Here is a 72,089-nt window from a genome sequence, read left to right as displayed (position 1 = left end):
ATTCTTGGGTGTTTTTAGCGGTGTGTTTTGGGTCATTGTCCTGTTGCAAGACCCATGACTCTGCGACTGAGACCAAGCTTTCTGACACTGGCTAGTACATTTCTCTCTAGAATTCCTTGATAGTCTTGAGATTTCATTGTACTCCTGCACAGATTCAAGACACCCTGTGCCAGGCGCAGCAAAGCAGCCCCAGAACATAACAGAGCCTCCTCCATGTTTCACAGTAGGGACAGTGTTCTTTTCGTGATATGCTTCATTTTTTTAGGTCTGTGAACATACAGCTGATGTGCCTTGGCAAAACTTTTTTGTCTCATCTGTCCACAGGACATTCTCCCAGAAGCTTTGTGGCTTGTCAACATGTAGTTTGGCATATTCCAGTCTTGCTTTTTATGATTCGTTTTCAACAATGGTGTCCTCCTTGGTCGTCTCCCATGTAGTCCACTTTGGCTCAAACAACGACGGATGGTGCGATCTGACACTGATGTTCCTTGAGCATGAAGTTCACCTTGAATCTCTTTAGAAGTCTTTCTAGGCTCTTTTGTTACCATCGGATTATCCGTCTCTTAGATTTGTCATCAATTTTCCTCCTGCGTGCCACGTCCAGGAGGTTGGCTACAGTCCCATGGATCTTAAACTTCTGAATAATATGTGCAACTGTAGTCACAGGAACATCTAGTTGCTTGGAGATGGTCTTATAGCCTTTACCTTTAACATGCTTGTCTATAATTTTCTTTCTGATCTCTTGAGACAACTCTTTCCTTTGCTTCCTCTGGTCCATGTCGAGTGTGGTAGTACACCATATCACCAAACAACACAGTGATTACCTGGAGCCATATATATAGGCCCAATGGCTGATTACAAGGTTGTAGACACCTGTGATGCTAATTAGTGCACACACCTTGAATTAACATGTCCCTTTGGTCACATTATTTTCAGTGTTTTCTAGGGTACCATCATTTTTGTCCATGCCTGTTTCGTGAGTTTATTTTTTTAAATAAATTCTGTTGAAGCATGGTTGAAAAACAATGTCTGACTTTCATTGGTTAACATTTATAGAATTTTTATTTATTATTACTTTTGTCAGATAACAGTTATTTCTGTGACCATTGTGACTTTTTCTTTCATTGACCAAAGGGTACCAACAATTTTGTCCACGTCTGTATTGAGGACAACTGATGTTAACAACAAATCTTTATTATTATTATTATTAATATTATTATTACCATTACAGTGGTCATTGTTAGCATTGTTGAGGTTCTTATGCTGATTTTTAATGAAAATGAAAAAATAAGCTTTGTTTTTGCTTCGTTTTTTCTTAGCAAAATGCTGTTTAAAATCTTATGATTGTTATTTGACTATAATTGATAGGATACATCCAATGCAGAAATTCAGGTCACATGATGTTAAAACACAACCAACACCAGGTCGCCGGCTTGACTACCTACAATAATTCACCTTCAGCAGTCAAACAAAAGTCAAGGGTCAAGATACCAACTAAAGCAAACATTGACCATCATAATGGTAAAAAAATCTCTTTCATTGATTGTACTAAAAATTATTACTGTTATTCTTAAAGTTTACTAAAAACTGGGCCAATTTAGTCCACTTTTAGTTTTACTTAGGTATACCTAATAAAATAAACTTGAAGTATATCACTTTTTGGTAAGGGTTATTAAACAAACAAGAACAAGCACCATGCCTGCAGGATTTGCGTAAAGTACCTTAATCATATGAATATAAAAGAACCCCAGGGCCGTGACGTCCAACATTACCTCCACTACAGATAAGACCATTCCAGACGGTCAAAGGCTCTCAGGACAGCAGTAGGTTGAGTCAAAGAGGATGTATCATGTATAATACTGAGTAATCGTATAACATTATCTGATATTCTGAGCTCGGTCATAAAAGGCTGATGCCTCCATGCGAGTGATTTAGCATAAATTTTCAAGTCAGCGTTCATAGCACTATAATCATAAGCAGAAGCAAAAAAACTGCAATATTCATACCTCTGGAGAAGGACCCTCTGTGGACAGCAGCGAATATCGAAAAGTAGAGGGCCTAGAATGTTCCAAAAGGTTGTGTAAAGTCTGAGGGAATTCCCTACAATCCATTTGCCACTATACATATACACAGCTGTTTCTGTATGATCATAAGAAAAATATGAGTAACTAATCATAGAGAGTCCTCCTCGGGTAATTTGGAAATCGGGTAAATCGGGTTAAAGGCTCTTCTTTAAAACAAATTGTTTGTTTTTAGTTTATTTAATACTTCAGCATTTAGCTGCACAGAAGTAGTAACACATTACTTAGTAAACAGTTATTTTATATAAAAAAAAAATGCACACTTTGTTCTTTAAGAACATACATTAATAACATTTTTGAGGGTGAATATTTTTTTTCAGAATTCACTGAAAAAACACACCATACACAACATATAAAAACATAAGAAACTTGAAAAACAGGAATAAAAAAAAATATTTATGGTGATGCAGGTTGCTTGCTTTGACTAATATTCTTTTAACCTCCAATAAAAGCAGAGGAAATGTTGACGGCTCTGGTGCTGCAAACTTAATCTGATTTTGTTAAAGCAAAGGTTTCATTGTCATTGAATTTAAGACTCACAGCATTGAGTCCCAAGCTGAAGGTTCTGTCCTGCTTCTCTCACCCCTCTGTTTTCTTCTCATCCTACTGCCATGCACGCTAAAAACCCTTGATATTGTGTCTAACAAACTATGTCTTTGTTTCATATACAGTTTTATTTTTATCTAAGGAATTTAAGAAGAAACAACTGAAACACTGTTGTTACTAACATGGTATGTAGATGACATTTACTCTTAAGATTTGATTTATCAGATGGTTCGTTTATCAGATGTTTATACAATGCAAATGTTTTCCACATGGAGCATTCTTTAAAAGACATCTTGGCGAGATATGTGTTCTATCTACAGATTTACTGTAGAGAAGCTACGTTCATTGTTCCACTTCCAAGTAAAAGAGTAAACTTTTGACATTATTTAAACAAAACTTCTCAACATCAAGTCTGCTCATTAGTTTCAAAGAACCTGTATGGATCACTTATGGTTTACAGTATTGTTGCTCGAACCCGTTTTCTGTTCATTGCTAAACTGTGCATCTTTGTCTTGATTTAAAATATTTTTGAATTGTTATCTGCCCAAACATTTGCAACTTTCCATGCATAGAAGATTAACAGCACAGTGTTATCATAAGATTTCAGTAGCGTGATTGTTCTAACCTTGAGGCTATAACTGTTATGCATTTGGACTGTTCTGTTGTTCTTTTCATGTTCCACTTGCTCTATGTGACCTACTTTCTGTTGATTGTCTTCAGCTGCGTCTACTTAATTTAATAATTTCCTTTGTGTATAGATTCCGATGCTTGATAAGATCAAGATTAAGATAAAGCTCTTTACTAATCGCCTAAGGCTTTGGTGTAATATTTATACTAATCCAAAAAAAATGCACTTTGCTCAACTTGAGGCCTCCAACATTTGAACGGTTTCAACTACTTTTGCAAATAACATTATTATAACAGTACACCTTACAGACTTTTTGACCGCCTTGGATAATACTTAAAGTATATGACCATTCTCAAAACTACTTGAATGGATAAACTTGGTTCTAAAATCTAGATTCTACCGTCTTTCTTGCAATTATTGTGGAAAGGTCACTTATGTCTTTATCTGTTCTCATCTTGACTACTGCAACTCTCTGCTGCAATAGTTTATTACTCGACTTAAAGGGGTATTTTCATATTGCTAAAAATAGCATTATTTTGTGTATTTGGTGTAATGCAATGTTTATGCAGTTTATGCAGTTTTCTGCATACTGTACATTTTTGTTTCTCCTCTAAGCCCTTTTTCTTCTAAGTGTGTATATATTGTGACGGGGTGAAGAATCACACGATATGAAGAGCTCAAGAAAAGTGACCCCAGAGGGTGGGTTCATTGACAATAAATAAAAATACATGAAGATGTGGCCCAAATTGAAGTCCTGGGGGGTATTCCAGAAAGCTTAGTTAACTTACCATTTGATAAATCATAACCTCTGGGTTGATTTACCCCAAACAGGCATAACACACAGTATGTCGGTTCCAAAGCACCTGAGAAGACTTAGTTTAATCAACCTCCAACTGGTTACCCAGAGTTAATGCGCTTGCATGGTACCTATATAAAGACATTTTCAATGGATCGCTGATTTCACGAGTCACCATGGAAACTCAAAGCCAAAAAGAGCGGCGTATTTCACAGAGGCGGAGTTGGAGGTTTTAATGCATGCTTATGAGTAGTTTAAGCCAATAATATTAAAAGGAAGCAATACAGCTGCATCAGCTAAAGCAAGAGAGTTGGCTTGGCAAAATAACGGACAGAGTAAATGCGTATAATGTATATTTCTTATTTAATAAGATGTAATCCTTCTGGAGCCACAAGAACTTTAAGCCAAGTCAAAATGAAACAAAAACATTCAGCAAAAAGGTATTATTTGATTACACAATTACTGAACTATTATTATAACAGGATTTAGTATATTCATTCTTGTCACACTCTGGACTTTTGTTATTGTTTTTGTCTCGAGCCACGTGTTGTCTGTGCCCTGCCTTCCCTTGATGTGTAATTGTGTAATTGTCTCCAGCTGCGTCTTGTCAATTTAGTTAATTTCCCTGTGTTTTTAAGCCCTGTGTTTTCGTGTGCACCTGGTCGGATTATCAAAGTTACAACGTTACTACGTCTCAATGTTCAATGTTACTCTATGTTTTGTTCCCGAGCTCTTTTTTCGTGGTTTTTGTTCTGCCTACCTGCCTTTTGTATTTATTTTGCCAGTTTTTGAATTAAATCTGTTAAGTTTATTTTGAGTCTCGAGCGTTCTCTCCCGAGAAACCACGGAAACGTGACAGGATAATCCGACCATAACCATAAAAAAGTAAAGCGGCGTTTTCCCCTTTTGTTTTTTTTGGGTTTGTTTTTCATGGATTCCCACAACGACTCAAATTTCCTCATCCTCCTGCTGGAGCAGGAGGATCGCTTCTCTCGAGGGCTATACTGATGACTTCCTCGCCTCGCGAACTACTCGCGCTTCCCGGACGGCTTTTTGTGCTCGATTCACTTCGCGGACTGAACACCACCACCACGAGCAAAGCTGTCGGGGACGGCCTCGAGAGAGCGTCGCCGCACATCGAGTGGGTGCTGGTGTCCTGCGACTCGCCGATAACGGTTGCGCTGGAGGACAACGACACCAGCCCCACTCCAGATCCAGAACCCAGCCCATCATCTCCCGCGTCGCAGAGGCCAGGCCTGTGCCCACGGAGGGCGCAATCGCTGAGTCTGGGGCGACCACGGAACCATCGCTGAGGAGAGCGACAGAGCCGTGGAGCGCCACCGGACCAAGCCGATTGCGACAGACCAGGTGCGTGAGCGGGCATCAGAGCTTGTCGCGGTGGAGACAGCCGACAGCGAGAGCGCTGGAGGAGCTCCGCCCACTGCAGATCGGCTGAGGATGAGCTGATCATCCAACTGGGGCTGCTGGATCTACAAGAGGAACTGGATGATGTGAACTTAGACTGGGCACCTCCGTGTATCCTGAGTCGCTGGTCCCGCCCAGCCGTCCTGTTAGCCCGCTGGTCCCGCCCAGCCGTCCTGCCAGCCCGCTGGTCCCGCCCAGCCGTCCTGTTAGCACCCTAGAGACCGTTCCTGTGCGCTCCCCGAGTTCCAGTGCCCGCGCCCAGCGCCCCGAGTTCCAGTGCCCGCGCCCGAGCGCCCCTCGAGTTCAGTGCCCGCGCCCGGCGCTTCCCCGAGTTCCAGTGTGCCCGCGCCCAGCGCTCCTCGAAGTTCCAGTGCCCGCGCCCCGAGCTCCCTCGAAGTTCCAGTGCCCGCGCCACGAGCGCTCTCGAAGTTCCAGTGCCCGCGCCACGAGCGCTCTCCCGAGTTCCAGTGCCCGCACCACGAGCGCTTCTCCGAGTTCAGTGCCCGCGCGCCACGAGCGCTCCCGAGTTCCAGTGCCCGCGCCACAGCGCGCCCAGTTTGCCCACCCTCCCACCCTGGTCATACATCGATGGATCCCAGCAGCCCCTGCGCTCATCCTCAGCTCTCCATCACGAGCTCGCCACGGGTCTGCCGGTCCCCATCGCCGCCGAGGGTGGACGATCCTCGCCTCACCGCCCCGCCTCGAGAGTCCGGACTCCTCCTCGGCTCGTAGACCCGTCGGCTCCCCCTGGGCTTCTAGCTCTCTCCTCTCCACCGTGGTCCGTCAGTCCACCAGCTTCACCAGGCTCCATCGTCCCTCCGGCTCGCGCTTGGTCTGTCGTCGACCATCCGTCGCCTCTCGGATTCCTCTCCTCGGCCGCTCGTCCCTCCATCCCACCGGCTCTGTCAGGCTCCTCCTTCCCTCGGCTTCACCTCAGTCCTCAGTCGCTCTGGCTCCGCACGCGTCCTTCCTGTCCCCCGCCTCCGTGTCAGTCGCAGAGGCCTGCGGCGCGCGCCTGGGACCTCCAGCGCCTGACGCCGCGCCTTGGCTCTTGGCTCTCCGCTTTGGCCTCGGTCTCCTGCACCACCTGCTGCCCGCCCGCCGGTCGGACCCATGGAGTCGATGGCCGCTCCTCCTCCATGGCTCCTCCTCCTCCGTCGGCGCCACCATGGACCATCATGGCTGGGCTCTGGATCTCCTCCTGCTCGGACTCCTCCTGTGTCCTCCCCTGGCTCCTCCCTCCTTCTGTGCCCCCTGGACTCATGTCTGCTTGCCTCCTCCTGGGGGTCGCCCTTCCACCACCAGAACCTCCTCCAAAGATCCGGTATTCCCAGTTCCGAGTTGTTGTTTTTTTGTTGTTACTTTAGGTGCGAGAGGACGCACCTTCCGGGAGGGGGCATTATGTCACACTCTGGACTTTTGTTATTGTTTTTGTCTCGAGCCACGTGTTGTCTGTGCCCTGCCTTCCCTTGATGTGTAATTGTGTAATTGTCTCCAGCTGCGCCTTGTCAATTTAGTTAATTTCCTGTGTTTTTAAGCCCTGTGTTTTCGTGTGCACCTGGTCGGATTATCAAAGTTACAACGTTACTACGCCTCAATGTTCAATGTTACTCTATGTTTTGTTCCCGAGCTCTTTTCGTGGTTTTTGTTCTGCCTACCTGCCTTTTGTATTTATTTTGCCAGTTTTTGAATTAAATCTGTTAAGTTTATTTCGAGTCTCGAAGCGTTCTCTCCCGAGAAACCACGGAAACGTGACAATTCTGTCATGTAGCTAATAGAAAGAAGACTGAAGCCCACCACCACCTCCCTCACCCCATCTGAGGAGCTGGCTCTGTCCTTAATAAAGGGCCACCAGTGGTTGCTGGCATTCCAGGGGCCAGTTCATCACATACACACCATGCACCACAAATGATGGTGAAAAAATTGTGAAATTTAAGTGTACCTCTATGATTTGTTTTCATTTATTGTCCTAATAAATGACTATCTCTGTCATTTAAAAAGGCTTTTTGAACAAGATACATTTTTTATGTAGGCTTTTATGTAGGCTTATTTTATTTAACTGCATATGATGTATAGGCTATTGTGATCTTAGACTGACATGTTACTCTTTTCGAGTATTTTCTTTGATAATATTGAGGATTTTATGGATTGTTTGTTCTTATAGATACTGATGGACGGATTGTATTATTGACCCTTTTGTTAAAAAGCAGCACTTGAAATTTAATTACTGGAGCATCGCCTTAAGGTGAAAATTTGTCTGAATATTAATCTGTTGCATGTTAAGTTTAGATTAGATTAGAGAGATAGATAGATATAATTTAAAAAACATTTTGTTTTTCAGGAAATAAAGACATAAACTGCCTGGCAGACCAATGCAAAAAGACTAATAAAAGTAATTTTAACAGATCCTGTCTCTCAAAAGTCTTCCGTCTCTGTTGGCCTGTAAAATCTGTAGGTGTACTGGGCCATCTTAGAAGGAGGGTGGCTCTCTCCTCTTATAGTGGCAGTATCATAAAGCACAACACAAGCCACTATAATGTCGTGTATGCCTCTCTGGACTAACCCGGAGCCCACGCAGACACTGAAACCGAGATTTGAGGATCCCTATAGTCATCTCCACCTTGACCCGTGTCTGTGGTCCAGGCTCAGGTTCAGGGTAGGGTGTCATTAAATAGGGCGCACAAGGGTATCCTCTGTCCCCCAGCAAGTAACCATTGTACTGTCCTGTAATGATTGAAGTGTACAACAAAAATAGTAAAAAGGAAAAAAAAAAAATTGTATAAAAGTAAAACATACCCTGTTGAAAATTCTGGCATCATGTACAGATCCTGGCCATTTTGCCTCGACATTTCAGGTTGCCTCACATATTACCTAGTTAGTGGAAAAGTAATGACTTTAAAGATTTTAAGAAGGAAAAAAGTTAAGTTGTTACCTGCACATTGATACTATGAATAGATTTCCTATTAACATAGTCTATTGATGGAGCTTTAATAGGAATGTGAGTGCTTATCAATGCACCCAAATTACATTTGAAACCCTGAAACAGAAAGTTATGGAAGTATGAAGTGTAAAGTATAATGAATACATGCAGAGATATAAATAATGACTAAATATTAAATATGAGGCGTGTCGTGGCTCCGCCTAATATGGCTGCTTAGTTTGTTAGCCCGTGCCAGTTCCCTTTTTTAAGTTTTCTGTATTTCATTTCGACAATATTCATTTAATTCGGTCCTAAAAGCATTAAACATTGTCCGACAGTAAAGAAACGCGGGAGTTTCCACTATTTAATTCCCGTCCTTCCAGAAACACAAAGAAAAAACACGCTGACGCGGAACACGAGACCTCGTCTGACCAGGCCGACATCATGCTGACAGAAATCCGTTCTTTGGGATCCAGTTTGGCCAATATCGAAGGCAGACTAAGTGCGATTGATAATCGTTTGGACAATATCTCTACCTCGGTTACTTCAATTCAAGAAACGATCTCCAATTTGTCTGGTAGAGTAGACTCGAACGAAACACGTTTAACTGAAGCCGAACGCAGAATTTCCGATGTCGAAGACGGCAGGCTGGCTCGTGACGGTAAACTTGCATTGCTGGACAGAGAGTTGACATTGCTAAGAGCTAAGGTAGACGACCTGGAGAATCGAAGCAGACGTAAAAACCTGAGAATCATCGGTCTTCCCGAAAGCCAAGGCTCTGAACCTATGGCACAGTTCCTTACGAAGAGGCTACCGGAATGGCTGGACTTCGCACCGACTCACGCTTTCGAAATCGAGAGAGCTCACAGATCTCTCGGCCCTGTCCGGGACCGGTCGTCCCCTCGGCCGCCCTGGTTCGCTTTCACGCTACACAGACAAGGAATCCATTCTACAGGCAGCCCGGAGAAAACGCGATATCATTCACGACGGGTATCAACTGCGCTTCTTTCAAGATGTGTCCGCCGAGGTGCTGAAGAAACGCTGAGAGTTCGATGATGTCAGGAAAATACTATCCGGCCGTAACATGTTCAGAGGCTTTGTTTACCCTGCAAAACTCCGATGCCTTCACGAGACGGAGATGCGCGTCTTCTCTACCCCAGCGGCTGTCACTGAGTTTCTTAAGACTCTGAAAGATAAGTAACTATAAAAGGCATAAGGGACATGAGTGCATTATTCTTATAACTTTGAGGACCATATACTGTTAATTTTACAGAAAATTACGAGGTAAATTTATTTTTCAAATACATGGCTGGTTATTTTAGTTTGTTTCTTTATTACACACAATATATTTTTAAGTTATGATATCATTGTTACTGATTATTCTGTTGTGGCCACTTTATACTTTTGACTTTACAGAAAACTTCGAGGTAAATCTATCTCCAGTTTATTTATTTTATTTCTATTAGATACATGACCGGCTATTTTAAGTTGACTCTTTTGTCAGATATTTATATATTATTTTTTTTACTGATTATTCTGTTGTGGCGACGGTAACAAACTGAGTGTCTCAACCTCGGATGTTTGATCAAAAGGGGGACTGGCTGGTTGCAAAGGTGCGCCTCCTATGGGTATGATTCTGTATCACCACTTGGTATGGGCTATCTTGATTGTATGCGTAATACCAGTCGGGTACAGTAACCCTAATTTGTTCCTAGGATTGGCCTGTCGTTTGGGGACGAGACTGGGGAGGGGGTGGCTGGGTGGGTTTTCTCATTATGTGTTGTTTTCATTGTTAAAATGTAAAAAATATTTTTGTCAGTTCTGCTTCATCAGACATACTTCAAACTTAAATCGAATTCTCTTTTGTTATCATCTTTCTGTAATCGATGACAAGGGATAACAACTGGGTTAGGCTTATTACATGGAACGTTAAAGGGTTAGGTAATGTGATCAAAAGGAAAAAAATTCTAACTCATCTTAAAAAACAGAGGGCTAACATAGCTATGCTTCAAGAGACGCACCTGTCTGACTCTGAGCATTTAAAACTAAAACGAGATTGGGTAGGGCAATTATTTTTCTCAACTTTGTAAAGCAAACACAAGGAAAAGAGGTACTGTTATTTTAATTCATAAGCACTTTCCTTTTGTTTTAGAACATCAAATTAGTGATCCGGATGGAAGATATATCTTGATTACTGGTACAGTTTATGGGGAACCTTTTACTATAACTAATATTTATGCTCCAAACGAAGACTCCCTAAATTTATATCTAAAGTTATTCTTATGTTTAGTTAGTATTGTAAAGGCATGGGGGTCTGTGCGGAGATTTTAACTGTGTCATGGACCAAAAATAGATAAAACGCCCTCTGATACATTTACTAATCCTAGATCCTCTCTGGTACTTAATAAACTTTGTAACGAGGCCGGTATTATCGATGTTTGGAGGAATTTAATAAGGGTAGCAAGGAATATACTTTTTATTCTAATCCTCATGGCTCTTATTCTAGAATAGATTATATCTTTACCCCAGCTCATTGCCTCCATACTATATCCTCCTGTGAAATTGGTTCAATTGCTCTATCTGACCATGCCCCAGTTCAATTAGACATGAACATAAACAAGCACAGGGCCAACAGGATCTGAGACTCAACTCTTCAATGCTGAATGATTCAGCATTTTGTGATTTAATCCGAGAAAGTTTTAAGAATTATTGGACAGATAATAGAAATTCACCAGTCTCCCAGCAACTATTTGGGATGCTGCTAAAGCCACAATTGGGGACATATTATATCATACTCATCAGCACGTAAAAAGGCTTGGTCAAACAAAAGGCAAGAACTAGAACGAGAGGTAAAGAGACTGGAATGTTTACACAGTACAGCCCCCAACCAAACAAATTGGGCCCAACTATGTCAAGCAAGAGCTGAACTTAATTTGGATCACACAAATCACATTAAAAAACTACTCTTTCTCTCTAAACAAAAATACTATGAATATGCAAACAAATCAGATAAGTTATTGGCCCATCAGATTAAAAAAAAAAAAATAAATGAGAGAACAATTAAATCATTAAAAACACCAGATGGCTCGATCACGATAATCTTGATTTGATTAATAATCTATTTAAAACATTTTATAAAGAGTTATATAAATCTCAAATCACTGCTGAACAATCGGACATCACTGAATTTTTAGATAAACTTCCTTACAGCCATCTCAGAAGAACACAAGATATTTTTAGATTCGCCTTTGTCACCAGAAGAAGTCTTTAATGCCATTCAATCCATGCCTTCCAATAAATCCCCAGGTCCGGATGGTTTTCCTGTGAGTTTTATAAGTCATTTTGGCCAGAAATCTCTCATATTTTAATGCCTGCCCTTCAAAATTTACTAGATAATGGAGTAGTCCTGATTCATGGAGAACAGCATCAATTTGTTTAATACCAAAAAGATAAAGATCCTCAGGAGTGCGCGTCCTATCGGCCAATAAGTCTTCTGAATACGGACTACAAAATTCTTGCAAAAATTCTTGCTCGCAGACTTGAAACTGTTTTACCACATATTATTAAAGCAGACCAGACGGGATTCATAAAAGCACGCTTTGGTACAGATAACATACGAGGCTCCTAAATGTGATAAATGTAACTCAAGAACATAAACTCCCTGCCCTCATTATTTCCCTGGACGCAGAAAAAGCGTTTGACAGGGTTGAATGGAAATTTCTATTTGTCACTCTTACCAAATTCAATTTGGGCTCAAAATTGATCAAATTAATAAAATTGCTTTACTCTAATCCTCAAGCTACAGTGACTACAAACGGTGTGACCTCAGAACCTTTCGACATTCAAAGAGGTACGAGGCAGGGCTGTCCCCTTTCACCCCTGCTCTTGCCCTCATGATCGAACCTCTTGCTGAATCTGTTAGACAGTGCCAAAACTTTTTTGGTATAAAAGTGGGAGATGATGAACATCGCATATCCCTGTATGCAGACGATGTCTTGCTGTACTCTTCTGAACCTAGAAAATCAATCCCTGCATTATTAAAATGCATTTCAGACTACAGCAAGTTATCTGGATATAAGATTAATCTTACTAAATCCGTGGCACTCCCTGTCAATATTTCTAATATCTCTGACCTTTGCCTCTTTCACCTTTCAAAATAACAACATCTGGCTTTAAATACCTAGGCATTTTTATTCCACCAAAATTGAATGATTTATTCAATACAAACTACACGCCTCTTGTCAACAGAATTACTTGGCATTCACTTCCTATATCCTTCTTAGGCAGAATAAATGTGATTAGAATGAATATTCTTCCAAAGTTTCTATATCTATTTCAGTCCCTCCCATGCTATTTAGCTAATCCTTTTTTCAAAGACATTAACAAACACTTATCTAAATTTATTTGGAACAATAAAATGCCCCGTATTAATTTTAATAAGTTGACAAAACCAAAAGAGAAGGGAGGCATTGCTTTACCAAATTTGCAGTTTTATTACTGGTCAGCACAAGTGAAACACATGGTTAGTTGGTATAACGAACGGCTTGACTCAAGGTGGGTTAACATAGAAGCAACGATTTGTGCCCCCCTTCCTATAAAATTTCTGCCTTTCATTAGAAATATTAGAAAAATTAAAAGCATTTCAACAAACCCTATTATTTTAAACACTCTTTTAGCATGGAGAGATGTCAGAACATATCTTAAAATTCCAGCCAACCTCTCTTTGCTTTCCCCTATTGCTAATAATCCAGATTTTCCTATTTCTTTGCATAATATAGGTCTTTCGGACTGGTTTAAATTGGGGATCTCAACTATATCTTGCCTTTTTTTAGGTAATACATTAAAATCTTTTCAACAACTTTCATGTCAATATAATATACCACAAGCAAACTTTTTCAAATACCTTCAGCTGCGTCACTTTATAAAACCTTTATCGGACAATTGTAAACTAAGACTTGAACTTACTACCATTGAACAAATTGTGAGGAACAGTTTTTCTAAGGGCATAATTTCAGTGATATATAATGCCCTGTCTGATACATGTACTTCTTCATTAGATAGTTTGAAGAAAGTTTGGGAAAAGGACTTGGGTCATGGAATTGACAGTGAAGACTGGTTAGCGTGAATTCAATAATTTATATTTTAAATGTAATTCATTGGGAGTTCACGAACTTAATTGCAAATTCATTAATAGAATTTATCTCACACCGTTACGTCTAAAGAAAATCTATAGCAATTCTTCTGGCCTATGTTTCAATTGTAAAAACATAAGGGATCCTTTCTTCACTGTTTTTGGCATTGTAGCAAAATCATCCTCTTCTGGAACAAAATACATAACTTTTTTACAAGAACTTTTCGGGTTACAGTTTGTTTTTCCTTGGAATTGTATCTGTTATCCGTTGGAGTAGAGACAGTGTTTGTTCACATGTGAAACACATGTTTCTAATTCTGGTGTATCTGGCAAAGAAATGCATACTACTATTATGGTCATCTCCTCAGGTTCCTTCTTTCAAAATGTGGATGTCTAAAATATCTATATTACTCCCACTTGAGAAACTTACATATGATGCACCAGAAATCCACTGATTTCTGGCAGATATGGTCACCTCTTTGGCACTATATAAAGAACCTCCCTTGATTTTCCATTTTGTGATTTCCTGTACTTGTAATGTTTTTTTATTATTTTTATTATAATACCTTTAACATTTTTTTTCTTCCTTTCAATTGTGCCTTGCTTTATTTGCTACTTTGTATGTCTGACACAGTATCTGTATACTTGTGATCTTTGAACTGACAATTAAAAAAAAATATATATTAAATATGAGACATAGATTACTACAAAGAGGACAAACCTGCCACTCTGTGGAATTTGTCTTTAATAACAAGCAGAGGTTTATGGCCAGGGAACTGTACAAACATGGGTAAGAACTGTTTAAGTGCCAGACATACTGAACGAACGGCTCTACACACAGATGCCTTTCCCACATGCTCCGAATCGCCCACACTGTACAAAAAAAAAAAAAAAAAAAAGGCTAGATGCAAAACCCAAGTGCTATGCACAGAATGTTTTCTGTGCTAAGCGCAGAACCGTGGTTTGTCACATTTGCAATATGCGGTTTTAAAAGTAGTGTTAAATAAACTAACAAATCTGTTGAATACAATAACGCTCTTTCAAATATTCATTAGGGTATGGAAACACATCAATACATGGTCTGATTACCCTCTCCCGACGGAAAAAAAACCTCATAATTTGTGCTTCTACGTCCACAGGATCCCCATCAAACCTACCAAGCAGGTTATCTTCAGAGAGTCAGTTGCTATGGTTACATACCCAGAAAGTTATCTCCGCTTTTTGGAACCAAAAGTTGAGGTTATCCACAAACTTAACCTTAAACATACCCAGGTATGTCACATAACTTGTTAAAATTGTGTCCAAATGGGGGTTTATATGTCCCAATGTTTATGGTATATATATATATATATATATATATATATATATATATATATACCTTAAGACTGTATTAGTCCTAAACAAGCGGTTAGATAAATATTCTGAATCATGCCAATGCTCTCTCTAATGCCAACATAATCATTTGAACATTATTTTCTACATATACTAAATCATCCTTATTAATGTATTTCCCAAGTAAATTCTAAGCAGCTGTTGTGTAAAAACAAGCTACAAACCATCCTCAGCATCCACACATAGTATATGCCACAATATCTGACCTTATTCTTCGGTCAAATGTCATTCTACACATTATTCTATTCCATCATGTCTGGAGTTAGATTCAATAGTCCTGATCATTACTCACTACTGCTCACATCACATTGATTTCAGTGAACAGTGTTTCACCTGCTAGCTTTCCAATGTACTGCCCTTTTCAAATTTTGTGCGTATTTTATAGGGATGCTAAAGGATTAAATCTATCACTGTCTGAATGGAAATTATTGTTAACAAAATGTGAGAGCATGTCGTGATCAAGCAATAGACAGGGTGCACGTACAGGCTGTTTAGGTGGTGTCTTAATCTCAAAATCTTTTCTGTTTGAATAAAGAAATCTGTGATACAATCTGTTTAAACACATATAGGCAAATTTACTTATTTATAAAATCATTTGGGTGTTGGCTGTTCTTGTATTCTTGGGAAATAATATCCTATTGACAATGTGCTGAGAACCAAATGTAAGCATCTGCTATGATTGGTTTCGATATTGTGAAAGCCATGGAAAAAATTCTGTTTTGGTGATACTGTTTAAACTTGCTTAGAAAACAAACCAAACCTAAAATCGTAGCCAAGTCTAACCTTAACTAGACAAGCAGTAGGAATTATTCATGTTTCATTCTAAGATGCTCCAGGGCTGACTAAAATGGAAACTGACCGTGGCATGCGTTGGTCATTAAGGGACCACGGAATGTGACACAGACCAACTGACCAATAGTGCTGGAAATTAAATGTGACTAAATTAATAAGTCTTTTCACGTGGATGCTTATTTCTGAATTTTAAAGAAAGGGTTCAGACCAGTTTTTAGTGGCAAAAGCTGATTTAGGTTTAGATCAAAAGCTCATTAGCAGAGAGATCCACAAACTAAACAATTGAGCTGATGATCACATCCATGTGTTTGAAATAAGGGAGACATGCAAAATGTGCAGAGCAGGGGATCCCCAGGACTGGAATTGAGAATCATTGGTTTAGGTTATTATTAAAGTGTCACACTTCTGGACTGTTTTGTGTTTGTTTGCTTTCCTCATGGGATCTGTCTTATGTTATCAGTTTATTATGTTCAGGTTTGTCTCATTTAATTAAGTTAACTTTTCCCCTCTGTACGTTGGTCTGTTTAGTGTTGAAGTGTCTGGTCTTGTGGATGTATACGTGTGTTTCCAGGCTGACTGTCTGTATTATTTAAGACTAATAATTGTAATCGATTCTCAGCACGTGCTCCTTCTCCAACCACACCATGACATTATTTATATAATTTTTACATCGAGTAAATGTTGCAAAACAGTGAAAGGGTGGACAGTAATAGAAAGGACATATGATAAACTCAGTTGTTTTTACTACTCATGTGATAACAAGCTAGAGGAATCTGCTTGTTATCACATGTTTATTAACCATATTTTAGTATGTTAGTCAGCAGAGGATTCTTCAAGATTTCACTAAGCAGCTACGTTCGCGATTTAAACAGGAATTTGTCCAGAAATAATTATTCATTATAAACCATGCTAATATTAGATTGACATTAAATTCAGACTGTTTTTAAAAGTAATCAGGACCTTATATGGTCAATTACATGTGTTGTTATAAAAATATAATTAAGTCCAGGGATCAGTGTGGGAAATGGTAGTAACTTAAAGGTAAAAGGTAAATTATTATTTCAATATTAATTTAATATTATCTATTAAATCTCATAGATGTGCTATGCTCACTGTCACATCTGATACAAATACAGTGGCAAGCATAGGAGCTCTGTATGACTCATATCTGTTTCCTAATTCACTGCATGACAATTATCGCATGTTTTTGGGTTTATTCAAGTGGTTATCAAAGTTGTTCTGGAGTAACCAGCCCTGCACATATTGTATTTCATTTTGTATTTCTCATCTAATGCACCAATTCCTCGGCTCATAGAGCTCCAGCAGTCACGTGACCCATTCTGATTACAGTTTGTTAGATGAAACATGATTTTCTATGATTTAATGTTGACATTAAGTGACTGCATGAAATTTCCAGAACAGATATGTGTGCATGTCTTCAAGAAATGCTTGTTCTCAGTTCCCACTTATCACGTACCGAGGCCGCTTTCTCACAAGTTTTGGTCTTAATCTCAGCTCAAACTCAACCTTGGATGAGTCACGCTATGATGATACGATGCTCCACTTTGTAACATGGTGTGCTTTCTACCATTTCACAATAAAAAGGAGGTTTTCTGGTGGGGCTTTCAGATGCAAACCAAAGCAGACTGGACGGTTTTGCTCTCGCTTGCAACTGAAGACGCCACTAGTGAGCTCTTAAATTGAACAAATTGTCATGTCTTTCTTTTAACAAGAGTGACTTCGGCGTTAAAGAACTTTAAAGGGACATCCAGACCCAACACCCTTTATATAGCAAAACTTAATAGGTTAAACAGATCCCTATAATGCCCTGTCACACCTCTGGACTTTTGTTATTGTTTTTGTCTTGAGCCACGTGTCATCTGTGCCCTGCCTTCCCATTGTGTTCAATTGTTTAATGGTCTTCCAGCTGTGTCTTGTTAATTTAGTTTATTTCCTCATGTATTTAGTCCTGTGTGTTTTGAGTTCACGTTGTCGGATCATCAATGTTACTCCAGGTTAACCAACGTTACAACGTTACTCTGTTTTGTTCCCGAGGTCTTTTCGTGGTTTTGTTTTGCCTACCTGCCTTTTGTATATTTATTTTGCCTATTTTACCAGTTTAAGATTACATCTATTTAAGTTTATTTCGAGTCTCGAGTCTTTCCCGCGAAACCACGGAAAGCGTGACAGGATGATCCGACCATAAAAGTAAAGCGCGTATTTTCCCTTTTTGTTTGGGTTTTTTGTGTCATGGATTCCCCCTATAACGACCCAAATTTCCTCATCCTCCTGCTGGAGCAGGAGGACCGCTCTCTCGAGGGCTATACTACAGGACTTCCTCGCCCTCGCGAACTACTCGCGCTTCCCGGACGGCTTTTTGTGCTCGATTCACTTCCGAGGACTGAACACCACCACACGAGCAAAGCTGTCCGGGAACGGCCCTCGAGAGAGCGTCGCCGCTTACATCGAGTGGGTGCTGGTGTCGTGCAATTCGCCGATGACTGTTGCACTGGAGGACAACGACACCAGCCCCACTCCAGATCCAGAACCCAGCCCATCATCTCCCCGCGTCGCGGAGGCCAGGCCTGTGCCCACGGAGGGCGCAATCGCTGAGTCTGGGACGACCACAGAACCATCGCTGAGGAGAGCGACAGAGCCGTGGAGCGCCACCGGACCCGAGCTGATTGCGACAGACCAGGTGCGTGAGCGGGCATCAGAGCTTGCCGCGGTGGAGAGAGCCGTTGACAGCGAGAGCACGGAGTGGAGCTCCGCACACTGCACATCAGCTGAGGATGAGCTGATCATCCAACTGGGGCTGCTGGATCTACAAGAGGAACTGGATGATGTGGACTTAGACTGGGCACCTCCCGTGTATCCTGAGTCGCTGGTCCCGCCCAGCCGTCCTGTTAGCCCGCTGGTCCCGCCCAGCCGCCCTGTTAGCCCGCTGGTCCCGCCCAGCCGTCCTGTTAGCCCGCTGGTCCCGCCCAGCCGTCCTTTTAGCCTTTCTCAAGAGCGCACCCTAGTGTCTGTTCCCGGTGCGCTCCCCCGAGTCCCAGTGCCCGCGCCCCGAGCGCTCCCCCGAGTCCCAGTGCCAGCGCCCCGAGCGCTCCCCCGAGTCCCAGTGCCCGCGCCACGAGCGCTCCCCCGAGTTTCAGTGCCCGCGCCTTGTGCGCTTCCAGTTTTCCCACCCTCCCACCATGGTCATACAACGACGATGGATCCCAGCAGCCCCTGCGCTCATCCTCAGCTCTCCATCACGAGCTCGCCACGGGTCTGCCGGTCCCCATCACCGTCGAGGGTGGACGATCCCTCGCCTCACCGTCCCGCCTCCGAGTCCCGGACTCCTCCTCAGCTCGTAGACCCGTCGGCTCCCCCTGGGCTTCAAGCTCCCTCCTCTCCACCGTGGTCCGTCAGTCCACCAGCTCCACCAGGCTCCATCATCCTCCGGCCCGCCTTGGTCTGTCATCACCATCCGCCGCTCGGGATTCTCTCTCCGGCCGCCTCGCCCCTCCATCCCACCGGCTCTGTCAGGCTCTCCTCCTCCCCTCCACTCACCTCAGTCCTCAGTCGCTCTGGCCCGCAGCGCCCTTCCCGCCCCTGTCTCCGTGTCGTGTCGTCGCCGGGCCTGCGGTGTCGCCTAGGACCTCCAGCGCTCGGGACGCCACCTTGGCCCTTCAGCTCTCCGCTTCTGCCTCAGTCTCTGCCACCACCTGCTCCGCTGGCCGTCAGTCGGACCCATGGAGTCGATGGCCGCTTCCTCCTCCATGGCTCCTCTCCTCCGTCGGGCGCCACACCATGGACCATCATGGCTGGGTTCTGGATCTCCTCCTGCTCCGGAGTCCTCCTTTGTCCTCCCTGGCTCCTCCTCCTTCTGTGCCCCCTGACTCCTGTCTGCTTGCCCCTCCTGGGGCCGCCCTCCACCGGAACCTCCTCCCAAGATACAGTATCCCCAGTTCCGAGTTGTTTTTTTGTTGTTACTTTAGGTGCGAGGACGCACCTTCCGGGAGGGGGCATTATGTCACACCTCTGGACTTTTGTTATTGTTTTTGTCTTGAGCCACGTGTCATCTGTGCCCTGCCTTCCCATTGTGTTCAATTGTTTAATGGTCTTCCAGCTGTGTCTTGTTAATTTAGTTTATTTCCTCGTGTGTTTTGAGTTCACGTTGTCGGATCATCAATGTTACTCCAGGTTAACCAACGTTACAACGTTACTCTGTTTTGTTCCCGAGGTCTTTTCGTGGTTTTGTTTTGCCTACCTGCCTTTTGTATATTTATTTTGCCTATTTTACCAGTTTAAGATTACATCTATTTAAGTTTATTTCGAGTCTCGAGTCTTTCCATGAAACCACGGAAAGCGTGACAATGCCCCCTTTTATGTGTATCGATAAAGCAACGCAGAGCCTGCCCAAGGCATAAGCAAACTAGGCAGCAGCTTAGGGACCATAGCCACCCAAGGGCCCCCGAGGGACTCACATGTGCAAAGAAAACCGCAATATTAAATAATTAAACAATCTGCCCATATCATTATTTTTTCATGTCATTCTGTGTATTTTTTTTTCTGAGCTTGCCTTTCTCTGAGTCCGCTCCAGCCAAAGCGCAGCACATTACAGTTACATTTATTACGTGTTGGGGGTGGATGGAGGACAAAATCATCACGGAGGTTTTGTGGCAGGGGTGCATTTCTTAAAACCATTGTTAGGTCAGACCTCAGTTAATTAGCATAGCCTAGGTAGGGTATCTTTTTGTTCATTTTGAAAATGAAAGACATCAGCAAATAGACGTTTTAATATAATGTTACCTTTTACTCAATTTTGTCTTGTGTTTAAAATTAACTTTCCTGGGTATATAATTTTGTAATAAAAAATACACTTCATAAATTGATAACATTACTTACCTTAACCTATTTTTTATGTGCTAATATCACCAATGCTCATGACCATAGTTTCAGAGTAGGAACGTAGATTGACTGGTGAATCAAAAGCCTCAAGTCTCAATTTTTCAAGTTGAACGCATCTAATGTTAATATCTCGTAGTTGTATTACAGGGCTGCCTACACAAAACCTCCATGGGCTAAAAGGAACAAAAATTGCTCTGGGCTCAAACTGTCTACACTGGGCCATCATAAGATTAATGTGGATAGTCTCATAGTATGGTCCTAAAACACGCGTGTCAAATCTGCAGTTTACTAGCTATGCATGTCCAGTTACAGCAGCAGGGGGATACAGAGTTCTTAGTTTCTCAGGTTTTTAGTTTATTTAAGCATTAGATCAATGCTGTTGGTGTGAAACCAAAAACATATTAGAGCAGCTTAATTGGCACTTGCACAGTGTCCACACCGGACACAGACAGGATGGGGTCAGTAGAGCAGAAAAAGAGGTTTTAAAGTAAGCTTTGGATGTTAAGCTTCATGCTTGTGCAGTGAATAGCAGGATTGATAGTCTTGAGGGGAATTTATGTCAAAAAGGTTGAGTGCAAATAGGCTCATATGTAAAACTTCATCAGTCAGTTGCTGGAAAACTAGGTTGTGCAGTCCCAGATTTTCACCAAAGAAATTGATATCCTGCTTGTTTCCTGTATTTAAAAACATAATTACTGCCACATATATATTATACATCCTTTGTATAATTGGAAAAATGAGCTAATAACTGCTCAAAGTTTTATCCAGGCCTGGTTGCCGGAATTAAAATGTTCACAAAACTCAGGTAACAATCCAAGGAGGGCAATCCAATGTAACAAATGAAAACAAGACAAAGAAAACAAAGCTACCGTAATGGCGATGAACTTGAAACGAAAAGAAACGCTGAAACGCTCGGTAGAGTCCGCTACAGCAAAACAATACTTTGCATCTTCTGTTGCATGTCTCAGCTCAAATTGCCAGATTGCAGATGTCATCCTCCCAACTTTACAGAATGGCAGAAAGGCATGCTATGAAGCACTGTCAAGAGCATGCCAAACCAACACTCAGGGGGCACTCAGGGATCGGGTCAGATGCCGAGCCCTGTCCGCTTTCATGGACAAGAGCCAAGGCAAGGCAAGGCAAGTTTATTTATATACCACATTTCATACATAATGGTAATTCAAAGTGCTTTACATGAGAGGAAGTAAAATAATCACAAGATTTAATATAACAATAAAAGAAATTAATAAAAAAATAAAAATAAAATAAAAACACTGATTTAAGATAAATTGAATTTAAAGCAAAGAGATTGATTTAAAACAGTTTAAAATAGAAGAGATAATACATAGAGCAAACAGTTTGGACGCAGCACAGTGCTCATTCTGTAAATGCACAACTAAACAGATGAGTTTTGAGTCTGGATTTAAAAGTGACTAATGTTTCAGCACATCTGATCTCTTCAGGAAGCTGGTTCTAAAAACTAAAAGCACATTCTCCTTATTTGGTGTGAACTTTGGTATTTCTAACTGACTTGATCCTAGTGATCTGAGTGGTCTGTTAGGTGTATAAATAGTGATCATATCTGTGATGTATTTAGGTCCTAGTCCATTGAGTGATTTATAAATGAGTAAAAGTGCTTTAAAATCAATTCTAAATGTCACTGGAAGCCAGTGTAAGGACCTGAGGACTGGTGTGATGTGCTCTGATTTTCTGGTTCGAGTCAGAATCCTGGCAGCAGCGTTCTGGATGAGCTGCAGCTGTCTGATGGTCTTTTTGGGAAGGCCAGTGAGGAGACCATTACAATAGTCCACCCTGCTGGTGATGAAGGCATGGACTAGTTTCTCCAGGTCTTGCCTGGGCACAAAACATCTGATTCTTGCGATATTTTTTAGGTGGTAGTACGCTGATTTAGTCACTGCTTTGACATGACAGCTGAAACTAGGGTCGGTCTCTAGAATCACACCAAGATTCTTGACTTTGCCTTTTGGTTGTTTGACCCCTTGAGTCAAGGTATGCATTCACCTTGTGAACTTCATCTTTATTTCCAAACGCAATGACCTCAGTTTTGGCACATCCAACTGTTGATTTCATCAATGCATTGGCAGAGTGAGTCAATGGGGCTGTAGTCATTTGGTGATAAGGCTAGGTAAAGTTGGGTGTCGCCAGCATAGCTGTGATAGGCAATTTGATATACAGGCTAAACAAGAGCGGCGCAAGAATTGCGCCTTGTGGGACAAAACAGTCAAACTCTGAACAAATCAGTGATAACAATTCTGTGAACTCTTCAACAAAGGCTGGAGAATATTTTGGAGGCCTGTAAATAATGATAAACAGGATGCCTGGAGCACCTTTCAACACAATCCCTAGATATTCAAATGACAAGTACTGACCAAATGACACTTGTCTGCACTGAAAGACATCTTTAAAGAGAGCAGTAACCCCACCCCCTCTCTTGTCAACTCTGCAAACATTCATATAAGTGAAGTTGGGAGGGGCTGTTTCATTGAGCACTTGTTAAGCCATGTTTCATTTAGAAACATAAAATCTAGATTGTTTGTAATTATTAAATCATTGATCATAAATGATTTGTTTTTTAGTGATCGAACATTTAATAATGCTAGCTTGATGGTAGTACTTTTTGTTTCTATAGCAGTATGAGTTTGTTGTCTAATAGGCCGCAGATTAGATTTATCAGCTGTACGGCTTGAGAAGGCCTTAGACTTTCTATCCTGTGATAAGACGGAGATAGTGAGAGACACACTGGGTTCCCGCTTGTTTTCTATTTAGAACATCATAAAGGTTCTCCTCACTCTGTGAAGCACCCATTGAACACCTGATAAAAGTGCTCTAACGATTAGCAATTCTATTATTTGGAATGTGAAAATAGAGACACCAGCCACCATAGTCCAATGTTTACCGGGAGCTGACATCTTGGCAAATTTAAAAGCTCTGGCTAATGCTAAACTCAAATTCAGTAAGATTAATACTAATATAGGTTTTATAGTCAATTGGACAAGTTTTTGGGGTAGTGGCACATAGTCTTAGAGTTTATACTTAACTAACTAGGGCCCAGGTCAGAAGCAGACAGACTGGCTAAACAAAAAGCGTCTTTCTAGCCGCCTCACGTCACAGAAGTCAGTTAATTCTCAGAACTTAGATACTCTTTCACTTATTTCACGGATATCACGCTATAGAGACTGTGTTGTTAGAAAACCCAGTAAATGTCCAAAACAAATGAAAAGCAACAGTTTAATTGATGTTCAACAAATAAAAACAGTTCATAATACAGAGAAGCAAAAGATAAAACTTGGCTTACTGAATATCAGATCCCTTTCTGCACTTTACACAATTGATTTGATCAATGATCAGAATCTAGATTTGCTTTGTTTGACAGAAACCTGATAAAGTTTGAATGAGTCTACCCCCCAAGATTATTGTTATAAAAATGAGCCACGTCTAAGGTAAAAATAAAGGGGGAGGTGTTGCTACAGTTTACAACAATATTCCCAGTACTGCTCAGAGGCCAGGCTTTAACTATAACTCGTTTGAAGCATATAATATTATCTAGTGCTAAATCCCCTGTCATGTTTGTACTAGCTACTGTATACAGACCACCAAGGCACCACACAGTCTTTATTAAAGAATTTGCCACTCGACCACAACATTCCCTTCAATAGACTAGAAAGCATGGTTCTTAGCATGGTTCAAATCATATCTATCTGAGTGAAAATATGAAGTACCTCAAGGCTCAGTACTAGGGCTGTTACTTTTCACACTTTACATGTTACCTCTGGGAGATGTTATCAGGAGACATGGTGTTAGCTTTCACTGCTATGCTGATAATACTCAGCTCTATATTTCAGGGCAGCCTGGTGATACACACCAAATTGAGAATCTAACAGAATGCATAGTTAATATAAAAAAATTGGATTAAGAGTAATTTCTTAATGTTAAATTCCCCCAAAAATGGAGGTGCTAATTATTTGTCCTAAAACCCTACATGTAATTACCTAGAACACTGTCTAACACTAACGCTCTGTTAATTCTTCTTCATTAGTTAGAACCTACATGTGCTGTTTGATTAGCAATCTTTCCTTTTGAAAACCATGTTTCTAGCATCTGTAAAATTGTGTTTTTCCATTTAAAAAATATGTCCAAATTACAACCATCCTCTCAACATCAAATGCAGAAATGTTAATTTTTCAGAAATGTAAATTTCTCGAGGTTAGACTATTGTAATGCTTTATTGGGTGCTTGTTCTGCACGCTTGATGTACAAACTTCAGCTGGTCCAAAACACTAGCAGCTAGAGTCCTTACTAGAACTAAGAAGTATAGCGCCCAGAGCCGTAAGGTTCTTTTGTAGTTGCAGAGTGTTTTTTTCTCTCTATCTCTCTCTCTCCCCCCACAGAACCAGTCTCCCCACCTGAAGCTGATAATTAGAGCTCTGCTGCGATTGGGTGATTGGAGAAGAGAGAGAGTACTTAAGCTACAGCTATCCTCAAACTAGTGGCTGGTGGTGGCTGGATGATGTGTGGCAGTTGAGGACTTGTCCATAGAAGCCTTGCTGCCAGTGTTTTTGGTGTACATTTATCACAAGTGTGTGGAATCCTGTGTTGTCACACTGAACACTTCTGTGTCACTTTAAGCTCTTACACACAACACACTAATACGCTTCTATTATTCAAATCTCTTGAAGGATTGTTAGGCTGCTTTAATTAGATCAGCTCCCCATAATACACAATGTACTTGTTACATTGAAAAAAGAATGGCCTCTACACTAGTATTAGTCTTTTTCTTATTCTGTTTCTTAGTTCATATCCAGATCAGATGGTGTATCAGCACCTAGAGATGACGCTCATCAGAAACCATCGAGAACCAGAACCAGACGCACACACACTATAAGTCCTTTGCGCAATCTGACAGGCACTTAAAATTAAATTAAGTGCTGGGCATCCAGCAAGAGAAGAAATGGTCAGAGCTAAGCCAACAGTTTCTATGTAAAAATATTTCTACTAAATGATCGGTTTATTAAATGCAAAATAAGTGCACCTACATGCAACTATGAAACTTGTATTGTCTTACAAATATTTGTTATTTGCAAACAGTGCATAAATGGTAATTCAATCGTAGGGCAGGGCTTTATTCTCTTACTCTCTTGTCTTCATGTTCCCTCCCATATCCTCCCAATTTTTTTGGATTGTTTTCTACAAAATTTACCAGACTGTATAACCACTGTAGGAGAAGAACTGCGTTCCGGCAAGGCATTCTTCCCAGTATCTGAGCCTGCGTTTCTGACAAATCTGAGATTTTATTAAGACGACATCAGGTAATTTGAATTGTTTTCCATTTGGGTTGCACTCACAGTCGTATAAATGCAGCATGGACAGGCTTTTCTGTAAAAACTCTAAGCTTTGTGAATCTAAAAAGAAAACCTCACGCATATCAGAGTGCTCCACAAGGAAAAATATAGAAATGCAAGTGTAGATTTTAGTTAAATATTGAGAACCCCACCACTCCGACACGCATTCATTTTGGATAAAAGTCTTTTGGATGCACGTTGATGCACATCAGCTCACTCATTTTACACCCCCCTTTCAACACTGTAGATGTCCGTCCATTACATTTTCATGACTGACCAACTAAAACGCTGCTGATTATTAAAAGCCTGAAAATTATACCACTATCTTTAATGCTTAATTCCTAATGCTTATTTTTGTTGTTGTTTTTGTATAGCTGTGCACGTTGTTGTTTTAAATCAGATTTCCAATGTGAACAAATGATGGTTCTGAACTGCACATAAAGAAAAAAAAACAGTTCTAAAAGCTGAATTTTTTTAATCTAGTCCAAAATTAGCACAATCACGTTCAGTGAAGTAAATTTGTGTCGAGTTAAATGACGAAATGGAAAAACAACCTTCAGCAAGAGGAAAGAGCAGCTCAGTTCCACGGGAAAATGTGGATTTGGCAACTATTCCAAGTGCAGACACAAGCAAGTAAATACAGGATATGAAGAAAGCGATTATGCATTTATTTATAGCGTGATCTGCTGCAGAAGCTAGCGGAATTGTGCGTAGGCTGTATGAAACTGAGGAGGAAGTGACAAAAAAACTCTCAAAAAAAACTCTCCTGAACACTTGTGGTATTCTAAAATCGTTTAATATAATGACAGAATATAATGTCATTATATAATAATATAATGACATATATAATATAATATAATGACAGACAGCTATAGAAATATCACCAAGAACCTTACATACAGATGAACACAAGCAGATTCCTAAACCTTATGTATCTTTGTGTTATACATTTGTTCACTGATTTTTTTTTTTTTTTTTTTTTGTATACTGTCTCTGGGCATTCTATGTCTTATTTGTTTGGAGACTGTCTCTATTATTCGCATATCTTTTGAATTATGGGGGGGTTGCTTTGTAATGTTTGTAGTTACTGGCCATCTCCAGGAAACATAAATCATATAAGGATCATTAAATTTGTAAATGGCGGCTGATAAATTTCTGAGATATTTGTTTGCTTTCTCACAACTGTCTCACTTGTTCAGACCTTATCTTAGGAGGAGAAAAATGTAAGATCATTTAAATGCAACAGTTCATGAACAAGGTGTGCCTTAGTGCTCAGGTTAATAGTTTGGATTTTCATACCAAACAGCTCGCAACATTATAAAGTGGAGATTATTAATTTAATTTGGATTGATTGAATTGGCTTTTTGACTCCAGAGTTTCTATGTAAAAATATTTCTACTAAATGATCAGTTTATTAAATGCAAAATAAGTGCACCTAGATGCAACTATGAAACTATATATTTCAGTGAAGAGCGTGTTGAAATAAACTCTTATCTCAGAAACCCGTAATCTCTGCAATGCTTTTAGACTTGTCTTTTTGTTTTATATACTGTATAGGTTATGGGTGAATGAGCGTGCAGTTTCAGTACTGCACCACCAATACAGTTTTTTGCTTGTAGCCGAGGCTTAACGGTATCCAGAGTTTCTATGTCAGCTATTTTGAGAATTAGTCATTTAGAAATTTGTAATAAAAAGCTGAGTTTTATGAATTAATTGGTGTGTTAGATTGTATGGGTTATTTTGTATTTATATTAATATAGTCTAAAAAAAAATCTATTTTTTACTAATTTTTAAAGCTGCAGTGTGACTCTATTCTGGCTCTTTCAAGCTTGGTAATGCCGGTGGATTTGTAGTAGCTATTATTATGAAGCTCCATAAATCGTCTCGGTTACGTATGTAACCCTCGTTCCCTTTCAGTCGGTCACTCCGAGTCACGTCGGATGACCGGACTAATTGGGATCCCTACCAAAACACCATGGACGCTGCCTCTTCCAGTGTCCTGTGGGAGCCCACAAGCCCCCTCAGTCTATCGGCGTAGGCCGGGGCTCAACCACAAGAAGCCAGCTACTTTTGTAACACTACCCATTCGTAAGACTGGAACACTGGGAAACGTCCCACGTTCTAGTGAACAGGGACGTGCGGAAGTCCAGCCTTCCCGTAGGAGGTCTCGGAACGAATACGCATATGGACAGTATTTCAGTTTGCATATGGAAAATTGGAGGTGATTGAACCCTCTTAGACGGGCAGAAGGTCTGCCGGGGAAACACGGGCTCTAAGGCTATGCCGTGGAAATACACACATAAAGTCCTCTTGGGGTACTTTACATGGCTCCCAGCCCTCACCGGTTCTCACGGATTCATCGAGAGGGCCTGGCGCCGGATGCTCCGCAACATCTGGCTGCCGAGGGAATGGAGGAGCTCGACAGGGTCTACTGTATGGACGCCTGGAGTGGTTAACAAGCCGACCCGAAACCGGGCCTCTCAGTGCTTCTACCAGTTTGAGGTGAGAACACAGGAGGATACCGATTCCACACGTAAGTTATAGAATCTAGCAATCGTGTTGGGGTCGCCCAGCCCGCAGCTCCCACAATCTGTCAGCGAGGTGCCACGAGCCACCGCCCAGGACGATGCAACACTTGCTGAGTGTGCCCGCAACCTGAGGGGGCAGGGCATACCCTGTGCTTGGTAGGCTAGGGTAATGGCGCCCACTATCCAGTGAGCCATCCTCTGCTTGGAGGCGGCACTCCTTCTGCCGGCCTCTGTGACAAACGAGAGCTGGACTGAGGTCCTGAAGCTTTGTGTCCGGTCAACGTAGCATCTTAGTGCTCGGACGGGACAAGCAACGCCAGGGCTGGGTCTGCCTCCTCCAGGGCAGCGCTGAAGGTTCACCACCTGGTCTCTGAAGGGGGTAGGGAACCTTGGGCACGTAGTCGGGCGTGGCCTCAGTGGTACCTGGGAACTGCGAGCCCAAACTGTAGGCACAAATCGTCGACCGAAAAAGCCTGCAGGTCCCCTACCTCTTGATGGAGGCCAATGCGAGCAGGAGCAATGTCTTCATAGATAAAAGAACTTTAGCACAACTGCTGGCAAGGGTTCAACGGAGCCTACTGCAGTGCTGTCAGCACTACAGACAGGTCCCAAGAGGGTACTGTTGGGAGCCGTGGAGGATTCAACCTCCTGGCTTCCCTCAGGAACCTGATAATCCGGCCATGCTTACCCACAGACCTCCCATCTATGGGGTCATGATTTGTAGCGATTGCAGCCACGTGGACTTTAAGGGTGGAGGGAGACAGCCTTCTCGCTCCAACCCTTGCTGCAAGAAGATAAGCACGACTGATAGGGCAATTCCGGGGTCTTCACCCTGAGAAGAACACCACTCGACTAACAGGCTCTACTTCAAGGCATAGGCCTGTCTCGTGTGGACGGCACTCTAGCCGAAGAAATGGTGTCGACTACCCTTGAGGTAGGTCACCTAGAGCCCGTGATCCCATCCAGGGACCAGACATGGAGTTTCCAGAGGTCTGACGCGGGTGCCAAGGGGTGCCCTGCCTCTGAGTCAGAAGATCCTTCCTCAGAGGGATCGGCCAAGGAGGGGCTGTCGCGAGGAGCACAAGTTCTGGGAACCAAGTCTTCACCAGTAGGGTGCTACTAGCAAGACCTGCTCCTTGTCCTCCTGACCTTGCACAGTGTCTGTGCAAGAAGGCTCACTGGGAAATACATACTTGCAAAGGCCCCGCAGCCAGCTGTGTGCCAGTGGGCAATGGGAAGTCTCTGGAGAGGCAAACAGGTCTACCCGAAAGTGCTCGAAACGCTCCCAATCAGCTGAACCGCCTGGGATGGAGTCTCCATTCTCGGGTAGTGCAGCTCGCGACAGCTCGTCGGCTGCCTGGTTGCACACTCCTGGAATGTGAATGGCGAGAAGCGACCTCAGAACTTCCGACTCCATAGGAGGAGGTGGTGGTGGGCTAGTTGGCGACATACGACGGAGCGTAGACCACCTTGTTGGTTGATGTACACAACGGTCAGTATGTTGTCTGTGCGGACTAGTACATGCTGGCCTCAAGGCAGTTCTCGAGACTGCCTAGGGCGAGATGTACTGCCAGCAACTTTAGGCAGTTGATGTGCCATTGCAGTTGAGGGCCTGTCCAAACCCCTGACACTGCATGCCCGTTGTACGTGGCCCTCAGCCGGTGGTGGAGGCATCCGTGAAACCACAGCATACCTGGAGACCTTCTCCAGGCACTCCGCCCAAAGGAACTAGAGGTCTGACCACGGGGTGAAGGTTTGGCGGCAGGTCGGTGTTATTTGAACCCGATGAGTGCCACTTGCCACGCCCACCTCAGGACTCGATCGTAGCCACGTCGGGCGGTCTCATATGGATTAGTCCCAGCGGCATCACTGTGGCGCGGCTGCCATATGCCCCAGGAGCCTCTGAAAATATTTCAGTGGGACCGCCATCCTGCTCTTGAACATATTGAAGCAGTTCAACACCGAATTGGCACGCTCCTCTGTGCCATCTGATCGATCGAATCCAGCTCCATCCCAAGAAAAGAGATCCTCTGCGTTGGACAGAGTTTGCTCTTCTCCTGGTTGACCTGAAACCCCAACTGGCTGAGGTGCTGTAGCACCAGATCCCTGTGTTCGCACAACTGAGCTGGGACTGAGCCAGTCATCCAGTTGGTTGAGAATGCGAACGCCTTACTCTCTCAGTGGAGCAAGGGCTGCTTCCGCGACTTGCATGAAGACGCGTGGCGACAGGGAGAGCCCGAAGGGTAGGACTTGTACTGATATGCTCAACCTTCGAACGCGAACCTCAGGAATGGCCTGTGGCACGGAAGAATCGACACATGAAAGTATGTGTCCTTCAGGTCGATCGCTGCAACCAATCCTGGGGACAGACGCACTGAATAGGCGTTTCTGTGTCAACATCCTGAACGGGAGTGCTCGATTCAGGACTCACAGATCCAAGATTGGTCATAACCCACCGCCTTTCTTGGGCACTATGAAGTATGGGCTGTAAGCCCCGACCTCATATCGGCTGGAGGAAGCGGCTTTATCGTGCCTTCACTAGAAGGACAGCAATCTCCGCCCACAAGACAGGGGCACGCGCATTGTTCACTGACGTATAGCGGATCCCACTGAACTTGGGGGGACGCCGGATGAACTGAATCATATAGCCGAAGTCGAAGGGTTCGCAGGAGCCACCGGGATAGCCTGGGAAGATTCAACCAGGCATCCAGAGACCGAACTAGCGGCTCGAGCGGAACCACCGACGCAGGCGATGGGGCAGCGAGGGGAGTGCAGGGACCGGCTCGGGCGCCTCGTGGCCGGTCCGAGCGGGTCTGAGGTGTGCAACTCTTACCTGCATCCCTGCAGAAGTGAGGCGGGTAGGCCGTTGGTTCGTCCTCCCAGTCTTCCCACTGCTGCATATTAGCCCAAGGAGAGTGCGAGTGGCGCGGAACTGGCCCGCTCAACTCCTCACTCTCCCTGGGGACCCAGAGACAGAGGAAACCGCCCTTGTCAAGGTTTTAGGTAGCGGCAACATTCTCTGCCCGGCAGAGCAGCTCCCTCCATCCCCGGATCTGAGGGCCTCTTGCACCTGCGCTTTCCTCCAGGTTTGGCAGGAGCCTGGACAGGCTGGGTGGCTGCCCTGCTGCCAGCTCCATGGTGCTGCCTAGATGGGGGCTGCTGCGTTGGCTGCACGGGAGCGGTGGCAGCAGCAGGGGGCACCCTTGGCGACGAGCTGGCTGAGATGGGCCGTCGGCGGCTGGGTGAAGGCAGCAGCTGCACGCTGAGGCAGGATGTTTCTTACCTCAGTCTGCTTCTGGGCAGCGGAGAACTGCTGGGCAAAGTTCTCCACTGCGTCGCCGAAGTGGCCGGTCTGGGACATGGGGGCATCAAGGAACGTGGTCTTGTCTACCTCGCGCATGTCGCACTCAGACACAGCCACAGATGGCGTTTCTGACCACCGTAGTGGCCATCGTGACAACCCAGAGACCGCTGCAGACTTCTCGCCGCCGTGGCGCGAGGTCCATCACGATACAGAGTTCTTTCAGAACTTCCGGTCATGACCACCCCTGTGCAGATCCTTCAGTGCCTTGGCCTGATGAACCTGCAACAACGCCAAAGCGTGTACTGCAGACGCAGCTTGTCCACAGGCCGCACAAGGCACTGCCGTTCAGAGCCGACAAGTACCTGCAGGCCCGGGAGGGGAGCACAGGATCACCGCACTAAAGCGGAAACGGCATTGGGACACAGCTGCATCCCAACTGACCGCTCCACTGGGGGGGCGATCACCGTAACTCCCTGGCTGTGCCGCTGTCAAGGGTGGTGAAGGAGGAGGAGCCACTGGGGCAGTTTCTGGCAGTGAAAGGTGCTTTCCACATCCCAGTCCTCATGCACTTCCGGGAAGAAAGGTACCAGGGTGGGGCCCTGAGAACCAGCGCGAGCCACCCTTAAATACCAATCGTCCAGCCTCGAGGGCCCGGGAAGCAGTGGAGGTTTCCACTTGATCCCGATCACCTCGGCAGCCTGGGCAAGCATAGCCACCATTTCTAGATCTGTATCCAGTACATTCAACGCCTGGTAGATGCAGAGCAACCGGATCTTCACTTCCAGAAATGTCTGGCTCACCTTCCGATGCAGCGATTGACTTCTGATCATCAGGGGGAGCCCAAGAGGGTACAGCTGATACCCCACGTGAGGGTCCAGACTGCCCCTTTTGCAGCTCCACTGGTTGCAGAGTTTAAGCTTTGTGTCACAACGAAATGGAGCCCACCTGTCTGCAGCCAGAATGAAAACCAAGTCGAGCAAACACAAGCTCCGCCTCCTTTTTTCAAGGCGACAGAGCCCGCCCATCACTCCGAGATGACCATCTCCCCGCGAGGAAGTGATTCATCCACAACCGCCACCTCAGCGTGCTAAGCCCAGGCAGACGAGGCAACGATTGTGACCATCACCTAACACCAGGTAACAACCGCATCCAGAAACACACGGGTGTACGTCGTCTGAAGCAAGACCCACGCTATCTTCCAAGACGCGTCGAGTTTGCCAGACGTAACGTCGTCTTTAAAAAGACGCACCCGCGAATGCTCTTTAGTGCTGAGGCAACAGGGGATAGCCGCTTTGGCGCACAAACAGGGGGTAGTGCAGCCTGATTGTGGCAATCCACTCGACGCAGGAAAACGACCTCCGCTGAAACGCCGTACTCCAACACTCGTAGATCGTCTTTGAAGCAGAACAGTCACGCTCGGCTCTGAAGCGAAAAGCTGAATGTGCGCTGCACCCGCCTCTTATTTATACACGCGCTGTGATCAGCGGCAGCTGGATGCGATTAGCGCATGCCAATCTTCAATTGGCTTGTTTAGATACACTCGAAGTAGATTGGTCTCTCGAAGCGAGATCCCAATTCGTCGGTCATCCGACGTGACTCGGAGTGACCGACTGAAAGGGAACTATACATAAAATGTTACTCCTAGTCATGCAGTGTGAAAACAATATTAAAAGGGTCTTTTTTTCTCTTCTTACACAACACTCAAAATTATGCTTAGTTCATAATAGCTGATCTCACAGGAAATAGTGTATTGCATGTACTGTAAGCAATCCATTTCCAGCATGAGGTCATGCACAGTGTTTAATATAATTGCGGGGGATTCCCACACTTTTTACAACAGAAGAACATATTGTATTTTATGGAAAAATGCTAACATTTGATCACATAAGTAAATACACCATGAAATCACTAGCTTAAAGATAAAATCAGTTATCAGATCAGATTTCTTTCTGTCTTGTAAAACTTTGACATATGGGACAATCTGCTCAGGAGTGAGATTGAAATGATAACTCGCCCCAAAAATGATAATATGCTGTTCATTTACTATCCTCAGGTCATCTAAGATGTAGATAAAAATAAATAAAACTAAACCTTTTCTTCAGCAGAACAGTAAAGAAGATTTAGCTCAAACCATGGTCCTTGGTTATCCATAAAATGTAAATCTACGGCTACAATCACTTTAAGATTCAAAAATAGCATATACAGGCAGCACTTCTGCATTCTCACAATACAGGTCTGTGCGAGAAACTCTAAATTTTCTGTATTCCATAGCCTCGAGCAAAAGATCTGAGTTCAAGAGAATACTGTAGTATTAAAAAAGTGAATTTGATTTTTGACAGCATACTAAATTTGTAGGAAGGTATCCATACTGGTGCAGGGTCAGACCCTCTTCTTAAAGGGACACCTATATACAGAACATATACCCATAAAAGGTGGTTATTAGTGCATATATATATCTAATGCTTTAAAGGAAAGGAAAGGAACGTAAACCCTCTAGTGGGCATAAAAATAAATACAACTTTGTGTAGTGTCTGTGTAACTGTTATTACCAATCAAAATGCGTGTTTGTTTGCAAGCAATGCGAATATGAATGACCGCATCCACTCCTAAACCTACCCCTTACAGAAAATGTGCTCTACCGACTGCCCGAAACACAAATTCTGATGTGGATAGAAGAGTACAAAAACGAATATGTTGCTGACAGAGGCGTAATTGTAGTATACTCCAGAGCCACCGAGAGTGGTCCGAGGTCGGTGTACAGCCAAGTGCATTCACAGTAAAAACAATAAATTGATACGCGTGACAGGGCCTTTAAAAGAACAAGATTATAGCTGGGGTTTTTATGATAGTGCAGATGGAAAAAAAAAAAAAATTGACTAATGGAGAGCCAAGCGCAAAAATGGAGAGCCAAGAGATGAAGCAACAAGAGGTAATAACAAACCATAAATTAAGTAATGGATCTCTTTAAGCAAAGTAGGCATGAGTAGGCATCCATCACTTGGCGCATCCAGCGTAGATAGACCAGACAGCTGCCGTTGCACAATTGGCACGTCTGGTGTAGACATGTGCAGGTAAAGAGAGATTTTTATTTTTTTTTTGCTTTCTCTTTAATAATAGTCACAGAGGCAGCTGATGCAAGACTCTGCAATCAGTTTGACGTCAAAAGTTTGACAACCACTTGTGACTCACAGGGTCTAAACCAAAGCAACGACAATAGACTGAAGTGCCAATCAAACCCCTCACAGACAGGCTCTGGGTTAAATCACTCTCAGTCAGCCGGCCAAGTTACCACCCTCAGGCCTCGTACAAACCACGTGGAACATAAAAACTAGGGCTCAGCATAAACCGGTGGCTTTAACCGATGTCTAAATGATGACTTGGTATATATATTACATATTCTGATTATCATATCATCTAATTTACATTATCTAATGCGGGTCACGATGGTCTGTATAATATAATGCATGACTGCATAGACAGATTTCCTTCGGTAAAAGCACAAAGTCCTTTATCGCATCTGTCCTTTTCCTGTGATGAGATCTGGAAACTGTTTACTTCTGCTGAGATCAATTTCAGTGCTTCTTAAGTGAAAAACGATCTCAGGGGACAGGAACGGGGCTTAGGGCAGATGTTGCATAAGCAAACCTGAGGGCCACATGATCAGGAGTCATGAACTGCTTGTTCTTGCCTGTAAAGTTGGTAATGCCTTTAGTTGAAGTTGATACCTTGTTCATACAGCAACTTAAACTTCTTCATTTTGAGATTTTGGGATTTTTTTTAAAAAAGGAGGAGAGACCACAGACCAGAGCGCTGTTCATGGGATGCAAACAGTCAGTGTTATTACCAATCAAAATGATTGAATATTGAAATATCAATATTCAAATGATTTTATTTTTTTTTTAATCTAGCTATAGCTAACAAAATGGTTTGCCTGTGTCCAGATTTGACTGTAATAATGTATATAAAGTAATAATGTAAAACTGAAATGAACTTAAACGTTTAAAAAATAATTCTGAAAGAAAACAATCATTTAGAAAATCTCAAGTGACGAAGGAATGCTTAACCATGGATGCATGCCAGTAAACAAGGTACAGTATAACATTAAACAAGCATTCCAGAGAGCATTACGAAGTGTGATAACATGGATCTCAGTTCACTAACCAGCCTCACATGCAATGATGCTGATATAGCAAAACAGTCAAAGAAAAATGTGAATTCTGATGTCATGCCCATACTTGTTACTTCCTTCATGTTCTTTTGGCCATCACAGTCCGTGGTCTTTCCGTAGTTGCAGTCTGTGGGGGTGGAGCAAATGTTTTATTTTGAAGTGCATAAATTCTCATCCTTGGGATATTCAATCTGTAGCTTACCGAACAAGGATACACAATGGAGATCCACACGTCCACTGCATGTATGACAGCACATTTGAAAAGTTCCGGGTTACCTCTATTGCAGAATTATGTATTTATTTTGTCAAGTGACATTTTAGAATTTATATTTTTATTTATATATTATTTTTTTATTATTATTATTGCAGGTGTAGTAACAATCTTGTGCATTTTTGCCGCGTCCTCTGCAAATGGTAAGGAAAATTTTACTTTTATTATACGTGCATTCTGGATATTTGGTGTCAGCTAATGTTATCATTTAAAAGAGTGGCCATTGAAACAAGAAACTGAATGATAAATATATAAACGATATATAAATATCGGTGCTATTCAAATTTTCTTAATATAAAAAAACACAATCGTTATTAATTAATTAATGTGTAGGTACAAGTGAGTAGACATACAAACTCCGTGTTTGTGTGAGCTCTTTTTTTTTTTTTTTTTTTTTTGGAGGCGGAGACCGAACTCCTCGTGAGCCGCGCGCAGCAGCCTATGTTTCAGTTAGTGAGAGCGAAGAAGTATCCCAGGTGGTTAAAAAGGATTGCGTCATCTGAAACCGTAACAATTTCATAAAGCCACTGAACAAGGACCTAGACTGACACCGCTTTGACCGGGCGCCGAGGGACCGTGTTTTGATGACCGTGGTAGTGTAGCGATTGATTCATTCTTTTTTAGACAGCTGCTGCGCATTAAAACTATTACGCATCGGTATTTCGCGGGCTGAGGGAAGCGTTGTACTGTATCGTGTGTTACATTGTGTCTACCGCTCGTGAGCAAAGCGACAATAAATTATCGATAAAGTGCCTCGTTTTTCCTCGTCTGCTCCGGAGCCGCTGCGCCACTTCTGACAAGAGCAACATTTGTAATGGTGAATCAAGACAGTGGTAGTTTACGGACTTTTTGTTAAGAAATTCCGTCGATAAACCTGAGTGGAAAATTGTATGCATAACGGCGGAGAGGTCTGTTTCGTGCTTTGGCAATAGCGGCCGAGGTTGGTGGTAGGCGTACGCTTAGCAACGTTTTAGTAGATTTCAGATCTTTTCGGAAACTTAAGTAGTGTAACTGCGTCAGTGCCCTCCGATTGCATTACATTCTTGTATCAACCGCCACAAAAGAGTATAAATCGGGTTCTCGACCCTTGTCCTGGAGGACCGCTGTCCTGTTTTGCTCCAACTCTGATCAACCGCTGCCTGTAGCTTACTAGTAACTTCTTAATTAGCTTCTTCGTGTGTGTTTGTTTGGGGTTGGAGCTAAATTTGCAGGACAGTGACCCTGAAGAACCATGGTTGAAAAAAATAACTTTTACCATGGTTTATCCTTTTAACATTTACTCGCCATCAAATCGTTTTACTGCTTGATCTGCTTCTGTGGAAAACAAAGCAAGATAACTTGAAGACCTGTTCAAACTGTTTATGCGTTATATAAAACTTATTTACCGCGTTTTATTTTGGTCCTCGGTGACTTTTTGTATGGATGGATAACAAAACACTTTTTTCAAAATATTCACACAGAAAACAAAAAGTCATGCATGTGTTGAACAGCATGAGGGTTATTGAATTATTATCACCCTTAAAATGTATTTAACCACCCCCTTTTTAACCAACCCTTTTTTAAGGGAGGTTCTTTTGTGTCAGAAATGATGAAAATGGGTGTTGCATACTGGAATGGAACCATAAGGGAAGGGTTTAAAACTATAAATCATCTACCCTTTCCCTTTCTTCCAAGCCATTATAAGGATGTGGGCAAAAAGATAGCAATTTTATCAAATCGAGGGCATTTAAATAGTTAATTTTGTTTCAAGATTACAAAAGTTTACCCCAATTAACCATTCACAATAAGACAAGGGCTTCTTTTATGTCAGCATCATATTCATTTTGACTTTAATCTTTTTAGCACTAGAGTTATATACTAGATACTAGAGTTTATACTAGAGTTGTACCCACAGGAGACTATAGCTGTAGACTTCTAGAACCACTAGTCACCACTAATTTCTTCATAATCTTTGTTTCTCAGGAGTTTGCAACCATGACAGAGGGAGCCAGTGAGTGACCTTACACAGAGCCTTAACTCTGAGCTGCTAAACACAGCTGCATAATAGATTTTTAATTATTACACATTTATCATGGATCACTTCAATGTAATGAGTAAAATAAGAGTGACCCGTTTTGTTTGTCAGCTGCAACGCAGGTTTCAGTGGACAGATGGAAGGCAGCCATCATCTGTGTGGGAATGTGTTTTACAAGATCTCAGAAAGTTCCTGCTGTAATGGTAAAAGAGATTTCCGGCAGCTCTGTTTTTGTCATTGAGTAGAGGATGTGATTCACAATAGGTTTCAGACATAAACATAGAATGAACAGTGTTTTAGATTGTATTTTTGTGTGTTGCAGATAATATCACTCTGGGATTAAGCCAGCTGGTGGCTGACTGCTGTGGTTCTGTAGCTTACAATCCCCTTAATGAGATTTGCTGTAATGGCAGAATTCTGACTCGAAGCAGCACACACCAGAAATGCTGTGGCGAAAGTAGACTCCACTTTATACACATTTTCATAGATTTTTGCAGTTTTCCTGAGATCGGTTGATCTTTTATACAGTTTTCTCTTACACTCATTTACAGACATGTACGTGACAACGACTCATGTTTGTTGTGGTGGCAACAATATATTACAACGGAAGGAAAATCATGCTTGTTGTGGCAAGGAAACGTTTGATGTGACAACCCACTGCTGCTGTGCTAACCCTGAACTAGAAGTAAAGCCTAAAAATGAAGCTTGCTGTCCAAAAGCAACAGGTCAGTGTAAACAGATCTTATAGTGATTATTAGATAAATAAAGAAATGTGGTGCAAGTGTTTAAAAAGTGGAACAAAGACATAATGTACTGTAATTGTTTTATGTGATGTGTTTTCAAAGTAATAGATGCACCATTTGTATTAGTAGATCATAATCTGAATCTGATTCTCACAAATTCCTATCAAAAAACTGAACACCAGCAAGACTGTCCTTCTGCCTGGTGAGTCACACAGAAAGACAAAAATACTCTGTGAGTGCGTGTGTGTACACAGGTGCATCTAAAAAAAAGAGGTATTTTTTTGTTAACCTTTCATATATATTAGATTCATTACATGTAAAGTTTTGTTTGTTTTAATTACAGCTCATTAAAAAACAAAATCCAGTATCTCAAAATATTGAATATTTGAATATTACAGTATATCTCTTGTTCTTTGAAAGCAAAATAATGGGTGAGATTGACTATTTGGGAATGGTCCAGAAGATAATCATTGACACCCTCCAGAGGGTAAGTCACAGATGGTCATTACTGAAAGGGGTCGGTGTTCACAGAGTGCTGTATTTGCTTTATTAAGGCATATTAAATGCAAAGCTGACTGAAAGAAAGAAATTAAATAGGAAAAAGTACACAAGCAACAGGATATTGTCAAGGAAATCCAATTCAAACACTTGGGAGAGATTCACAAGGAGTAGACTGAAGCTGGAGTCACCACGCTCGGACTTTTTTAGGAAGGGTTACCAAACCACTTCTGAAACAAAGTTTGAAGCAGCTTACCTTGGCTAAGGAGAAAAAGAAGTGGACTGCTGCTCAGTGCTCCAAAGTCCTCTTATAACAGTAAATGTCATTTGGAATTCAAGGTCTGGAGCCTGGAGGAAGACTGGAGAAGCACAGAAGCTGCTTGAAATCCAGTATGAAGTTTCTAGTCTGTGATGAATTGAGGAGTCGTAATGTCTGCTGGTGTTGGTCCATTGTCTTTTATCAAGTACAAAATCTATGCAGCCATCTACCAGGAGGTTTTGGAGCACTTTATGCTTCCATCTGCTGACAAGCTTTATAGATATGCTGATTTGATGCTTTATAGTGGTTTGCTGACCATGAAATCACTGTGCTTGACTGGCTAGCAAACATGCCTGACCTGTACCCCCTATAAAATCCATAGGATATTTTTAAGCTTAAAGCTGAGAAACCGACTAGATCCAACAATCCAGACATATAGAGCCTCAGAAGCGTCACAGGCTCAGGGCTTTCAAAATTTTCAAATTCTTGGTAGCCCTTTTTCAGATTTTTTTTAAAGTAGCCCAAATAAAAAAGAGATTAGTTTTAATGTCTAATATTCTAAAGGAAACAAAACATCAATCAAAAAAATGTTAAAACACAAATTACAACAAATGTCAAATTATAGTCAACTCAAATATTTGGTTTTAACCGAACTGATTCTGAATCTAAGGCAGGGCAAAAACACTCAACCGATTTCCAATTAATGGAGAGCTGCATGCAGTTATTCAGTGTTTCAGGCTGTAGAGAGGTACAATGTGTTGTATTGAATCGGATCATGTAAAAACAAAATCCTCTTTCACAAACGACTGTCGATGACACTTAGTCCAGCATTAATTTCATCAGAAACAAGATATGTGAGAGGTGTTCTGAATTCTTAGAGAGGTGATCTCTGTATAAGCAATATACTTAGCTATCCCGGCTACAAGCCATGTTTTGAGATCCATCCATTCTTGTGGAATTTTCTCTTCCTCATCTAGCAAACTGGCAAAATGTGTGACGAGATAATCCACCTCTTCATCCCCATGATTTGTCAGCTTTTCTCTGGGGCAGGGAAGAGTGGAAAGGCTTTTCAAAACGATTTTTAAGTCTTTGTCTGTGCCCTCACCTCTTCTAGCAGGTCCCTGACTTTTTGTGAGCTTAGTTCCATAGTAGCGAATGCCGTCAGACAGAGTAAGCGTGATGTGGTGATCATGCCACTCCTCCAGATGCTGGCGTTTGTGCTGAAGTATTGAGTGCATACTTTAGAGGAGCACTCAACTTTTAGCATAGCTTAGCATAGATCATAGAATCCAATTAGACCAGTAGCATTGTATTCCAAAATGACCAAATAGTTTTGATTATATATATTTTTTCTATTTAAATCTTGACTCCTCTGTATTTATATCTTGTACTAAGACCAGGGAAAATTTAAAAGTTCTGAATTTGTAGGCCGATATGATTAGGAACTAATTCAGTCTGATTGAAGAATAGATTTCAAAACTGGAAAACATCTGTGAAGTTTTCTGTGATCTTTATTTTGATTGATCTTAGCAAATATTTTAATATTTTGAAATGCTAGATTTTTGACTTTCATGAGCTGTAAGTTCTAATCATCAATTGTTATATGTAATGTATATAGAACATATGAAAATTTTACTTAAGTTTAATAATAATTTAAAATACAATTTTTCACAATATAATTTTTTTTAAAGATGCACATATGTGTGGGTGGATGTATGTATGTATGTATATATGTATGTGTGTGTTTACAATTATAGTCTACAACTAAATGAAAAATGTATACAAATATAATTGTTTTTTTTATTTGTTTCTTTTTATGGGTGACTGGAAATCTCAAGCACATTATCAGGTAAAGCACATTCAATACTAAAATTTGTACTATTGAACTATTTTCTATTGATCTATTTCTTTGTCTCATTAGTTCATGCCTATCCTAACATTTTTCAGGTTAAAAATGTATTTCTTCTTGGAAATTATGGTCATTGTACGATTATTGTAGTACAAATTTCACACGTTTTTTCATTCTGCTCTAGAAACCTACAATCCCCATGAAATTTGTTGCTCAGGGAAACTGCATAAGAAGGCATCAGCACTTACTAAGGTATTGATTTTTGACATGAAGCTTAGTTTAGCAGAATTTAAATGTATATTTAAAGTCTAGATTTCTTTTATTTTTAGTAATATGTGCTTATTATTTTTTAACTTTTAGATAGTGTGTAATGTTGCTGTTTGAGCATAAGCAATATCTGCAAAGTTACAAAGCTGAAAGTTTAATACAAATGGGAAGTTTTGTCTTTTAAATGCCTACAATAGACTCATGGAGACTACAACAACCTGCTTAAACTAAAAAAAACAGTTCTGATATGTATCGCGATAACTATATATGTAATTCTTTTAACTATTAAAATGGATTCACAGGTGTCAAAATCAATGTTCTAAAGCATTGGTTCTTAATCCTCTTCTTCATGCCAATATGTTGTTTTTAAAATATTACTTTATTTGTTTCATGGATGGCTTGTATATAGAGGCCAGTTAAGAAACCATTAAATACTTCACATCCTTTGAATTACACAGTTGACACATTTTAAAAATATTTGAATTAATGAAACTGATCCAAGACAAAGACCACAGAAATAGACTGTTGACTCCTACACTTATGAATGGCAGAAACTGCAATGCGCAATATGTTGGGATAATTCCACCTTTTAAATAAAAGTTGGTTAAAGTATTGTCACTGCAGTGGTGGTTAGAGGGTCCGGTTCCCATAGAAACCTGGGGTATTAAAAAAAGTTTCTTATCTTATGAAATTATATCCTATCTCTAGTTAGGAAATCTTAAATTGAACCATCAAGTTCTACAGTCAAGTCTCAGTCAACACTGCACTGCTGATGAGATAAATAAAATAAGAGAGGATACTTAACTTAGCATTAAGGCCCATTCACTCCAGCAGACTAAACACAGGTGAGCCTGCGTTAATGTGTATTGTCATCAAAATGTAACATCTTCAGGGTCCTCCAAGAGTCTTCCTACCATTAAACATCCTCATTCTTCATTTTTTTAATGAATAATAAATGTAATACCATTGTTGGGCAGTACAATGGTGTTTTGTCCGTGGGATTTTGAAGTTAGGAGGGGTTTTTTGTCAAGTTAGGAGGTTTCTGTAAAACACCTTTCCTATCTGTATCTGTCATATCGTTTTCCTAAATGTGGTCCTAACTAAAATGACCATGGTCACCCAGCAGACAAGATTATAGAATTAGGATGTTTCTGTAATACGCCCCCTGAGGCTGGAGCAACCGATACACATTCTTAAATACGTTTTTAAACTCTCTAATTGAGCATAAGGAACTACTCTTATGGGTCTGTTTGTTTATGAATGTGTACATTATTGTATATCTGTGTTTTTCAGTGCTGTGGCGTAGATGCTTACACTCTGTCAGATGACAATGTGCTGTGCTGTAATGGAATCCTTCATATCAATGTTCCTGAGCACTCAGAGTGTGTTGGAGGTGTTATATATTCTCCAGAAAACACTACTTGCCAAATGTCGACACCGTCCTCGTCTTGGTGAACACTGCTGTGGAGGACAAACTTTCAATCCTCACACACATATTTGCTGTAATGGACACAGGTATGCCCACAAAGTACAAAGATTTGATTTAAAAGTGCATTTAGTACTTTTTCCTCATGTTTTAAATTATTTTCTTGATCTTAACAAAACAGGTGATAATTTTTTGTGGCAATAACTTTTATAGTAACTTTCTCTGCACACTTCTACTCAAACAGATCTCAGGTCAGAAAACAAACATCAGTGTGAATCTTTAATAGCTTTAGGTAAAAGATAATTGCAGGTAGTTATTGTTTGGCCTGAAGCCTGATTTGATTTGATTCTACCCACACAGTCTTAAGTCTTCACAAACGAGGCTTTGTCTGTTACTGGAAGTTCAAGTCTAACTGATACATGCAGAAACATCATAAGAATATGCTTACTGGCAATACAAAGACATATTCATATAGCATAGCTCTAGAACAGTCCGTCAGTCATCAGAGTCACCCAATAAACTCTCAATCATTTCAAAACAATGAATGGATTTTATTTCAAATTATGTTGTTTTGATCTGCTTAGCCACAACAAGAAGGATGGCAATTTCTGTTGTGGTTCAGAAGTCTATGATCACCGCAAGAAGTTCTTGAGATGCTGCTCAGGTCATCTCTACAACCTAACCCATTTACATGAAAAAGCAGAGTGCTGTGGAAACCTATTGCTGCAATATAACAACAATCAGACTTGCTGTTCTTCCGCAACCAATTCCATCATTTATGAAACCAAACCAAACCACCGTTGTTGTGGGCATTACTACTACAACACTTCCCTGTGGAGCTGCTGTGCTGAACATCTCAAACCAACACCAAAACCTAACAGCTCTCCTGCAGAATACAGACTTAAACCACTAATGGACCTGATCCTGAAATGTGCAAAGAAACAGGTGATGTTCTTGAACATTTGGTTTTTTCAACCTAAAATACAAAATATTTTTGGGAAGCAGACTAAAATGATCTCTTTTGATGTGTGTGTTTCTAGTGTTCTTTGGCAAAGTGGAAAGTGTGGCACTTAAAAACGATCAGCGTCATGTTGTGTTGAAAGTTGTTGGGCAGGTCGATGTAAAATCAGAAAAGGTCATCAAAGACCCTTGGCTTCATGTGTCCCTGGATCACTGCAGCTCTCCTGCTACAGAAAACAACATGACCTACCTTTGGGAAAACCGCAATGGGACACACAAGCTTTCTCTCTCACCCTGTTGACCTAACCTCTGACATTCACATGTTGTATTCTGTGTGTTACCAAAAAAAGGGATAGAAACATGGATTTTGGGATATTTCCCATTGTTTAGCATGCAGATTATCATGATTTTTGGTCTGTATAAGCATATCATTACCACAACACATTTTTACTTCATTGAATATTTCTCTTTAATCTCAGTAATGGATTGATCCTGTCTATACTGATGCATTACTCTATTTATTCAGGTCATTTTAAGCTTTGTTAATGTAAAAAAAAAGAAGTAGAATCAAACAAAGAAAACCTTTTTATATGTAGTTGCTGGGCAGTGTTAATTTGATATTTTAAGTTGCACTGCCTAAGGAAGCATTTTTTGTTAAACTGTGTTTTACTAATCTCAGGTCAATTGCAATTCTGTTTAACGATTTGAGAGGTTCAGGGGTCTTCAAGTGTTAAGCTCAAAGGTGCAATTAATGGCTTTTATACTACTACATTAGAAGACAGATTATTTGGTGTGTGTGTGTGTGTGTGTGTATATATATATATATATCTCACAAAGCTATTTAGCATCTATTCACAATTAGATCTGGCTATCTAATACTGACATGTAGTTGTAAACTTCTCCAGACTATATACTGTTCAATTTCTATGTCTCAGCTATGTACAACTGTGAACACACCTTTCACATTAAATGTTGTTTAAAGAAACTGTTCTTGTTTAAGCTGTACTGTGGAATTGAAGATATGGAATTTGAAATGTTTATCATATTTTTTTAAATAAAAATGTTAAGAAGCACACGGCTACAGTATGCATATTTTTGCACAGAAATGGGTGTAAGAATATTTTAATATCATTTCCAGTGTTTTATGAATGAAAAGCAGTTAAATGCAAGGAGCATTATGGAGTAAAGGTAGTAAATGTACCTAGATGTTGTTCAGTTGCAGATTTTTTTAAAAAGATGTCTTCAAAATATTATTTTGTAGTCCTAGGGTTACAGACCCTAAATACAAACCTGATGAACTTGTCTGTTCTTAGCTGGTTTATAAAATATGTACTAAAATCAAATTCAAATTTTATTTGTCACATACACATACATACATGGTAACGACATGCAGTGAAATGTTCTTTACAACCGCCCAGCATCAAAATAGAAACAAAATTTAAATGTATATATAAATATAAAATATAAAAAATATGTATAAAAAGAAGTGTGCAAAGTAGAATATAAAAAATAAAATAGAATATAAATATAAAGTATAAGATAAAAAGTGTAAGTGTAAAGTGGCTGTGCAATGTCCAGTGCAAAGTGGCTAGTGCAATTGTCCAATTGTAAGTGGCGAGTATCTGGGAAAGAGGGGGTGAACATGGGAATTCGGTATTTAGGTGCTGGGTGTTCTCTGGTTCAGACTCCGAATGGCCTGCAGGAAGAAGCTCCTCCTCATTCTCTCTGTGTTTGCCTTCAGGGAACGCAAAGCGCTTTCCTGAACGCAGCAGCAGAAAAGAGTCCATTGTTAGGATGGCTGAGGTCTTCCACGATCTTCCTGGCCCTGGTACAGCACCGCAGCACCGCTTGTTGTAGATGTGCTGCAGTACAGGGAGCTCAGTGCGGATGGTGCACTCAGCTGACCGCACCACCTTCTGAAGAGCTCGCCTGTCCTGCATGGTGCTGTTCCCGAACCAGGAGGTGATGTTTCCCGTCAGGACACTCTTGATGGTGCAGGTGTAAAAGTTCCTGAGCACCTGAGATGGGAGTCTGAAGTCCCTTAAGCGCCTCAGATGGTATAGACGCTGCCGGGCCTTCTTCACCAGGGTGTTGATGTGACAGGACCAAGACAGGTCCTGCGTGATGTGAACACCCAGGTACCGGAAACTGTCCACTCTCTCCACTGGGGTCCCGTCGATCATGATGGGATGGTAAGAGCGCACCTGCTTCGTGCTGAAGTCCACTATTAACTCCTTTGTTTTGCTGACGTTCAGGAGAAGATTGTTCTCCTGACACCATCTCTCCAGGTTGTTGATCTCCTGAAGGTAGGCCATCTCATCGTTGTTGGAGATCAGGCCCACCACGACAGTGTCGTCAGCAAATTTAATGATGGTGGTGGAGTTTGTAGTGGCCACACAGTCATGTGTGTACAGCGAGTACAGCAGGGGCTCAGAACACAACCCTGAGGGGCTCCAGTGCTGAGAGTGAGGGAGGATGAGGTTTGTTTTCCCATCCGTACAGCTTGTGGTCTGTCGGTCAGGAGTTAGTGATCCAGTGACGCGGGGATGGGCTGAGTCCCAGGACCTCCAACCGAGGTGAGCGTGGAGGAACTATGGTGTTGAATGCTGAACTATAGTCCACGAACAGCATTTTCACATAGTTCCTTTCCTAAAATCCAGGTGGCTTGTGGTTGTGTGGAGGAGGGTGTGTGATGGCATCCTCCGGAGACCGGTTTTGGCGGTAAGCAAACTGTAGTGGGTCGAGTGTGTCCGGTAGTGATGCGGTGATGAAGTCTCTGACGAGTCTCTCGAAGCATCACTACAGACGTCAGAGCTACAGGGCAGTAATCATTAAGGCAAGATGGTTTAGGTTTCTTCGGCACAGGAACAATGATGGACTCTTTGAAACACGAGGACTACAGACTGTTTCAGGAGAGATTAAATATCTCAGTGAACACCGGTGCTAGCTGGTCAGCACAGGCTCTCAGAACCCGACTTGTGATGCCGTCAGGTCCTGCTGCCTTCCTGGTGTTCACTCTCCTGAATGCCCTCCTTACGTCGTGCTCCGAAATGGTGAACACGATTTCCTCTCCAGCTCTCTCGGCGTGCGTGCTGTTCATCATGCGCCAGCGGCGCTAAGCGTGATTAGCGTGATTAGCTGCAGCCTCGAAAACGAGCATAAAAGGTGTTTAGCTCGTCTGCCAGAGAAGCATCCGCGCTCTCCACTCTGGAGGTTGGCGTTTTATAGTCCGTGATGTTTCTCAGTCCCTGCCAAAGGCTCCTAGAGTCACTGTGTTGAAACTGTGACTCTAGTTTCCTCCCCGTAGCGCCTCTTTGCCTCCTTTACCGCTCTGCGCAAGACGCTGTACGACGCAGCCTTGTATTCAGACATATCCCCGGTGACAATCCCCACGTTATAGGCTACGGAGCGGGATCTCAGAGAGTCGCGGATAGTTTTGTCTACCCATGGCTTCTGGTTGGGAAACGTCCTGATGACGGTTTTCTCTACCGTGTCATCCGCTAGTTTTTCGATGAATCCCACCACCGCTTCCGCGGAACACGTTGACGTCCTCGGAGCTACACCTGCACATGGCCCAGTCTGGCGTCATCCAAAGCGCCCTGCAGAGCGGCCACCGAATGGTCAGTCCAGCGTGACACCTCCCTCTGTACCGGGGCTTCCTGTTTCAGCCTCTGTTTGTAAACAGGTACGAGGAAAATGGCGGCATGGTCCGATTTACCAAACGGTGGGCATGATTTTGCCTTGTAGCTCTCTCTGAAGGGTGTGTAACAGTGATCCAGTGTCCTTTCGCCCCTGGTGGGGCAGGTGATGTGCTGGTGAAAGTTCGCAGTGCGCCCCGGTGCTGTGTCTGGTGTGTTGTGAGGTGGTCGTGTAAATCCCATATTGCAGCCGTCCGTGTTCTGCTTGAGGTGGAATATAAACGGCGCTGACTATGACCGAGCTGAATTCCCGTGGAAGGTAGAAAGGGCGACATTTGATGGTCAGAAGTTCCAGGTTTGGTGTGCAGGAGCGTGAGAGAAGAACAACGCCGAGCTGTCGCGCACCAGCGGTTGTTCACCATCAGACACACTCCACCTCCCGTGTCTTCCCCGACTCCATTGTTCTGTCCATGCGGTAAACAGAGAAAAACTCGGCGGTTGTATGGCGTGGTCCAGTACCGCTGGGTTCAGCCATGTCTCGGTGAAGCAGAGGAGGTTGCAGTCCCGAATGTCTCTCTGGAACTTGATCCTTGCCCTGAGGTCATCGAGCTTGTTTTCCAGAGACTGGACGTTGGCTAACAGGACACTAGGTAGGGGCGCAGTGTGAGCGTGCCCTCAACCTGTTCCTGACGCCGGCTCGTTTCCTCGTGGACGCCGCCGTGCGGGTCGCGTCCTTTTGTCTTCGTCAGGATCTCGCGCCGCCAACATGGGTCCGGGTTTAAAAGCGCGAAGTTGGGTGCATTGTACACCAATAGATATAAGAGTGGCTCGGTCGTATGTAGTGTGACAGGCGTCCCGAGCTACCATCAGCGTTGCCCTGGGAATAAACCACCATCACCTGGGAAAGCCACTAATCACCGGACTACGCCGCACCTGGAGCTCGCTTTGCCGGTGGCCAGATAAGCCACGTCAGGCTGCGCACTCCAGTGAGCTACGACACTCCTACATGCTGTCTCTGACTGTTATCTCTCTTTGTATCTTCTAGAAGCCAGTCCTTGAACCGCGACACGGAGCTAATTCCCCAAGAATCACCGTTGCCGTACTCACCGACTGCACCCAGAGCACCGAGCACCCAGGAAGATAACGCCACTGACAGCGGTTGTGCAATCGCTCACCATTCACCTATCACCTATATATTGTTAATAAACGCGCGCTCCGGGGTCTCAAACGCCTCTGTTTGTGCTGTGCTTCATCCGCCCGTGACAAGTGGTGGAGAATGCGGCCATGTTGAAGCACTCACAAACACGCGAAACAAAGAGAAGAAAGCGAAACATTGCGCCGCATGGACGCCATTTTGTTTAAAGGGCACCTACCCCGACTCATCTTTTTCTTCTTCTTTGTCCCCTCCAGCTAAAGCGCTCGCGACCCGGCCAGGAGATGGAGGAGCTGCTACAGCAACTCACAGAGGTGTCCAGCTACGACAGCAGCAGATCAGTAGAACACCTGGCGAACCGACAGGGGCAGCTCGAGCAGGAGCTCGCTGCCCAGGGTGCGCCGCTTCACCGCGCCCGCCGTGCCCGATCCCCGCATTCAAGCAGCGCAACTCCTTCCAAAAATGACCAGCTATGGCGACCCAGAGATTTTTTACAGATGTTAAAGGAGGAGAATGCCGCCGTCCGTCGGAAGGATGGGATCGCCAAGAGTGGGCACGCAGCGCTGGCCCCGCTGCTAACTGAGAAGCGCAGCGCAGCTTCTATACCATGCCGGCTGACCTGGCTGCCAACTATGACGACCTGAAACGGAGATCCTCGGAAGGGTCGGTCTATCTCCGTCTCGCAGCCCAGGGAGTTCTTTGACTGGGCGTTCCAACCACGCCGACCGCCCGGGCTCAAGTCGCCGAGCTCACCCGTCTCAGCCCAACATTGGCTACTGGATCAGGACCCGACCCGGCCAGATCGCGAGAGGGTGGTCATCGACCGGCTCTTGCGGGCTCTTCTCGATCCTACACGCCCAGGCGTCGGCATGCGCAATCCCCGGACGTCCTCGGGTTAGTGGAAGCGGTCGAGCTGGCTGAAGCGGCACTCAAGAGGGAAGCCGGGAGCGAAAGCGCCACCTTTTCCCCGGAGGCACCCAGGAGCAGCGCGCGGCGGAGGGCACCTGGCGGCCCAGTAGAGCGGGCGGCGGGCCCTGCAGTAAAGGACGAACCCATGCCCACGAAGCTTCTACCACCCCAGCTCGGGGGAACCCAGGCCTGGCTAGCGGGCTGTGGGTTGCACCAGGAGGTGCCCCACGGCGCCGGCCGTCCCCCATCGCCTAAGCGGGCGCAAGTTAAACGCCCGTCCTGGACTCTGGCAGCGTTGTCAGCCTGGTCAGTCCCGCCTGCTACCTCCCGTTCCACGCCCGAAAACGCCTGCCGATAACCTGTGTCCATGGGGACACCAAGAAATCTCGACCCGCTGGGTCAAAATAACCACAGCAGGTGGAAGCTGGAACCTGGAGGTAGGCCTCGTCCAAGACCTACCGGTGCCGGTGATCCTCAGGCCGGGACTGGCCGGGCTTCCCGGAGGCTCTCAGAAACGCTGCCGGGCCGACAGCCCCACCAAAGCCGCCGGGAAGAAGAGAGGGCCCGCCGCCAGACTGCACTCATGACCTCCCGACAGCGGGAGAGATGGTGAGCCCTCCTAACTGCCTAACGTATTCTTTGATGTGTTTCAGCAGGTTACTGGAGGGGGCTCATTCGGTCGGGCTCAGCGGGACGATGATAGGCTAAAACACTGCTGGGATCAAGTGCGCTTCCTCGAGGAGAGGAAGTCCGGCCCAGCCCCATCCTCTCCCCGCACATCATCGTGGAGAACGGTTTGCTCTACTGTGTTGCCCAGCGAAGAGGGGAGAAAAGCGTCTGTTGGTGGTCCCAAAGTCAAAGGTGGACACAATATTGGAACTGGCCCACGCCCATCCATTGGCGGGACACTTAGGGTCGCCAACACCACCTAAAGGATCCGGGACCCGCTTCCACTGGCGGGGCTGATGGAGGCGTCTGAAACTTTTGCCAGGCTTGCCCTGAATGCCAGCGTCGTCGCCCGGCCTCCTCCCCAGTCCGCCTACCACGCCCTATCGACCAGGTGCCCTTCGAGCGCATCGGGATGGATCTGGTAGCCGCTGCCAAAAGTCTGCCCGGGCCCGAACATATTCTGGTGATTGTCGATTCGCCACCCGGTATCCAGAAGCTATCCCTCTCCGAAGGGCTACCGCCAAGGCCATCGCCTAAGAACTCTTCCTCCTCTCTCCACCCGTGTCCGGCATCCCCAGCGAGATTCTGACCGACCAAGGCACCCCGTTCATGTCCCGTGTGATGGCCGACCTCTGCCGGCTGCTGAAGATTCATCAGCTGCGCACCTCTGTCTACCATCCCCAGACCGGCGGCCTGGTCCGAAAGATTCAATCAGACCCTCAAGCGGATGCTTCGGCGGGTGACGGCCGAGGATCGCAGAGACTGGGACTTACTTCTCCCCACGTCCTCTTCGGGATTCGAGAGGTGCCCCAGGCCTCCACTGGAGTTCACACCATTTGAACTGCTGTTTGGCCGTCAGCCCGAGGCCTGCTGGATGTCGCCAGGGGAGGCCTGGGAACAGCAGCAGCAGCCGGCGACCCAGAGGTCGTGCCGTCGAACTGCGTCCAGGCCATGCGGGACCGGATCGAACGGGCGGTGATGCCCTGGTGCGGGAGCACATGACGGAGGCCCAGAGGCTCAGCAACGCCACTCGACAACCGCCCCGCCCAGCCGCGAGAATTCCAAGTCGGCGACGGGTCATGGTTCTGGTCCCCACCCAGGCCTGCAAGTTTCTGGCCACGTGGCAGGGGACCGTACACCGCACTGGAAGCGGCTGGGCCCAGTAAACTATAAAGTCAGGCAACCCGGACCGGCGCCGACCTGGAGCAGATCTACCATGTCAATTTGCTGAAGAAATGGGTGGGGACCAGGAGAACCCACGCGACCCTCACCACCCAGGAAGCTCCCGATCGTCGACATGGGCGTCATGCTGTCTCCGCCCAGAAGTCAGACATCAAACATCTGGTCGGTCAGTTCTCGGATGTGTTCTCGCCATCGCCGGGCAGACCCACATCCTACAGCACGACATCAAAACTCCTCCCGGCATCATAGTAAAACAGCGCCCTACCGTATCCCTGAGGCTCGTCGGCGGGCTAGCTGAGGAGGGAAATCCAACAAATGCTACAAGTTGGGGTGGTGGGCCATCTACCAGCCATGTGGTCCAGCCCGATCGTCCTGGTCCCCAAGCCTGGCGAGCTCGCTCCGCTTCTGCAACGACTTCGGTGGCTCAAATCCAGGTCTCTGAGTTCGATGGCTACCCGATGTCCCGTGTGGGCGAACTGCTAGATCGCCTGGGGAGGCCAGTACATCTCAACACTGGACCTCACCAAAAGGCTATTGGCAAGTCCCCCTAACCGACCAAGCAAAGCCCAAAACGGCCTTCTCAACCCCGGTGGCTGGCACGTCAGTACGGACCCTCCCCTTCCCGGGCTACACGGGGCACCCGCCACGCCCAACAGCTCATGGACATTCTACTCCGGCCTCACCAGCACTATGCCGCGCCTATCTGGATGATGTGGTGGTTCACTCTGAGACCTGGGAAGAACACCTAGGAGCGCCTCGGAGGCGGTGCTGCGGGATCTCCAGCGGGCGGACTCACGCCAACCCCAGGAAATGTCACCTGGCGCTCTCACGAGGCCAAGTACCTGGGATACCGCGTTGGCGGGGCCTAATCCAACCCCAAGAACAGAAGGTCACGGCCGTCTGGGGCTGGCTCGTCCAAGCCCACGAAGTCCCAGGTCTGCGCCTTTCTGGGGTTGGCGGATACTACCGATGTTTATCATCCCAACTTCTCCTCTATAGCGCCCCTCTGACAGACCTGACCAGGAAGGGGCAGCCCGAGAGGATACCCTGGAGCCCGCTAGCGGAGGAGGCCTTCACCCGGATCAAGGAAGTCCTGACTTCAAGCCCGGTTCCACGAGCCCGGACTCCGGTTGCCCCTTCCTCCTGCAAGCGGATGCTTCGGCGTGGGTCTGGGAGCTGTCCTGTCCCAGGTCCAGGCAGGTGAGGAGCATCCGTACTCTTCATCAGCAGGAAGCTGAACCCAGCCGAGAGGAACTACGCAGCGGTGGAGAAGGAGGCCCTGGCCATCAGGTGGGCAGTCCTGGAGCTGCGTTACTACCTTCTGGGCGGCGGTTCACCCTGCTGACCGACCATGCACCCCTTCAATGGATGTCCCGGGCCAAGGACACCATGCCAGGGTGACCGCTGGTTCCTCGCGCTCCAGGACTTCCCACTTTGATGTGAAACACTGCAGCGCTGGAACGCTGCCAGAGGCGCCGACGACTCTCCCGGCTGTGGTCAGCTTTGCAGGTCTGTCAGAAGTCCTCCCGCCCACCCCCAGTATCCCCCTTGATCTCATCTTTTTTCTCCGCCAGGACCAGGACAGCGCTTGGGGAAGTGTGAACAGTGAGGCGTCGAGCTACCATCAAGCGTGCCCCTGGGAATAAACCACCATCACCTGGAAGCCACTAATCACCCGGACTACGCCGCACCTGGAGCTTTCGTTTGCGGTGGCCAGATGGGCTCACGTCAGGCTCGCACTCCAGTGAGCTCACGACACTCCTACATGCTGTCTCTGACTGTTATCTCTTTGTATCTTCTAGAACTGCCAGTCCTTGAACGCGACACGGAGCTAATTCCCCAAGAATCACACGTTGCCGTACTCACCGGCTGCACCCAGAGCACCGAGCACCCAGAAGATAACGCCACTGGCAGCGGTTGTGCACGGCTCACCATTCACCTATCACCTATATATTATTAAATAAGCGCCTCCCAAGGTTCAAACGCCTCTGTTTGTGCTGTATGCTTCATCCGCCCGTGACAGTAGTAATAGCCATCTTATATAAAGAAAACCGCGCCAGACTGTCCAAAATACTAGCAATTAAGAGAAAAACAAAAGATTTTGCAGGAGCGGTCGTGTGGCAGCGAACTCAAACAGCGCCATCTTGCACCATCTATTATCACCTATTATCTATTATCACCATCTTATACCATACTATTAAGCTTAGAATGGTCATGAATAACATTTACAGTTGATTGAAAACATATACATTTAACATCCAGTTAATATTGTGTGAAGAAACACAGCACAGGAGAGCTCAAATAAATACCCCAGAGAGTGGGTTTATTTATGTACAGAAAATAATATGAATGCTGGTCCGTGTCCAAAGAAGTGATGAGTGCTGCAGTGCTCTCCGTGCCTTCCCCTCATCTTTGTGGTGCAGTGAGTCCGTGCCGTGGGGTGGTGGCTGATCGGTCCACTGCGCTGCTGTCTAAAAGACAAGAAGGGATGTTACTGCTATTTTGTATGGGTTCATACGCACCCCTCTGGCATGCTTCGTGGCCTTTTGAAGCCACAGGAAATGATGAGCAGCTGCGACCGATCAGCCAGTGATTGGTGTGTCCATGTGCTCCTAGACGTCTGTTTCCAGGGCGCCGATGGTTGTTCGGGGCCTTTCGTCACAATATATGTTCTAGTGGTATGCTGTTGGAATAATGTGACATTTTCTTATATATTTGAAGACAGAAAATATTTAAATAATGTGATAGTCTCAAAACAAAATCCAGTGCTAGTCAAGACTACCTAATCTGAGACTAAGAGAGGGTCAGACCAAGTCCAGACTAGCATCTGTTCACATTTACTGCCTGGTAAAAAAAAAAAAAAAAAATGAATAATAAGACACTACAGTGCTGTTATCAATCAAATTAAATTGCTTGAAATTGCAGACTTCATTTTGGCACTGGCACAAACGTGAATTAATGAAACTAATTCAAGAAAAGACCACAGAAATACAAAGACTCGTTGACTCTACACTTATGAATGGGAGAAACTTCTTCTTCTTCTTCTTTTTTCTTCCGCTTATCCGGGCCGGGTGGGGGCAACAGTCAAGCAGGGGACCCAGACTTCCCTCTCCCCAGACACTTCCTCCAGCTCTTCCGGGGGGACACCGAGGCGCTCCCAGGCCAGCTGAGAGACATAGTCCTCCAGCGTGTCCTAGGTCTTCCCAGGGCCTCTTCCCGGTGGGACATGCCCGGAACACCTCCCCTTGGGAGGCGTCCCGGGAGGCATCCGAACAGATGCCCGAGCCACCTCAGCTGGCCTCTCTCGATGTGGAGGAGCAGCGGGTCTACTCCGGAGCTCCTCCCGAGTGACTGAACTCCTCACCCTATCTCTGAAAGGGCGCCCAGCCACCCCCACGAAGGAAACTCATTTCGACCGCTTGTATCCGGGATCTCATTCTTTCGGTCATGACCCAAAGCTCATGACCATAGGTGGAGAGTAGGAACGAAAGATCGACCGTAAATCGAGAGCTTCGCCTTGCGGCTCAGCTCTTTCTTCACCATGACAGACCAGTACAGCGACCGCATTACTGCAGAAGCTGCACCGATCCGCCTGTCAATCTCTGCCATCCATCTCCCCTCACTCGTGAACAGAGACCCCAAGATACTTAAACTCCTCCACCTGGGGCAGGAGCTCCCCACCAACCTGAAGGGGGCAAGCCACCCTTGTCCGACTGAGGACCAAGGCCTCAGACTTGGAGGTGCTGATTTTCATCCCTGCCGCTTCACACTCAGCTGCAAACCGCCCCAGCACACACTGTAGGTCTCTGGCCAGATGCAGCCAACAGAACAACATCATCAGCAAAAAGCAGAGAAGCTATCCTGTGGTCACCAAACCAGACCCCCTCCGGCCCCTGACTGCGCCTAGAAATCCTGTCCATAAAAAAATAATGAACAGGACCGGTGACAAAGGGCAGCCCTGTCGGAGTCCAACATGCACTGGAAACAAGTCTGACTTAATGCCGGCAATGCGAGACAAGCTCCTGCTCTGATCATACAGGATCGGACAGCCCTTAGCAAAGGGCCCCTTACCCCATATTCCCAGAGCACCCCCACAGGACACCACGAGGAACCCGGTCGAATGCCTTCTCCCAAATCCACAAAACACATGTAGACTGGTTGGGCAAACTCCCAGGAACCCTCCAGCATCCTGGAGAGGGTATAGAGCTGGTCCAGTGTTCCACGCCCAGGCGAAACCCGCATTGTTCCTCTTGAAGCCGAGGTTCAACTATCGGGGCGGATTCTCCTCTCCAGTACCCTGGCATAGACTTTCCCAGGAGGCTGAGAAGTGTGATCCCCTATAGTTGGAGCACACCCTCCGGTCCCCCTTCTTAAAGAAGGAACCACCACCCCGTCTGCCAGTCCAGAGGCACTTTCCCCGCGTCCACGCGATACTGCAGAGGCGTGTCAGCCAAGACAGCCCCACAACATCCAGAGACCTGAGGTATTCCGGGCGGATCTCGCCCACCCCTGGTGCCTTGCCACCGAGGAGCTTCTCAACCACCTCAGTGACCTCAGCCAGGTAATGGTCGAGTCCCCCGGATCCCCCCGGCCTCTGCTCCCTCAGTGGAAGACGTGTTGGACGGATTGAGGAGGTCCTCAAAGTATTCCTTCCACCGCCCGACAATATCCCCAGTCGAGGTTAGCAGGTTCCCATCAGCACTATATACGGTGTTGGCAGGGCACTGCTTTCCCCTTTCTGAGGCGCCGGACGGTTTGCCAGAACCTCTTTGAGGCCGTCCGATAGTCAATTTCATGGCCTCCCGAACTCCTCCCAGACCCGAAGTTTTTGCCTGCACAACCACCGGGCAGCAGTCCGCTTGGCCCACCGGTACCTGTCAGCTGCCTCAGGGGTCCTCGGGCCAACCATGCCCGATAGGACTCCTTCTTCAGCTTGACGGCATCCCTTACTTCCGGTGTCCACCATCGGGTTGGGGTTGCCGCCACGACATGCACCGAGACTTTACGGCCACAGCCCGACGGCCGCGTCGACCAAAGAGGTAGAGAACATAGTCCACTCGGACTCAATGTCTCCAGCCTCCTCGGGATCCGGTCAAAGTTCTGCCGGAGGCAGGAGTTGAAGATCTCCCTGACAGGGTCTCTGCCAAACGTTTCCCAACAGACCCTCACGGTACGTTTGGGCCTGCCAAGTCTGTCCGCCTCCTCCCCGCCAACGGATCCAACTCACCACCAGGTGGTGATCAGTTGACAGCTCCGCCCCTCTCTTCACCCGGAGTGTTCAAGACATGCGGCCGAGAGATCAGATGATACAACCACAAAGTCGATCATCGACCTCCGCCCTAGGGTGTCCTGATGCCAGGTGTACTGGTGGACACCCTTATGCTTTGAACATGGTGTTCGTTATGGACAGACCGTGCCTAGCACAGAATTCCAACAACAGAACACCACTCAGGTTCAGATCGGGGGCCGTTCCTCCCAATCACGCCTCCTCCAGGTGTCACTAGCATCACGAGCACTTTCCAGCACCCTCCCAAGGACTCCAAGAAGGCCGGGTATTTACACTGCCATTCGGCCCGTGAGGCACAAATGACAGTGAGAGTCCTCCCCAACCCGAAGTCGCAGGGAGGCCTCTCTTGTCCACCGGGTTAAACTCCAACACATGGCGTGCTAAGCTGGGAGCTATGAGCAAGCCCACACCAGCCTGCCGCCTCGCCGCGGGCAACACCAGAGTAGTGAAGAGTCCAGCCCCTTCGAGAAGATGGGTTCCAGAGGTCAAGCAGTGCGTGGAGGTGAGCCCGACTATCTCTAGCCGGTATCTCTCAACCTCACGCAACAACTCAGGCTCCTTCCCCCCCAGAGGTGACGCCCATGTCCCTAAAACTAGATTCTGAGTCCAGGGTTGGGTTGTCGAGGTCCCCGCCTTCGACTGCTACCCAAACCACAAGGCACCGCCCCTTACGGTCCCTCCTGCAGGTGGTGGGGCCCACGGGGATGGCCCCACGCCGCTGCTGTCTGGGCTGAGCCGGCGGGTCCCGTGGGGCAAGACCCGGCCACCAGGCGCTCGCATGCCGGCCCCGGCCCCAGGCCTGGCTCCATGGCGGGGCCCCGGCTGCGCCATACCGGGCGACGTCGCGACTCCATTCAAGGTCTTTTCCATAAGGGTATCATGGACCGCTTCTTTGTCTGGCTTGTCACCTAGGACCTGTTTGCCATGGGAGACCCTACCAGGGGCATATAGCCCCGGACAACCTAGCTCCTAGGGTCGTTAAGGTGGCGATCCTCGGAGGGGAGAAACTGCAATGCACAATTTGTTGGAATAATCCGCTTTTAAATATAAAGAGACAGTCACTGATTGGTTAAAGTATTGTCACTGCAGTGGTGGTTAGAGGTCCGGTTCCCATAGAAACCTGGAGTATTAGAAAAGGTTTCTTATCTTAGGTTTTAACTTAATATGATTTATAGTATGATTTGTAAGTTAGAATTTTTTACAAATTCGTATTACAGAAGCAAAATTTTAGCTTGATTTAGGATTCTTATCATATCTTACAAAATTATATCCTATCTCTACCTTTCCTATCTGTATCTGTCATATCGTTTTCTAAATGTGGTCCTAACTGAAATGACCATGGTCACCCAGCAGATAAGATTATAGAATTAGGATGTTTCTGCACACGCCTTCCTTAGGCTGGAGCAACCGATGTACATCCTTAAAAATAAGCTTTTAAACTCTAATTGAGCATAAGAAACTACTCTTATGGGTCTGTTTGTTTATGCATGTGTACATTATTGTATATCTGTGTTTTTCAGTGCTGTGGCGTAGATGCTTACACTCTGTCAGATGACAATGTGCTGTGCTGTAATGGAATCCTTCATATCAATGTTCCTGAGCACTCAGAGTGTGTTGGAGGTGTTATATATTTATATAGTATATTTCTTTTATAGTATATTTCTCTGCACACTTCTACTCAAACAGATCTCAGGTCATAAAACAAACAGCAGTGTGAATCTTTAATAGCTTTAGGTAAAACATTTAAAAATAATTGCAGGTAGTTATTATTTGGCCTGAAGCCTGATTTGATTTGATTCTACCCACACAGTCTTAAGTCTTCACAAACAAGGCTTTGTCTGTAACTGGAAATTCAAGTCTAACTGATACACGCAGAAACATCATAAGAATATGCTTACTGGCAATACAAAGACATATTCATATAGCATAGCTCTAGAACAGTCCAGTCAGTCATCAGAGTCACCCAATAAACCCTCAATCATTTCAAAACAATGAATGGATTTTATTTCAAATTATGTTGTTTTGATCTGCTTAGCCGCATAACAAGAAGAATGGCGATTTCTGTTGTGGTTCAGAAGTCTATGATCACCGCAAGAAGTTCTTGAGATGCTGCTCAGGTCATCTCTACAACTAACCCATTTACATGAAAAGCAGAGTGTTGTGGAAACCTATTGCTGCAATATAACAACAATCAGACTTGCTGTTCTTCCGCACCAATTCCATCATTTATGAAACCAAACCAACACTTCCCAGTGGAGCTGCTGTGCTGAACATCAGAATAACTTTGTTTTATTTATTTTATTTATTGTTTTAAGTAATACAAAAACCAAAACATTAAAATAAATTAAAACAACAAAAAAGATCAGAATATGTAATTAGATTTTATGATGAATATACATATTTCTATCAATCAATCATTTTTATTTATATAGCGCTTTTTAACAACACAGGTTGCATCAAAGCACTGTACAGTATAATGTAGAAGAGTACAATGACAGGGATGTATAATGACGAGAGTGACCAATTTGTTATTAAATGCAGAGACGGTCTCTGTAATCAATTCACGATAATCACTAGAAGTTAAGTGTCCTACAACAAAGCAAGCCAGAGGCGACAGTGGCAAGGGAAACAAAACCCCATGCATACAGAATGGAGAAAAAAACCTGGGAGAAACCAGACTCAGTTGGGGTCAGTTCTCCTCTGACCGGACGCCCAGCACTTAACTTCCAGTTCAATTTTAAGCGCAGCTGTGTCAGGTAGTGTAAATGACTTAGTGTGTGCGTGTGTGTGTGTGTGTGTGTGCATCAGGATCTGGTGATCTGTCCACGGGCGCATCTAGGTTTTCTGGTCTCTGATGAACATAGTCTCTGAGTGCTGATCCACCATCTAGTCTGGATACAAACTGTGAAAACAGATTGAGAAAGAGACAGGACTGATATTAGCATAGATGCCATTCTTTTTACGATGTCACAAGTACATCGTATTTTAGGAAGTAGTGTTCTCGGTTCCAGCAAATCTTAGTAATGCAGCCTAAAAATCCTTTAACGGATTTGAATAATAAAAAGTATGTTGGGGTGTTATGTGTAGGCTAAGTTAAAAAGATGTGTCTTTAATCTAGATTCAAACTGGCAGAGTGTGTCTGCTTCCCGAACAGAGTTAGGGAGATTGTTCCACAGTTTAGGTGCTAGATAGGGAAAAGGATCTGCCGTCGCAGTGATCGATTTTGATATTCTAGGTATTATCAAATGGCCTGAGTTTTGAGAACGCAGAGCGGGACGGGCAGGACTATAATGTGATAAGAGCTCGCTCAAGTATTGAGGAGCTAAACTATTCATGGCTTTATAGGTAGTAACACGATTTTCAAATCTATCCGATGTTTGATAGGGGAGCCAGTGCAGTGTTGACAGAACCGGGCTAATATGATCATACTTCCTAGCTCTAGTAAGGACTCTAGCTGCTGCGTTTTGGACTAGCTGAAGATTACATAGAAAGCTTTCTTTTTGTGGTGGAGGCGATGGTTCTACCATACTTGTAATAAGGTGCAGAGTTTACAAGTTTAACTATACAGAGTTCACACAAGACTAGATAGTGATCTAAAAATCACTTTGCTGCAGAACTTCAACCATTTTAACATCCATTCCATGTGACAGTATTAGATCTAGAGTATGATTTCGACAATGAGTATGTCCAGAGACGTGTTGTCTAACCACAACGGAGTTCAGAATGTCTAAGAAAGCTGATCCTAATGCGTCTTTTTCATTATCAACATGGATATTAAAATCGCCAACAATTAAGACTTTATCATGCCAGTACTAACTAACTTGCCAGGTTTCTGTCCAAACAAAGCAAATCTAGGTTCTGATCTTTGATCAAAATTATATAAAGTGCTTTTGTGGAAAGTAATCTAATATTCAGTGAGCCAAGTTTTATCGTTTGCTTATTTCAATTATAGGTAGTTTTAATTTGTTGGACATTAATTAAATTATTGCTTTTAATTTGGTTTGGACGTTCTCTCATCGTATTCTAATTCGGGAACAGACACAGTCTCTATAGTGTGATATCTAGGTGATAGAGTCTTTATGTGTTGAGAATTAACTGCCTTCTGTGACGTGAGGCAGCTAGCAGACGGTCGGTTTAGCCGGGTCTGTCTGCTTCCTGACCTGGGCATTAGTTGGTCATGTTGGAGCTCTAAGACTATATGCCTTATTTCTAGATAGAAGAGCGGCACCACCCCAGGAGGGATGAAGACCATCTCTTTTCAACAGGTCAGGTCTGCCTCAGAAACTCATCCAATGGTCTATAAAGCCTATGTTGTTCTGCGGGCACCACTTAGACATCCAGCCATTGAGACCCAGCAGTCTGCTGTAAATCTCATCACCCTGGTAAGCAGTGAGAGGGGACCAGAGCATATTACATCGTGCTTGCAAATTCACACACAAATTTAATATTATTTTTAGTGATCTCCAACTGGCGAAGTCGAAAATCATTAACGCAGACGTGAATAACAATCTTGCGAAATTTACGTTTAGCATTAGCCAGCACTTTTAAATTTGACAGGATGTCAGACGCTCTGGCTCCGGGTAAACATTGGACTATGGTGGCTGGTGTCTCTATTTTCACGTTCCGTACAATAGAGTCGCCAGTTACTCTAGGGCACTTTGATCAGGTTTCTCAGTGGGTGCGTCACTGAGTGGGGAGAACCTGTTTGATGTTCTAATCGGAACAGAAGAGCAGTGTTTTGACCCGCGACTAGCCTGCCTCACGGTCACCCAATTGCCCTGCTGCATGGGCTGTAAAGCTGGAACCGAACAATGTAACAGGAGAGGAAGGAAGCCAACAATAGTCTCAAAACAAAATCCAGTGCTAGTCAAGACTACCTAATCTGAGACTAAGAGAGGGTCAGACCAAGTCCAGACTAGCACTGTTCAAATTCATCTAAAAGATCCACATTTACTGCCTGGTAAAAAAAAAAAAATGAATAATAAGACACTACAGTGCTGTTATCAATCAAATTAAATTGCTTGAAATTGCAGACTTCATTTTGGCACTGGCACAAACGTGAATTAATGAAACTAATTCAAGAAAAAGACCACAGAAATACAAAGACTGTTGACTCCTACACTTATGAATGGGAGAAACTGCAATGCACAATTTGTTGGAATAATCCCGCTTTTTAAATAAAAGAGACAGTCACTGATTGGTTAAAGTATTGTCACTGCAGTGGTGGTTAGAGGGTCAGTTCCCACAGAAACCTGGAGTATTAGAAAAGGTTTCTTATCTTAGGTTTTAACTTAATATGATTTATAGTATGATTTGTAAGTTAGAATTTTTTACAAATTCGTATTACAGAAGCAAATTTTAGCTTGATTTAGGATTCTTATCATATCTTACAAAATTATATCCTATCTCTAGTTAGGAAATCTTAAATTGAACCATCAAGTTCTACAGTCAAGTCTCAGTCAACACTGCACTGCTGATGAGATAAATAAAATAAGAGAGGATACTTAACTTAGCATTAAGGCCCATTCACTCCAGCAGACTAAACACAGGTGAGCCTGCGTTAATGTGTATTGTCATCAAAATGTAACATCTTCAGGGTCCTCCAAGAGTCTTCCTACCATTAAACGTTCTCATTCTTCATTTTTTTTAATGAATAATAAATGTAATACCATTGTTGGGCAGTACAATGGTGTTTTGTCCGTGGGATTTTGAAGTTAGGAGGGGTTTTTTGTCAAGTTAGGAGGTTTCTGTAAAACACCTTTCCTATCTGTATCTGTCATATCGTTTTCCTAAATGTGGTCCTAACTGAAATGACCATGGTCACCCAGCAGATAAGATTATAGAATTAGGATGTTTCTGTAATACGCCTTAGGCTGGAGCAACCGATGTACATCCTTAAAAAAATAAGCTTTTTAAACTCTAATTGAGCATAAGAAACTACTCTTATGGGTCTGTTTGTTTATGCATGTGTACATTATTGTATATCTGTGTTTTTCAGTGCTGTGGCGTAGATGCTTACACTCTGTCAGATGACAATGTGCTGTGCTGTAATGGAATCCTTCATATCAATGTTCCTGAGCACTCAGAGTGTGTTGGAGGTGTTATATATTTATATAGTATATTTCTTTTATAGTATATTTCTCTGCACACTTCTACTCAAACAGATCTCAGGTCATAAAACAAACAGCAGTGTGAATCTTTAATAGCTTTAGGTAAAACATTTAAAAATAATTGCAGGTAGTTATTATTTGGCCTGAAGCCTGATTTGATTTGATTCTACCCACACAGTCTTAAGTCTTCACAAACAAGGCTTTGTCTGTAACTGGAAATTCAAGTCTAACTGATACACGCAGAAACATCATAAGAATATGCTTACTGGCAATACAAAGACATATTCATATAGCATAGCTCTAGAACAGTCCGTCAGTCATCAGAGTCACCCAATAAACCCTCAATCATTTCAAAACAATGAATGGATTTTATTTCAAATTATGTTGTTTTGATCTGCTTAGCCGCAACACAAGAAGAATGGCGATTTCTGTTGTGGTTCAGAAGTCTATGATCACCGCAAGAAGTTCTTGAGATGCTGCTCAGGTCATCTCTACAACCTAACCCATTTACATGAAAAGCAGAGTGCTGTGGAAACCTATTGCTGCAATATAACAACAATCAGACTTGCTGTTCTTCCGCAACCAATTCCATCATTTATGAAACCAAACCAACACTTCCCAGTGGAGCTGCTGTGCTGAACATCAGAATAACTTTGTTTTATTTATTTTATTTATTGTTTTAAGTAATACAAAACCAAAACATTAAAATAAATTAAAACAACAAAAAAAGATCAGAATATGTAATTAGATTTTATGATGAATATACATATTTCTATCAATCAATCATTTTTATTTATATAGCGCTTTTAACAACACAGGTTGCATCAAAGCACTGTACAGTATAATGTAGAAGAGTACAATGACAGGGATGTATAATGACGAGAGTGACCAATTTGTTATTAAATGCAGAGACGGTCTCTGTAATCAATTCGACGATAATCACTAGAAGTTAAGTGTCCCCAACAAAGCAAGCCAGAGGCGACAGTGGCAAGGAAACAAAACCCCATGCATACAGAATGGAGAAAAAAAAACCTTGGGAGAAACCAGACTCAGTTGGGGTCAGTTCTCCTCTGACCGGACGCCCAGCACTTAACTTCCAGTTCAATTTTAAACGCAGCTGTGTCAGGTAGTGTAAATGACTTAGTGTGTGTGTGTGTGTGTGTGTGTGTGTGTGCATCAGGATCTGGTGATCTGTCCACGGGCGATCTAGGTTTTCTGGTCTCTGATGAACATAGTCTCTGAGTGCTGATCCACCATCTAGTCTGGATACAAACTGTGAAAACAGATTGAGAAAGAGACAGGACTGATATTAGCATAGATGCCATTCTTTTTACGATGTCACAAGTACATCGTATTTTAGGAGTAGTGTTCTCGGTTCCAGCAAATCTTAGTAATGCAGCCTAAAAATCCTTTAACGGATTTGAATAATAAAAAAGTATGTTGGGGTGTTATGTGTAGGCTAAGTTAAAAGATGTGTCTTTAATCTAGATTCAAACTGGCAGAGTGTGTCTGCTTCCCGAACAGAGTTAGGGAGATTGTTCCACAGTTTAGGTGCTAGATAGGAAAAGGATCTGCCGTCCGCAGTCGATTTTGATATTCTAGGTATTATCAAATGGCCTGAGTTTTGAGAACGCTTGGCGGACGGGCAGGACTATAATGTGATAAGAGCTCGCTCAAGTATTGAGGAGCTAAACTATTCATGGCTTTATAGGTAGTAACACGATTTTCAAATCTATCCGATGTTTGATAGGAGCCAGTGCAGTGTTGACAGAACCGGGCTAATATGATCATACTTCCTAGCTCTAGTAAGGACTCTAGCTGCTGCGTTTTGGACTAGCTGAAGATTACATAGAAAGCTTTCTTTTGTGGTGGAGGCGATGGTTCTACCATACTTGTAATAAGGTGCAGAGTTTACAAGTTTAACTATACAGAGTTCACACAAGACTAGATAGTGATCTAAAAATCACTTTGCTGCAGAACTTCAACCATTTTAACATCCATTCCATGTGACAGTATTAGATCTAGAGTATGATTTCGACAATGAGTATGTCCAGAGACGTGTTGTCTAACCACAACGGAGTTCAGAATGTCTAAGAAAGCTGATCCTAATGCGTCTTTTCATTATCAACATGGATATTAAAATCGCCAACAATTAAGACTTTATCTGTGCCAGTACTAACTAACTTGCCAGGTTTCTGTCAAACAAAGCAAATCTAGGTTCTGATCTTTGATCAAATTATATATATAAAGTGCTTTTGTGGAAAGTAATCTAATATTCAGTGAGCCAAGTTTTATCGTTTGCTTATTTCAATTATAGGTAGTTTTAATTTGTTGGACATTAATTAAATTATTGCTTTTAATTTGGTTTGGACGTTCTCTGCGTATTCTAATTCGGGGAACAGACACAGTCTCTATAGTGTGATATCTAGGTGATAGAGTCTTTATGTGTTGAGAATTAACTGCCTTCTGTGACGTGAGGCAGCTAGCAGGCGAGTCGGTTTAGCTGGTCTGTCTGCTTCCTGACCTGGGCATTAGTTGGTCATGTTGGAGCTCTAAGACTATATGCCTTATTTCTAGATAGAAGAGCGGCACCACCCCAGGAGGGATGAAGACCATCTCTTTTCAACAGGTCAGGTCTGCCTCAGAAACTCATCCAATGGTCTATAAAGCCTATGTTGTTCTAAGTGGGCACCACTTAGACATCCAGCCATTGAGACCCAGCAGTCTGCTGTAAATCTCATCACCCTGGTAAGCAGTGAGGGGACCAGAGCATATTACATCGTGCTTGCAAATTCACACACAAATTTAATATTATTTTTAGTGATCTCCAACTGGCGAAGTCGAAAATCATTAACATGAGCGTGAATAACAATCTTTGCAGGAAATTTACGTTTAGCATTAGCCAGCACTTTTAAATTTGACAGGATGTCAGGCGCTCTGGCTCGGGTAAACATTGGACTATGGTGGCTGGTGTCTCTATTTTCACGCCCGCACAATAGAGTCGCCAGTTACCTAGGGCACTTTGATCAGGTTTCTCAGTGGAGTGCGTCACTGAGTGGGGAGAACCTGTTTGATGTTCTAATCGGAACAGAAGAGCAGTGTTTTGACCACGACTAGCCTGCCTCACGGTCACCCAATTGCCCTGCTGCATGGGCTGTAAAGCTGGAACCGAACAATGTAGATCATTCACTGTACTAGTCGCATCCAAAACAGTATCTACAGCCCTCGCATTCTTACTGTCCTCAATTAAAAAGTTTGGATGCGTGTCTCTAATTCTAAAACCTTCTCTGTCAGCTCAGCTATTTCCTGCATTTATCACACGTGAATCCCTGATCGCTAACAGAGAGGGATAAGCTATACATGTGGCAGGTGGTGCAAGTGACGATGCAAGGAGAAGCCATTTACTCACCGTAATTTATAGAGGATTCACTTACCACTCTTGTTTTGATGAGCTTCAGAAAACAGAGTGAACGAGTGCGAGAAACAAATGAACAGGAGAGGAAGGAAGCCAACAATAGGCGCGAAAATGCGTGTGGGAGCGAAAGTGAATCAAGCTAATTCACCACTGAGTTTTAGATTAAAGCGAGCGAACTAACAGCAGTCGAATTAGTTAGATTAATTTGATAGTATCAACGGTATGTAGACAATTAAATTATATTTGATCGCTAGAGAAGAGGTGATAAATTGAAGAGCAACGCGCTACACGGAGCTACAAACAAACCAACCTCTCAGCAGACAGGAGCAATCGAGCAGGAGACGATTTCTAGTCATACTAAACTTTAAAACATTTTGGGTAAATCAAAATTGGGGGCAATTTTCAATCCACTGGTATAAATCTAATTTATTTATTGTTTTTGACCAACAGTTGACCAACACCAGCAGATACCATTGCTCCCCAGTCATCACAGACTGTGAAACCTAACTCTGGACTTCAAGCAACTTGGGCTATGAGCTTCTCCACCATTCCTCCAGACCTTGGTTTCCAAATCAAATACAAAACTTGCTCTCATTTGAAAAGAGGACTTTTGGACCACTGGGCAACAGTCCAGCTCTTCTTCTCATTAGCCCAGGTAAGACGCCCTCATGTTGTCTGTGGTTCAATGAGGAATACAACTGTAGCCAAATTTCTTGATTTATGCATAAATATTGCTTTTATGTGTGAATGAATTACTGCTGCCCAAGAGATGACCATTTTAACAACCTGCATATTGCATATGTTAAAAAAAAAAATTCTGCTTTGCTTGGACCACATTTTCTTTGCTGCTTTCAGTGACTTGTTTACCTCTTAGCCTTGCTAACTTGGCTACATCTGTATAAACAAAGTATGTGTAAAAGAGTTACTGTTAATGATCAGTAAAAGTCACTTTGACTTTATCTACAGGTCTGCAGTTAAAAGAGTTCGTAAGGTCACTCCAGTGGCCTAATTTTGTACACGCACAAAACCAGCCATGAAAGAGGCATATGTCACTTTCTCTGACAAACAAACTGATTCATATGAATGAAAAAAGTAAAAATTATGATATTAAGCTCTGTATACATCTATATATAGAACATTAAATATTCAACTCTCATTGATAAAGATAAGTACTCAAAATACACAGAAGTGAAACCAATTTTTGAATTTAGACATTTGTAGTGGATTGGCTTATTAGAAAATATGTTTTAGCGAGAACAATGACCAATAATGCGCTCTTAATTCGATATTATGGAGGACACTGATTAAGTTACTGTATAACTTCAGCCGCACTGAGGTGTTGATGTCAGTGAAGGCATCTCTAAAACAATCTTGAAAAGTACATCTGAAGGATAAGCTAAAGCTTGAAGAAAGTAGTATGATTTACACATTTTCTTTTAAAATATTTTGTTAGTGTCACAGTCAGGCAATTTGACACTGCAGTAAAAAGGCTTATCTGTTTTCAGATAAGGATTTATAATTACTCCATAGTCTGACTGCACACTGTCATAGATGACTGCACACGTGTACAGATGACGGACCAGGATGACTGCTGTTCGGAAGAAGCCGCAGGAAGACACCGTCGCCCTCGCGCCCGGACCAGAGTGGGGAGCGTGCAGCCACCGGACTCCGCCCCTTACCTGGAAGCTTCCTCCTAGAACACAGCCATACCTACACTCCCTCTGCAACATGACGAGGACACCAGTTCGTTTATTTTGTACACTCTTTTCCCTGGACACTTTATTATTTTGTATTTTTATTAATGAAAAGCCTCTCCAAGGCCTGACGCCACTTTCACTATGTGACCGATTGACGAGGTTGACGCCTGGGGTATGAAGAGTCAGCTCCTCTCCCTTTGAGTGTCACCCCTCACCCTGTCTCTTATTTGCCGCCTTCACCAGGCTCCCGATGGGAGTGGGCGTGTGAGAGGAGGGCGTGGTATTGAGACAGGTCTGGTGGCATGTGACGCAGGCACACCTGAAGTATATCAAGCCTTGTCACCACCGCAGTTAAATGGCGAGTCCAGTCTCTTCCCCCGGGCATGCATGCTGTTGTCCTTGTGGCTCCAGGAAGGGTGCATGAGGGACTCGCCACGCCGCCAGAGAAGCGCGTGAGAAGCCTGCCGGACTCCGCCCCTTACACTGCCCTACCTGCACTCCCCCTGCAGCACGACAAGAACATCAGTTCCCCCATTTACTTTGGACACTCTTTTCCTTGGACACTTTGAGTTTTTTTTTCTTTTTTTTTTCCTCCCTCCCTGTTCAACATTTGTGGCCCTGCTATGCCTGGATCAGATCACTCGATCTGTTTTTTTTTTTTTTTTTACCATGCTAGCCTGTGTGAGCCACATTTCAGTGGTCTGTCCGAGGGAAGTTTCGCTGCATTGGTGGAGTGGGTGCTGGAGAAGACTGGACTGTACTTCTCTGTCTGTACCGCTGGTGAGGACATCTCCAGCCCCAAAATCCACATATGTACAATCTTCCCTTGACTGGCATCGTAAGTAATCTTGTATGGGCGTATGTAAACTTTTAGGGTTAACTCTACAGAGAGTTTTATGAATGAGGCCTCAGGACTGTGGGTGTGCATTTGATGTCTGAAGCGGAGACTAGTCAGTTTCTGGATCTGGGTTTCTGTAAATCAAACACTAGCACAGTTAAATAGAAGAACAGCACCTTGTCAGGAGAGATAGAAACATTTTACACTATGCACCCTCTGGAAACCCTATATTTTTTCTTTAGACATTACATTAGAGTTCATAGTTTCTAACTTTAAAATGTCTCACCTGCCAATGGCATGACCCAAATATTGGGTTACATAAGCTGAGATTTGTGTTGGAACCATTACTGTAGGCTTTTGCAATTTCAGGTCCAGTAAACTGAGAGAATCTGAGGTAAATTGTTGTAAGGTTCTGTTTATACAGAAAATTATGGAAATGATGCGGTTGATACATGTTTTGCTAAACGACAAGAAAGTACTCTTTATTTTTTTGTTGCTGAAATGGCAGCAATCTCAGATTTTAAAAAAAAAAAAAGTCTCATTTAACCTGTATCTAGACTGGATTGCATCCTGTTTTTCTGTCTCATTATGGTTTTAAAGATGGTCACATAATGTATAATTTGATTATAAAACTGTAATAAAACTATACTGATATCATAAAACAAAATTAGCTGATTTTTTTGTAAACAAAACAAATAAGCATTTTAAGATGTCTGCAATAAAAACTGTGGTATTGTGTTCTCATTCTGTTTACATAACGGCAAATTGGGAAAGTATAAATAGTTAAACCATGTGAATAAGTGGTTTAAAAAGCTTGAATTCATCACACAAATTGAAAATATGAACTGCAAAAAATTGTTGACTGTCTAAAAGACTCACACATTTGTGGAATAGACCAACATAATAACAGAAAGTAACAATTTTAACTAGAGTTATTGAATACATTGCATAACACCCTGATGAGGTCTGCCAGTTCAGTATACTAAATGTCTGCTTAATTGAAACAACTCATTTTGTACTTTATACACTTTTAACTGTGCACAACCAAAAACTGACACAGTTTATTCCTTTTCACACATATTTTGAGTTTGAATAAATTAAAATAAGTTATTAATTCAAAATACAACAGAGAGTTCATATATATATTTCGGATGCAGAGTACAAATGCAAACATCTGTGTATTTAATTGTGCATTAAATTATAGTAGTCACAGGTGATATACTGTATATGTGTTCATTAAATATATGGTGAGCTTACGTTGTAAAATACATTCATCTTGTTATGCTTGCAGCATGCATGTGTGGAAAAAAAAAGAAAGAAAAAAACATGACGTTTGGCAGGATAGGCTGTAATTTTCTAGGCTGAGTGGACAATTTCTGACCAGCCAATGGTTATTTGTTACGGTAAGGGAGTGAGTTGAGCCTGTTTTCAAAATGAGGCCATTGGCATTTTTGTTGGCTTTAGGTCAACCTGACAAAACAAGCACAGAAAATTTGGACCTTCATACTCTTGGAGATCGTGATAAGGAGGCATGTTTACCGTCTGATGGGTGTCTGAACTTTCGATGCTGGAGGGTAGGGATTGTGGGAAAACAGCCATGGGAATCCTAGGATGATTTCATGTTGAGGAGAGTCGACTACATAGAGAGATATTAATTCTTGATGTAGCAGACCTACTTCGAGGGTGACTGTTCGCGTTTTGTGACGTGATACCTTTGCCAACGTATGTCTCATTGATGCTTTTAATTTTAAAGGTAGGAGTACAGGGTTGAGTGGGGACGTTGAATTTGGTTACTATGTCGCTGTTGATCAGGTTCGGAGCGGCTCCGGAATCGATCATGGCTGTTAGATTAAATGGACAGAGGACTCGTTTTTTCCGAGCAGAGTAAAAGGCTTGGTGGAGAGGAATGAAAAATAATTGATAGTCACCCGTGGTGCAGAGGCTTTGAGTGGGCATCCGAGGCTTTGATGTCCCGTGGCTCCACAGTAAAAACATAGATGGAGAGTTCGGCATCTCTCTCTTTCTCCATCAGACAGTTTGAAAAATCCCAATTGCATGGGCTATGGCTCATGGCTTTTTGCCATCGATGTGGTGGGGAAATGGTGTTCAGGCTCTGTGGTTTTACTCTTAGGCTTTTCTCATAAGATGTCAATTCGTATCGCGAGATACGAAGTTGGAGAAGGAAGTTCGTTTCCACGACAAGCCAGCTCTGTTTGAAGCTCAGGTAATAGACAGGTAAAAATTACTTTTAGGGCAACATCGTTTCCATCGACTGTGGGCCTGAGTGTTCTGAAATCAATAGCATAATCTGCAGCGGATTTCTTACCCTGGGTTAGTTGAGCAATTGGGTTGAAACATCATTTCCCCAGCAGGGTACTCAAAGATCCCACAAAGTTGTTCCAAAAAATATTCAAAAGAAAATCTTAGAACGTGTCATCAAGAACACACATTTCTTCTCCTCTGACTCAAATCGGTTATCTTGATTTTCAATGTACAACCTGACTTGACGAATAAACTCCTTGCACTGATCTGCAGTGCTGTCAAACTTATTCGAAGTGCAAAGCTTACCGAGGAGGTAGAAGTTGGAGGAAGTGCTTGGATGAAGTGCGTTAGATGCTCGTTGATGGACTGCAACTTCATGAGCTGCTCTTAAGCAGATAGCTTTGATAAGCAAAAGCCGCCTAAAGATTGGATACCTCCGCTGGATTCAGGGTAGGCAAAGTATTCTGTAATGAGGACCCAAACAGTGTAGTAGAATCCATGTACGGAACTTTTAATGGTGAATGAGACAATAGACAAACAGTGAAACAGTCAAAGGGTTGATACCAGGTAGACAGTCCGAACAGCAAACAAGTTCAAGGAAGATCCAAGTACAGAGTCAGTAGGCAGGCGATGAATCGTTAACAAAGGTAGCCATCTGAACAGGCAAACACAACA

General features: G+C 43.7%; 1 protein-coding gene across 7 annotated transcripts; it reads left to right on the top strand.

The window, feature by feature from the left end:
• The first annotated feature begins 25,851 nt into the window (after positions 1 to 25,851).
• Positions 25,852 to 68,238, top strand: LOC122335100 (galaxin-like). Of its 7 annotated transcripts, none has more exons than XM_043232870.1 (12): positions 25,852 to 25,934; positions 36,337 to 36,381; positions 38,201 to 38,228; positions 38,364 to 38,455; positions 38,575 to 38,709; positions 38,804 to 38,977; positions 39,098 to 39,197; positions 41,591 to 41,601; positions 41,786 to 41,853; positions 43,162 to 43,383; positions 67,068 to 67,272; positions 68,123 to 68,238. In XM_043232870.1, exons 4-10 carry the CDS (start codon positions 38,389 to 38,391, stop codon positions 43,321 to 43,323), a joined length of 717 nt encoding a protein of 238 aa, XP_043088805.1. In that variant the 5' UTR covers positions 25,852 to 25,934; positions 36,337 to 36,381; positions 38,201 to 38,228; positions 38,364 to 38,388; the 3' UTR covers positions 43,324 to 43,383; positions 67,068 to 67,272; positions 68,123 to 68,238. The 7 variants fall into 7 exon arrangements, with proteins under 7 accessions (XP_043088805.1, XP_043088801.1, XP_043088803.1 ...); XM_043232866.1 differs by lacking the exon at positions 25,852 to 25,934 and adding an exon at positions 35,776 to 36,210; XM_043232868.1 differs by lacking the exon at positions 25,852 to 25,934 and adding an exon at positions 36,171 to 36,231 and having other exon boundaries at positions 39,182 to 39,197.
• Positions 68,239 to 72,089: the final 3,851 nt, after the last annotated feature.

Source organism: Puntigrus tetrazona, unplaced genomic scaffold (genome assembly GCF_018831695.1).
Source record: "Puntigrus tetrazona isolate hp1 unplaced genomic scaffold, ASM1883169v1 S000000716, whole genome shotgun sequence".
Lineage (NCBI taxonomy): Eukaryota > Metazoa > Chordata > Actinopteri > Cypriniformes > Cyprinidae > Puntigrus > Puntigrus tetrazona.
The sequence above is the reverse complement of the archived record's forward strand: the minus strand, read 5'-3'. Positions and strand labels throughout refer to the sequence as shown.

Excerpts from the sequence above, each read along its gene's own strand:
- LOC122335100 (XM_043232865.1), top strand. The coding sequence starts at position 36,186 with ATGGAGATCCACACGTCCACTGCATGTATGACAGCACATTTGAAAA. Across the intron at positions 36,382-38,200 it reads TGCCGCGTCCTCTGCAAATG|GAGTTTGCAACCATGACAGA; the intron begins GTAAGGAAAATT and ends TTTGTTTCTCAG. Across the intron at positions 38,456-38,574 it reads AGAAAGTTCCTGCTGTAATG|ATAATATCACTCTGGGATTA; the intron begins GTAAAAGAGATT and ends TGTGTGTTGCAG.